This window comes from Patagioenas fasciata, chromosome 2, assembly GCF_037038585.1.
Source record: "Patagioenas fasciata isolate bPatFas1 chromosome 2, bPatFas1.hap1, whole genome shotgun sequence".
Taxonomy (NCBI): Eukaryota; Metazoa; Chordata; class Aves; order Columbiformes; family Columbidae; genus Patagioenas; species Patagioenas fasciata.
The window spans coordinates 62,128,929-62,201,017 of record NC_092521.1 but is presented as its reverse complement, the minus strand read 5'-3'; the positions used below and the strand labels follow the sequence as shown (position 1 = coordinate 62,201,017).

At 39.9% G+C, this 72,089-nt stretch overlaps 2 protein-coding genes across 4 annotated transcripts; one reads left to right on the top strand and one right to left on the bottom strand.

Moving 5' to 3' along the window:
- Positions 1 to 23,617: 23,617 nt before the first annotated feature.
- C2H18orf63 (chromosome 2 C18orf63 homolog) lies at positions 23,618 to 50,878 on the bottom strand. Of its 3 annotated transcripts, none has more exons than XM_065831982.2 (15): positions 49,922 to 50,878; positions 46,721 to 46,886; positions 45,296 to 45,374; positions 43,856 to 43,912; positions 42,441 to 42,552; positions 41,201 to 41,242; positions 40,134 to 40,210; positions 35,655 to 35,764; positions 34,903 to 34,999; positions 34,724 to 34,809; positions 33,987 to 34,164; positions 31,860 to 32,921; positions 30,735 to 30,848; positions 28,585 to 28,669; positions 23,618 to 26,130 (listed from the first exon to the last, which is right to left on the bottom strand). In XM_065831982.2, exons 2-14 carry the CDS (start codon positions 46,852 to 46,854, stop codon positions 28,616 to 28,618), a joined length of 2,202 nt encoding a protein of 733 aa, XP_065688054.1. In that variant the 5' UTR covers positions 46,855 to 46,886; positions 49,922 to 50,878; the 3' UTR covers positions 23,618 to 26,130; positions 28,585 to 28,615. The 3 variants fall into 3 exon arrangements, with proteins under 3 accessions (XP_065688054.1, XP_071660398.1, XP_065688056.1); XM_071804297.1 differs by having other exon boundaries at positions 23,618 to 25,407; XM_065831984.2 differs by lacking the exons at positions 33,987 to 34,164; positions 34,724 to 34,809.
- A 94-nt stretch (positions 50,879 to 50,972) lies between these two features.
- CYB5A (cytochrome b5 type A) lies at positions 50,973 to 65,333 on the top strand. The gene is made up of 5 exons (XM_065831895.2): positions 50,973 to 51,201; positions 58,908 to 59,036; positions 60,726 to 60,755; positions 63,307 to 63,341; positions 64,202 to 65,333. The coding sequence occupies exons 1-5, from the start codon at positions 51,058 to 51,060 to the stop codon at positions 64,278 to 64,280; spliced, it is 417 nt and encodes a 138-aa protein (XP_065687967.1). The 5' UTR covers positions 50,973 to 51,057; the 3' UTR covers positions 64,281 to 65,333.
- Positions 65,334 to 72,089: the final 6,756 nt, after the last annotated feature.

The following is a 72,089-nucleotide window of genomic DNA, read 5'->3' as shown; positions in this document are numbered from 1 at the left end:
TCACTTGCTTCATTAGTGCCTTACTCAGCAACTTTCTGCCCATATTTATGGCTCTCTGTGGAACAAGAATGGCATTAAGTCATTGTTTATTCCTTTGCATCTTGGATAGCAGCATGTACTTCAACTCCACAGTAATCTAAATACACTTTCTGTTCCCACATTTTACAAGAGGTGAGTCCAGTCAGAGGTCCACTTCATAATCTTTAAGAAAGATAAATTCAACCCTTTGCTTACAACTACTTCTTAAATGCAGATTTTTGTCCAATTGGCATTGTATGGTCTGCTAAAACATCTGCAAGCAATAGTCCTGCTTTAGGGTAATGTGAAACAGAACAAAATTCCCTGCCCCAAAGGATTTACATGGCCTCCCTTGTGTTTTGAATCTGACTTAATGGTGGCTAACCCAGAACAGCAGGTCATTGCTATAGCCACTGTTATTTATACAGATCCTACTAGTCCCTAGCGTGAATTCACTGACCCCACTGTCCACAGAGAGCATTCAGATACATTCTTCAAGTCAGCAATAGATAAATAAGAGATATTTGGGACAGGGGGAGAAGAAAGGGAAAGGCTTCTTTTCTTTTGATTAGAACCATTGACTGAAGAAAACACTTCCCACAGGTGAAAAATGGGATAAGGAACTTGAAGGACATAAGGACACCTCATTTGTTGTTTTTTTTGTTTGTTTTTGTTTTCCTTGGTTAAAAAGTGTAGACCTAAGCTGCCCTATTTATTTTTTTAAGTACAATATAAAAAAAAATAAAGAAGTCACATACCATGTTGCCTGTCTTTCAGCAGATCATACTGTTTGTTTGTAATGAGCAGGACGGTATTAAATTGCAGCTTTTAACCAGTATCAGACTGTAGCATCAGAGCCTTGTAGTTGTAATATCAATTTAGACATCTGGGCAACCAACTGATCACCACAGTAGAAAAAAGATATAAAGCTACTGGAGAGTGTCCATAAGAGGGCTATGAAGTTGGTGAAGGGTTTGGAGGGGAAGCCGTATGAGGAGCCGCTAAAGTCACTGGGTTTGTTCAGCCTGCAGAAGAGGAGACTGAGGGGAGACCTCATGGCGGCTACAGCTTCCTCACAAGGGGAGGAGGAGGGGCAGGCGCTGATCTCTTCTCTCTAGTGACCAATGACAGAACCCGAGGGAATGTCAGGAAGATGTGCCAGGGGTGGTTTCGGTTGGACATGAGGAAAAGGTTCTTCCCCCAGAGGGTGGTGGAGCACTGGAACAGGCTCCCCAGGGAGGTGTCACGGCCCCAAGCCTGACAGTGTTCCAGAAGAGACTGGACAACACCCTCAGATACATGGTGTGAACTGTGGGGTTGTCCTGTGCAGGGACAGGAGTTGGATTCCATGATCCTTCTGGGTCCTTTCCAACTCAGGACGTTCTATGATTCTATGATTCTAACTGTAACAAAACCCATAACCAGTGTTGATGGAAGCAATCAGATCAGGCATCTTGGCAGATGCTCTCGGAAGCCTTGTACAGAGGAGCGATTAAACCCCTCTGTTGGGGCTGACCTGCAGTGAGTCCAAGCGATAAGCAGAGTCACTCTGCAGGAGCCTCACTCACTGCCACTTTCCTGGATCCTCAGTGAAATCAGGATAAGGCTACTGGGCTTTCAGCAGCAGAAAAAGGCAGCAACACATGGAGAGGGAAAGAATGAGTTGCTTGGAAGAAGTAACTGAACTCAGAATGGAAGATAATAAGAGACCCCTCACTGAAAAATCAGAGAACCTCAATAAATGGCTTGGGAAAAAGAAAAATCCAGACACTTCTATTATAGTTCTTTAAAATAAAAAAGAACAACAGCACAGGGGACATAGTACAACCATCTTCAAAGCCATTTGTTGTGTCTAAAGATCCGTCAAGTAGAGTTCAGAGCTGTATGATGCTGTCTGCAACCTAAAGGCTAGACAGAGTAAAATAATGTAACAAAAGCTTTTAGAACTACTATTTACATAAATGCAGAAAACTACCCTGATTAGTAACAGCCTGTGTTGGCCAAAAAAGAAGAAAAGAGTGTTTTTCTCAATAGCAGCATTATTATGTGTGTCAATTAAAGTATAGTAAGATCTTGAAATCCCTGAAAGACTGCGGTCCATAATCCTGTGGTTTGTTTCAAGTTTTGATCATGCAGTCTTGGGCCTCTGAGCAGCAGAGTGATTGCTGAGCTCCTCTAAACTCTGTGATTATTGGTGCCTTCTGCAATATACTTCAAGCTCCTTTTTTCAGTAAACTGGGGGAGCTTTTTCCTATGGTAAGAATGTGCCTAAGTGGTGATGGCAGCCAGAAGGGTGTGCATATGACCCAGTGCATAATCGCTTCCACAAGCATCTGCTGCTCATGCTTTCAAGATACATGTAATCCAAGCTGGAGACTATTGTGAATACCTCTCATTTTCTCTTGCTGGTTCCTCAGCAGTTTGCTTATAGCTAGTTAGAAAGAGAGTCCCTCATTCTGCTTAAATTGGTTATGATTTCTCAGAAGTTCATGCTGCAGAGGGAAAAGACCAATCTCTATTAAGTTCAAGGTGGTTTCATTCTCTTAAAGGTACAATGTGCAAAGATGCAAGAAAGAGCAGAGGTTAATTTTTATTTCTAAAGAAGAAAGTCTTTGTCTAAATATAAATAGCTGAAAAAATAGATGTTTCAACCAACATCCTGTGTACATTTATGAATTAACATTTGTTTGTATGTGCATAATGTAAAGCCCTCTGCTTCTTTCACATTCAAAAGAAAATTTAAAAAACAGAACGTGTTTACTACTCCAAATTCCACAGCTATGCCAATTGCTTCTTTCCCATTTCTATTCAGACATTTCAGGCTGCATCTTTGCCCTTAGGAAATGGATTTTTTCCATTATCCCAAGAAAGTTAATACCTGGAAAAATACAGTTTCCAAAGATTATTTTTTTCTCTCATTCAAGGGTTATTAAGCACCATTCTAATCTTGCAAAGAGTTATCAGTAGCTAAATATTTATGACATTAAACTAGTGCCTGATTAATGGACTCAGTGTCCAACAATAACTGAATAAATACCTATGTAATTACCTCAGTACCCAGAATTTTGCTTTTAGTGGAATGATACCAGTATTATCCTATCCAATTCTAGATTACATATGTACAAATAAATGCTTCCCCAATGTTATACTGAGAAATGCTTTCACATGGATTAAGACTACAACTGACTCTTGGAAAAACTGTGTATCCAGGCTGGAGCACAGAGGAACAAAAAAATAACCTTTTCAAACTTATATCTGTGGTCTTTCTTTTAGTCACCATATTCAATTGTTTGTGGAGTAAAGGCAGCGTGTGTGCACAGATACTCATGAATCTGCTTGTTGAACTTGTAACTTCATAGAATAAATGCTCAGTGAATAGTCAGCAAATGCTTGGTATTTTTATTTTTCCTATTGCATTCCATATGAATTGGGAAAATGCCAGAGTAATTAGCAACATGAAAACACAATGTAGAGAAATAATGAAAAATAATGGAATGCTTAATCAAATTCTGCATTTTTACCCATCGACTTCACTGAGCTTTCTTAAATGATTAAAGAGTTAAATTTATTGGACCACATTCTAGTCTCCAGCCCTTAGAAAATATCAGATGAACAGCATTACACTAGCCATAGTCATATCGCCGAAGAAGCATTAGATAATGCAAGTGTATGTGACACGAATTTCCATTGCCATTTCATTAGGTATCTCTCAAAAGTGAAGAAATGAAGCCAAGAGCTGGACAGGACAGTGATAAGCACTGCTGAAATGCCTGCAAATGGACTGTGTGTTAAATAGCAGGGACAGATCTTCAGTCCCACCTCATTCATTTTGCTTTTGTTTTCCCTTGCATATGCACTTCCATGAATTCACATGTGATACTAGCATGCTTTAAGGCTCAAGTTGGATTTACACCAGCATAACTCACTGGCATTTCAGTGCATGCTCTTGATTCATGTCAGCAGGAGAGCAGGAGCTCTTTGCATTTTAAATGGGCAGAGGCAGGGTAATATGAGCAATAAGCTCATTCAATAAATGTGAGAATATAGACGTTTTGCTATAGTCCAGAGCTTTTTCCTTCCCCCAGCTGAAACCTCTGTGGGAAGGGCAATACATGGCTGCACTATCTCAGAAGTCATCTGTGGATGCTCCTTAAGGATCATGGCACTTTCCATCACTATGACTCCACAGATGATGGCTCAGCAATGGCATGTGGCACCCTGGTGATAGGGTTGCGGCTCTGCTCCCATCTCAGCCACCTGCTCTTGGCTTCAGGGCAAGGCTCAGGGCCATGGGTTCTTCTTCTTTTCTGTACTTGGATGATGAGGAGGTAGATCAGACCAACCTGCTGGTTGAAGGCAGTAGCTCAGCCCCTCTCCTCTGACAGTGTTGATCATTAAGTAATGAGTTACAAGTGTCCACCGTCCCAGTCCTTGAGGGCAAGCTTACTGGGAAAGAAAAAACACTTCCCTAATGGATCTTCATAGAGTGCTGGAGGGTGAGTCTCTAGCACCATTCCCAGTACTAAGGTGTCTCATCAAAGAAAGTCTCTCCTAAGTCTCTCCTATGAGAACAGGCTGAGAGAGTTGGGGTTGCTCAGCCTGAAGAAGGCTCCAGGGAGACCTTAATGTGGCCTTTCAGTACTTAAAGGGCCCTCTAAGAAACACGGGCACGGACTTTTTAGCAGGGCCTGTTGCAATAGGACAAAGTGAGATTCAGGCTGGACATGAGGAAGAAATTGTTTACAACGAGGGTGGTGAAGCACTGGCCCAGGCTGCCCAGAGAGGTGGTAGATGCCCCATCCCTGGAGACATTCCAGGCCAGGCTGGATGGGGCTCTGAGCAACCTGATCTGGTTGAAGATGTCACTGTTCATTGCAGGGGGTTGGACTAGATGACCTTTGAGGGTCCCTTCCAATCCAAACTTTTCTATGGTTCTATGATTTTGTGATAACTGGGGCTCTTCTCAGTTCCAGCACAAGGATGAGTGCTGCATGGGGAGCCCCACTACTTGCTGTCCTGCTTGTCCAGCACGGGCTGCAAGAGCCTTTCCCATGCTGAGACTGGTGTCTCAGAGTAACACTGCATTCATGTCAAGAAGGGCAGTGAAAGAAAACAAAACAAACATGGCAGCATTGGAAGTTTCTTGTCTTTTGATTTTATCCCATTTCGACAGCTCCAGGATTTTGACAGCCTCACACAAACTTTGCTGAGACAGACTTACTCTCATAACATAGCCCGCTGCCAAAAAAATGCAGGGCCGAATTTAATACTATCTGCTTTTCCATGTGGGAAACAGATAAGAATTGTCTGAATAATTGCTACAAAATAAGGCGGTTTTTCTGGAACACTTATAAGAAGAGAATGAATTTGTTGTGCTCAATCTTTTCATAATACAGACAGCAAAGCAGAGCAAGGCTGTGTCTAATTTGTAGTCCAGGAGTTCACAAAGCTGTCAGCCAGGTCAGATGCCGTCTCTGGAAGCAACGGGGATTTCAGTGCAGGCACACACACCTGCTAGGGCATTTGGATAAAAGTCTGGTAGCTGGAGCATGCAACTACACAGCTATAAATATTTAAACGAGCACCTCTGAGTACATATTCTCTAGCTGCAATGATGCTGGAGTGCAGAGCAGAGCTGGAGCAATGCCAAATCAATAGGTATGGTCTTTTAAATGGTGCTTGTATGTACCTCTGTAGACACTTCTGGTACTGTGAAGCTCTATTAAAATAAGATGATAATGGTATATTTTCATTAGAAGAAGAAAGCCACACACACAAAAAAAAAAATACAGCCTCTCTGTTGCACAGGAATAGGAAAGACTATCACAAGAGGCTGGTAGAACTGGGTACATATAGCCGTAAGAAGTGACTGCTGTCTATAGTAAACAGGACCATGTAAAGAAAATGGGGCCAAAACTCTCTCAGAAACTTGTGGTTGCAGGACAAGAGGCAACAGCTGCAAGTTGGAACATGGGAAATTCTAACTCTGGAACAGGGTCCCAGAGATGTTGTGAAGTCTCCATCCTTGGACAAATTCAAGCTTGACAGGACAAAGCCCCAAGAAATCTGGTCTAATTGGGCCTCCTTTGAGCAGAGGGTTGAACTAGGTGACCTCCATATGTTAGAGAAGTTTAAAAATCAGAGAAACGTAATGGTCTTTCTTAACTATTATTACTCAAAATGCCCAAATGTTTTGTTTTATTTTGTTTTGTTTTGTTTGGTTGGTTGGTTGGTTGTTTTTTTTAACTGAATGTTCTTTATGTGAAGGAGCAAAAAGCACATATTTGGTCTCTGCCTAACAAGTACCCCATCCAGTTGTTTGCAGCTATATTCTCCTCTAAACTGAAGCACAGATTTCACACTCTGGCCTAGTCAAAGCCAACTGAGGCTTGAGGAAGCTGGGGAATGGTGAGAACAAGAGTTTCATGAATGCCAAGGAGCTGCAGAGTTGCACTGTCAGCAGGATGAATCTTCTGCAAAATCCTTCAATCTGAAGACTTAGTCTCCATCTGAACACCCAGGACAATATGAACATGGTTTAAACATTGTGTTGTCTCTCTCACGCTAAGTGGATCAGGGCCTCATTGTGCCCAGAGCTGGACAGGACCTGAGTTTGCATTCACATGTGGACCACTCTGGCCTGCTCTGTGAAAGACCTTCAGGGGTGAGAGTGGATATCAGTATAATCTATGCCTACCGCAAGACTCCAGCGTGAGAAATAATAGGAATTAAGCCCGATAGTTTGTTGCCCTTCAGTGTGACTTAAATTCTTCCTCCCAAACAGAAGCTCAGTGCTGAGAAAATCCCATTGCTCCTCCTTTACCATGGGCACAATTGCAAGATTAAGGATGAAAAGAGACCAGCCAAGCACTAGAGGTACAAAGATGTTAAAAAGTAGCTGTCATGTAACTAGCAGAGAATTACAAAATGAATTCTGCAGAAATACAAAAATAAATGCCTTTTAGTTGTTCAGATGAATAAGACATAGCAAGATTCTAAATAATGTATCACTATTGTTAGAAGATTGAATACTATTGCTTTTTCTCTCCAAATAAGTAGTATATGTGGCAGATACAAAAGGGTTGTTGTTTTGTGCTTAGGTTTTTTTTTTTTTTAAGCATCATGCCAAGTTACTGTTTTCAAACACATGTCAATGTGGGGAAGAAATGGGCATGTATCCATCTTGCCTTCAGGCCAAACCATTTAACCAGAACTGGGAAGACTGACAAACTTTCTCAACCTCTCTCTCTCCAGTGCAATTGTATAAAGCAACATTTTGTAGATCTCTCTATGAAAATGACCAGTAAAAATATGATGCTGCATGCCTCCGTTTATGAAGTGGAAAATTATTTTTAATGTACTCCTGAAGAAAGGTGACAGGTAAGCAGCAAACGTTCTCATGGTCATTTTAAAGGGGTATCTGTCAGTCCATAAATCAATTGCTGGCTCGATGCCATTAGCTTCTGAATGGAAACTTGACTAGTTTTGCAGAGTTCTGCTCCCAGCGGCTGAGCATCAATGCTAAGTAGTGTGCAGCTATTAGGGAAAAACTGAGCATGACAACACAAATCATGGAACCCCTGATGAACATCTCTGCACATGGCTGCTTTTTCTAATCACCAGCAGAATTTAATGAGACACCTGCAGTTTATAGACAGTCTTGTTCCAACATAAATTGCCCTGACAGCACAAAGTCTTCTTTTAAAAAATATTCTTCAGTAAACCATAAACCACAAAGAGCTCATTGTCTCTAATAACACACTCCTCATTAATTTATAATTGTATGAAACCATATTGTTTCACACATAATCTACAACAGATCTGAAGTCAAAGGCTGTTAAGATCCCCTAATTAGCACGGTTTTCAACCATTTTAGTTTTCATTAATAAAACAATGCTGGAGACCTTGAAAGTGACCCCTTGAAATACTGCAAAAATACTAATTCTGCATATATCCTCTGCATATCAGGCAGAGGAGACGACTGAATGCATCCCATGGGTCTCTGGGTAGGAACAAGCTCAGGCAGGTTGGGATTCCTCCTCTGCTTGAAGCTGCCATGGCATCCAGCTGACTGCAGCCACAGATGCTCCTGCCTCATCTTCCACATCCATCGCAGTGAAGAGGCAGCTTGGACTGCCAAAAAACATAAAACATTAGAATGCCAGCAAGGATAAAGGCAGTGTATACCTTGTCATACCTTATCACATCTGCAGAGGGGAGACAATAAAAACCTTTATTTTCTAATCAGTGATGTGTTCTTTCCTGTATGGCAGAAGAAACTGAGCATGGCATCTTCTAAAAAGAAAACAAAATGAGCTCTTCTGAATCATGAACTTAGAGAGAGAGAAAAGGCTTGTTGCTGAGAATTAGGGGTACTGTCATCCACCAAGTGAGCAGCTGGAATCACTGACACAAATTGCTGCATCTGTGGTGCGTCCCAGAACATGTTGTGGCCACAGAAAAACAGCCGATCAAACTCTCTTTAGTAGGTGCACACACTTCCCAGGAATTTGGCTATGAGCTGTTTTGTTACCATCGACGACAACATTTTGACTTTTTAACATCTGGGATGAATACTTGAGGATCTTTCATGTAATTTTGTTGCAACCTGCAAATATCTGAGAGCTACCTTAAGACATTCCTTCAAAGGGTCCTCAGAAATTGTTAGCACATTATAAATTGTGATCTGTGCTAACACAAGCCTGCTGCTTGTAGGAGCAAAAAGCAGATTTGTGGCATTAGTAGAAGAGCATTTAAAAGTAGCATTGACAAAAATCAATGGAGATTTCATTCTCCTTGTCTTTTGTTGTCGAATATAATCTGTTTGTCAGTGGTTGCTTCTCCCACATTTCATAACCTTCCCTCCACGCACAATAGCTGCATTTCAGACTATGCCAGCTGGTCTAAATAGACTCATCTCCAGTGAAGTTAATGGAATCCGGGCTCTTTATGCAGTCTGAGGATCTGATGCTGAACATTTTAAGCTAGCTGTGCATTCTCATCAGTTATTGAATGGGACATGTCAGAGAGGCACTCCGAGTCAGACAAAACAGTTGTCTAACAGCCCTGCTATCAGGAAAGCCACAAATGCTCTCACAAAAACAGTTCTGGTGAAGCTGATAAGTATCTTTTACAATACAGTCCTTACAGGGAAAATAAAGGGCAGCACATTCTTATTCCTTTCACATTATTCGGAGATTTTCTCATCATCAGAAAAATAAAATGTCAGAGTAAGTTTATATGAGAAATGATTTTCTAATAAAGTAAATGGAACCTTCTCATCTATCAGTGAAAGAGAATAATGTTAACAGAATTTTCATTAAAGAAAAATTCTTTTCAAAATAGTACAGTCCATTGGGAGAGAAAAATTAGCAGTCAGATCCTCACTGGCTGCAATCTTGCATCACTCTAGTGACAGACCAGCATCTCGTCTAGTGTTGCAAGTGAAATTACATAGTCAAGTTGTGCTCTGACATACGCATTCATTACGCACTACCTCATATTTGCTATTGTTACCTCAGGGCAGATAAATAAATCTATTTTTAATAATAAGAAATAAGCAGACAACATTTAACAGCAAAGTTCTTGAGGGTTCTTCCCTAAAAAACAGAACCAAAATAGCCTACAAAAAATTACAGAATTCAGGATTTAATCAAGCCTCAGTGGTTTAAAACCTCAGTCTTATGGCCAAGGGAAGTTTTGACATGCTCAGTTCTTGCTAAGCACAGGGTCATTTCTATATCACCTGTACCCCAGGGGCCAACCCAGAGGATGCCCTTTACCACCACAACTGAACCTACAGCTGTACAAAGGGTTAGTTGTGTTGTCAGCTGGGGTATCCTGGTAAACAAGGTCACGGACTACTTCTAAAAGATGCAACAAATATCCTGCCTCCAGGTTGCATGAAGGTAACCTATTGATTTGGGTTTTTTCATGTTTAATTGTTTCCCCATGCTTGAATTGCCTCTGCCACTGTCATACCCCAGGACATGGAGGCTAAGAACCCCACAAACATTAATGCATTTATCCTTGAGCAATACCTCTGCAAAGCAGAGCTTTGCTACTACTCATTTTTCCATGTATTTTAGAGACAAAAAGGAGTAGGGAGTTACACTATTATTTGGATTATTAACAGTCATGGGGAGCTAGTCACTTTGCAGGTGGATACTCCAACTAAGTACTTATGTGCATCTCCCAGCACAAGTATCTTTTAAGCCTCACCTGATCAGATATGCTGAGGGACATAAGATGCTTGGAGGAAAGGTAAGTATGAAACCCTGACCTTTGGGCTAGCATTTTCAGACTGAAGCCTCCAGCCCCTGTGTATGCCTTGCATTATCACCCTGCTCTGGCATCCTACCTGCCCAGAAAAGCACCCTGAATCACAAGGTAGTGCTGGAGTTGGCGGCTCTAAAGCATTGACATCTGAGGGGAGACCTTATCGCTGTCTACAACTACCTAAAAGGAGGTGGTAGCATGGAGGGTGTTGGTCTCTTCTCCCAAGTAGCAAGTGATAGGATGACAGGAAGGGGCCTCAAGTTGTGCCAGAGGAGGTTTAGATTGGAGATTAGAAAAAAATTCTTCATGGAAAGGGTTGTCAGGCACTGGAACAGGCTGCCCAGGGAAGTGGTATAGTCACTAAAAGGCATTTAGATGAGGTTCTTAGGGACAAGGTTTAGTGCTAGAGTTAGTTTATGGTTGGACTTGATCTTAAGGGTCTCTTCCAACCAAAATGATTCTATGGTTCTGTGATCTCTGTGATCTGCAGAACTGGAAAAAAAATCAGGTGGTGGGATCTCCGTGGAGATCTCTGTGTTTCGCTCCTTCAGTCCTCCCAGAATGGAGGAGAGGAGATGCAGCAGGGCATCCTCTATGGCTGCAGGGACTGGAGGTGAGGTAGATGGGTTGGCTTAGACCCTGAAGTCACCGTCCCTCAGGTCAAGAGCAAGTTTGGTGCAGGCTCATTGACTTCATTTTACAGGCTATAAGGGTGAGGTGGCATTTGGCAATATTTCAGAAGGAAGCAGGTGATGAAATGTGCAGAAACACATATGCAGCGGGCATGAATGGAGAATCAGGTGAATAAACACCAAATACAGAACTCAGGGAACAGAAACCTTTTTTTCCTGTCAGTCAAATCACAGCCATGGGGCCCAAACTAATTCCATTAGGAAACTCAGAATACCTGAGGGGCACAGGAAAAATTTGACACTTAGCAGGAAATCTGCTCACAGTGAAGCCACAGAGGGAGCGGGCAAGATAAATTATTCGAATGCATGGAACAGAGCCAGGGAAAACAGACAACAATCGACCAGACATTGCAGAAGATTCTGGGGATAAATCACTCTAGAGAAGCGCAGTGCTCCTTAGGATTGGATTCAAAGGTATTCGAGTACTATTTCTTGTGTAAAACCTTCACAGCCAGCTGCTTTTGATTTTTTTGTAGCGACTTTTTAAAGACTGAGAAATATTGAGTAATCAGAGCAAATATTTTGTAAAAAAACAGTATCTGTTTTGAGAAATATCCACAGGAACATGAAAATGACACTGAACTGGTGTGGTTTTTTGCCAAGTTACCTACTGGGTTTAATGTCTGGGGTCTTTTGTTCTGTTGTTGCCCAGCAAAAGGGATGGTCCCACAGATGCCAAAATTTTCACACCTAGGTATAGCCCTGATCTGTGAGCTGCCTCAAAGCGTATGACCCCACAGTTTCCAGACCATTTTGCAAAACTGGCGTTGTAGACGCCCCAACTCAAATGATGATTTTCAGAGAACAGATGCACCATTTGGGAATCGGGAACTTTGAGCAAAAGGGGACTGTGAGATGCAGAACATTTGGGAATCCTCTGTTGCTGTGAATGATGCTCACCATGCTTCACAAAATGAACTCCCAATTTTAGTGTCACTTTTTTGCAGTATTTAAAAATATAGACATACCCCCATTAACAGAGGGTTCAATACCTTTGAAGTATTTTTAATAAACAAAATCTTCACATTTTTCAGCACTGAAATCAAAGCATAAGTGATCCTTGTAAACATTTTATTTGAATCAGCATTAGAAATCAATTTGGCACTTGTTGTATCATTTGGCCTCTTCCTATGTAAAAGCTTCCTGTTCTGTTTGGTATATAATTTTATTTTGATTACTGTAATTTTGGTTGCAACTAAACACACACATTAAAAATCAGCTAGCCTTGAATGGGTCTTCGTAAAAAGCTCAACACGGTGCTGCTCATTCTTGATAATTGATGCATTAATGCACACCTGATTTCAAATGCATAGTACAAATACAAAATGCTAATTATAGTGAACCGAACCGCAACCAACATCTTCATGGCTCTTCAGAGTGTGGTGTGGTATTCTCCAGCTGTAGCCCAGGGCCTAGTAGGCTTCATTTAAGCCCTTGTTCTTTAATCTCTTCCCAACGACCACCTTCCCTGGGAGTCGGGCAGAGGGTTTAATATGTCAACTTGGAGCAAATAGCACTACAAGAGCATATGAGCTCAAAAAAACCTGAATCTTGGGGTCTAGTTCCTCACTAACCTGATTTCTAAACAGCTCTTCGTGATGAGTATGTCCTCCCATCCAAAACCCATCAGGCCATTATATTGTTAAATGATATTAGACGAGGTTATCTTTTTCTAAAATTGATGCACTAACCTTTTTTTTTTTTTTTTTTTACAGTTATAATTAGATGTGGTCCACATTTGCAGATTTAGGGCCTTTTTATTTCTCTGGGATGCCTGATCCCTAGTGTATGAGGGAAGCACTCTGCAGGCTTTGAATCAAGCTTATGATTCTCCAGTGCAGCCAGCACGGCTCTGTGAGACCACGCTCAGAAGCAATTGCTAGATCAGATCCTTCATTTGTACTTGACAATATTCAACTCACATGCACAGTAGGTGGGTGAGGGATTTTGATGGCTTTCAGATTGTGTGGGGGGAAAGGAAAAAAATAGACTTTGTTCTGTATCTGGTGCGAAAAATAATTAATCTCTTTTATATTCCTTTATGGTACAACATGGATGTGGAGTGAGAGAGACTTAGATTTTAATCTTTTCACTGGAGCAAAATAATTAAAAGGTTTCACAGACTCATTTATTTCCACATGAAATATTCTACATCAGACATGTTTGAAAAAGTGTTTCAGAAGTTGGTGATTTAAAGCAAGCAGCTGCATACTGATAACAGGGGCAATATCTCACTGCAGCTTTAGATCACAGGAATCCACTCAGCAAAGGAATCAATTTTTCTTTCTAATTTTGAAAAAAACCCCACTGGTTAGAGTGCTAGCCTGAAATTAAAACGTCTGCCTATTTTGCAAGAGAAACATTATAAAAATGGGTTGGAAGAACTACAGCTCTTTTAGTATCTCACAAACAATAATTCACTGCAAAGAGAAAAGCTACTGAATTCTTCTTCCTGTAATTACTATTAATTTGTTATGTATGGACAGAATATATGCCGCTGTTCATATGGATATTTTAAATACTGACTGATTATGAAGTCTATGCTTGCTAGAGAAGTTATTGTCACAGAGAGGTGACAGCAGTGGGTTAGATGTGCTCCCAGCGCCTGCTGCAGCGCATCCCGGGTGGTCCCAAGCAGTGTCTGTCTGCTGGTCTCAGAGTGGAGACTCTATCACCAAAAACATCTAATGCAATAAATGCTTGCAATGTATTCTTTTTTTCCACCATGTAAAATCCTGTTCTTGTACCTTAGTCCCTGACAGCTCAGTTTTATCAAATGATAAATGTTTTATCACTGCTTAGATGGAACACTTGGATGGAAATGTGTTTTGAGAGAACTGGTGAGGACTTACAAGTTGGTTTGCTCCATTCATTTTTCTGTCCTTGGAGTTGCCCAGCATGAAGACAGTCAGATCTGGGCAGCGTTTACATTTGATGTCCATCTAGAATAAATGAGTCAAGGAATTATCTCAGACTGACACTTGAAGTCACCAAAGGGTTTCCTGGGCCAAAGAGTGCCAGTGGCGGGCAGACCATCTCTAGTGGGGCTCCTTGGTGGTCCATTAGGTTAAAACCATCCTCTCTCTGCTGTGACAAGTTTTCACCTACAGATGTCTCCTGTGATATATGGACCCATTATCTTCTTGGCAACTTTTTTAAACTGGGCTTTTTCAAAATAATTTCCCCATTAACTCAATAGTTGGATGTTCAGAGTTTGGCAGGCTTGGAGAAAAAGATTTGCAAGAGAATTCAGGGTTCAGAAAGTCACACTCATATTATCAGTATTTTAATTTGCCCTGAACTTAGACTTAAACCCAGAAGGCATCATTAAATATTGTAATCTTCTGTAGATCACAGGCCATTGACTTTCATACAGTTACCCTTTGTTGAGGCCCCAAAAATATTTGTTTGATTACTAATTTCTTCCATGTGAGATTTGATTGTTGATTTGAAGACATCCAGACACGGAAAGCCCTCTACTTCTCTTCGTAGTTTGTTCCAATAGCTAATCACTCTCACTTGTTTCTCAATTAAATCTGTCTGATGCTGGCTTCCAGCCATCTGCTCTTACAAGGTCTTTCTTACAGCTTTGGGTAAGTCAGGGTCAGGCACTGGCAAGCTATGTTCACTCAAACAAAATACTGTGCAAGAACAGTTGAGAGCATTTTAATTATAAACTCCTTATATATTTGTTTAAATTAATTGAAATTTATAAAAACACAGTGAATTAATGTAGTTTTTTATACAGCATTTCAAAAGGCATTGAACACTATATGAGTATATGGAATTATTTTAATATCTGTTTAGGCAGGAATTATTGCAAATTGGCAAAATAAGACAAAAAACGCTACCTATTTGTTCTTTTGCTTTGTATAACAAGTATCTGCATTCTTGTGTACCTCAAGTGGCTGTTTATGAAGTTAGAGAAATCGACTGCCTAAGGAGCAGGCCAGAACAGTACGGGAAACTCAAAAGAAATACCAGCCAACAGTCTCGCTAACTAAAAACAGCGAAACAGAACTCAAAGCTTCACCTGTTTCTAAGGAAGCTCATAGGGAAAAAACCACAAAGTCCCAACTATGGCATTCAACAGCTGCATTTTCATTAGGAAACTGTCTCCTCTCTGCAAACTCTACCCTAAGATCAAGATGGACAGAAAAACTGAGGCCTCGGATGCCCAGAAGAAACAGGAATTATTCAAAACCACAGAAAACAGCAGAGAGAAGTAGAAAAAAACCTGTGTGTGCATCCATTGAAACCAGTGGAAGCTTTTCTCTCAATGTTAACATATGCTTTACTGCTTGGGCTGAAAAGTTCCTTCTACACAGTCCCCTCAGACTCAAGAACAGTTGAGGTCACTCCTCACATGTCACTCCCCATGTGAATGTCACTGTGCTGGGGTGGGTCGATCTGCTGTCTGTTTCCAGGCTGGGTGCTGAAGGATGGCACCATGAGGACATAATGAAAACCTGTAAAAAGCGCAAAAATGCTTTGCAAATCCATGAACCTTGAAGCCCAGTGATGTAAAATCAGGCAGAGAGCCCAGGGGTAAGGGCAGGAAAAGTAAAAATATATATTAAAAAACAACAAAAACAACAACAACAAAACAACAACCACCTTCAAAGTACTGCTCTAGAAAGCTAATGCCATCTTTCTAATACAAGTTTCAAAGTAGACCCCTACAAAACAAACCAGCTAAGATTTATTTTAATAATTGAGAGAATGGTCTAATTTCCTATTCTCCACCATGGAAGAATGACACTGCACTTAACTAATGGTTGTGAATGAATCAATTACACAATTACCATTAGTGTGCTTATCAGATTATGCTCTTTCACATAGCTAAAGGAAATCAAAGACAATCCACACACATTAATGTGATGCACCTTTTCTACAGGATATTCTGGCATCGCATTAAGTGCTATTTGTAGAGAATGCCTGCAGCGGATTTAAATTCTGCTTGGGTTGAATAAAGGAAAGATAATGTTACTTCAATCCCTCAGAGTCATCTGGGTTTTGTTTTGATCATATTTCAGGAATGCTTCCCATACATACTGTAAGAGTATTTTTGTAACATAAAGTTCTCCTTTCTAAGGTCATATATTTTAGTTTCAGTGCAGCCATGCTGATAAATGGGAGACGAAGGGGCATGAGAACTTACTTCTCCATTTAATCACAAACTCTAAGCAATAAAATGTGCTCCCCAAGCACTAAGAGTAGTTTGGAGCCAAATCTTACATATGGCGACTCCCATGACTTTTAATTAGCAGAGTCAAGAACTACAGGTTTCATCTCTGAGGCCACATCTATAGTCCTTTACGAGGTTAATCTGGAGGGTGACCGAGGCTGAAGCACTCCCGTATCCACATCACAGCTCTTTAGGGCACACTGGCAGACCCTGAGCATGGGGCCTACACCCAAGCCCCTGCAGCCCTCACACAGCTTCTTTACATTACACACACCCAGGGCCCTAACTATCTGGCCTCACATAAATGGTTCTGCTTGGCTTACATTAACATTTACCACTGACACTTAACACAAAAAGGGAAGAGGTGGGGAAACCCACTCCTGAGCAACCTGGCACTGGCCACTGGCATCCAGAAACTGGGGCTGAATTGAGCAAACAGCATTTGCACTCTCAGGTTTCCCCGGTCACTTGCACAGGTGTAGATTTTATTCCATTGTAAAGGTCAAAGTCCATCAGTATTACCTCAGTTTAAAACACCTTTGCTCTCCACATCCCCATTCTTTGCTCGTATCTATGCAGCAGCAAACTCCCACAGTCTTAAGGCTCTGTGAAATCTCAGTCCAGTGTGGGATATTGCGGAAGCCACCGTGGAGCCAGGCCCACCACGAAGACTGCGATAAGCCTTGCTATGGCAGAAGAATCACAAATAAGGCTATCTGTTTTTCTAAAAAGGCAAAAGAAACCATGCTGAACCCAAGGAAACTCACTGCAGGGCATTTTGTGAAGAAAAAAAGCTTGAAAATAGAGAACTTAGCTGCTTTGTAGGGCTGTGAAAGGCTAGTGATTAGTCCCAGTAATGGATCCACCTTCTTTGTGTTTTCTCAGCCTTCATGTCCACCATATACCTACTCATTGGGTAGTTCCAGTAGTGCCTAATGGGAGCCAAGATGTGCAGAAGGCACAGCCATCACAAACTTTCTTGTTAGATGGCTTCTTTGTCAATGTTAGCTCCGGCAGGGATGGAGTGGTTTGGCCGGTACAGCCATCTCCCCATCTTGGGATGCTACAGGATCACTTGCCAGATATCCATGTACAAAACTGGAGGAATGTACCCATTGATCTTTGGGCACAAGAGGATGCTAGAAGGAAGATGATGGTGTAGCAAGGTGAAGAACATCATGCATCTGAAATTAGCAGCATGTTCCCTCACCCAAGCACCCTGGAAAAGCCGCTGCTCTCAGGCCTCTCTCTCAAAGGTCCCTTCAAAGCAAATACTGCAAGAGTAGACAACTGGGAAACTTCTTATTCCTCCCTGGACACTTGCTCAGGCTGATACAAGTGTGGAAGCCAAGGCAGGGGTAAGAAAACACTGACTAGCGACAGAGATTTCTGGCTGGGAAACATCAGACTGGGGTAAGACTGTGGGAGAGAGCGAGCCCTGTGGGAGAGGCTGGTGCTGTCTGGGGCACAACAGGCTGCTCAGAAATAGGTTTCTGGCATGTGCTCACAGACAGAATTAGCTGCTGCCGGGCCCAGGAGGAAATCAGCTCCCTGTGGCTCGTGTAGCACTATCAACCCATCTGGATAAACATTGCGAGCCTGGGATGGGGAGATGGAGGGGTGGATTCCAGGGTGTCAGGTGAGGCAGCCAGACAGGGCCCAGCCACCAAGCAGGGTCAGCACCTTACAGCAAAGTGTTTGCATCCAAATGAAGACCATTCCTGTTAAAGTCTTTTCTGACGTTGTATAAAGTGGCTGTGGGAAGCTCTGGCTTGCTCAAAAGTTACTTATGGGCTGAGTCTGAGGACACGATGCAGCTGCACACATGAGAACACTGGGCACACACAAGCAGCATCCTGCTGCTGCTGACTGGGGACACCCAGGTTCAGTGGCTGTCTGATCACCAGTATGGGCACAGGAAACCATGCTGAGGGATGGGAGAGATGGTCCTGCTGTCTGATGGGGCTGGAGCTGTGTTGTCCTGCCTGGGTGCCCAGCCACCATGAGGACACCTGTCCACAGGCCAAGCTGGTCCCAGCACCACTCAGCTGGACTGGTGCCCCAGGGTGGAGACACCTGGGGCAAGGATGCCCTGAGGGACTGTGGCCGTGGGTGAAAAGTAGCAAGTGGCAAAGAGCAGCAAAACATCACCACGGATGGGAGTGCATGGCCTTGTGAGACAGCACATTTTAAGCACAATCAAGAAGCCATGAAAGCTGATGTGGCAAGGACAAGGGCAAAAAGTCACAAGCAAATATATGAGCAGAATACCTATGCTCACAGTCTTATTTCAAGTCAAAATATTTTTTTCCCCCAAGAATAAAGGTTAGAAGGAAAAGGTAAAAGAAATCTAATGTGCATGGCTGTGAATTAAATACCTCAATATCAAAAGACCAAAATGGAAAAAATAAAGCTTATTTCAATTCACATTAGAGTCTCTTCTCGAAAGACACCTGGCTCTGACACTCTGAATGCATTTAATCACATCTGTCCTATTAAGCAAGTGTGAACAACTTAAAATTTAAAAAACCCACTTGGTGCATTCTGTATTAAATGTTTTTTTGTAATGAACATGTTAAAAGCTGCTGTATTATTATTATGAATTATTCTGAAAATACCCTCATTATGCAGTAGTAGGCATGTGCAGTTGATTTGAAGGAGCTAAACTTTGCATCAAATTTCCCCTGAGTACTGTGTGAAACTGCACAGTAAATGAGTGTTGCTGTAACTTAAACAGATACTAACTCTTCCGAGACACGAAAATAAAAATGTTGTGGTGTTAAAATGTAGCCCTGACAGGTCTATTACACTCTTCACAAAGTCTGATAGTTTTCTCCTAACAGTAGATGTCTTAAAAATTAATGATGCATACTTTCAATATTATCTCATTACTGATGCACAACTCAGTAGGTTCAGATGAGATTCCAGCTAGACGGGTATGTCCTTAATATATAGGGGAATGGGCTCAGTTCACCAAAAAGCTTTCTTTCTGCATATCTTTACTTTTCTACTGAATCTACAGACTTTCTGTGAGATCTGCCACTCTCTGTTCTCTTTTCTAGTTGCCAAGACTGCTTTAGATCTCCATCTTGGGTTAAAAGTCCATAAGAAAGCATAAAAGTAGGGGTTTTTTTTACTGAAGTTTTGAAAAAAAGCTAAATATTTTAAGCTGCGAAGCAGAGAAAAAGCCTTCTTCTATAGCACCTTTTAAACTTTCCATTAATATTTGAAAAGATCCACGCAGATGAGAACATTCCTTCATAAAGATGTATACAGCATTCAGAGTATGTAAACTCCCAGAGTAATTGTTATGATAAATTCTCACTGGCTTATCATCACCAAAGAACAATGAAGAAAGTAAGTAGCTTTTAGTCTTTTAATTTGGACTTGTTTAAAATTAACTAATCTCTGTAGTCATATGCTGAACATGGAAATCAGCTTTCTAAAGGAGTATCTCTGCGATTTAACACAACTTCTTGCCCACTCCCACCAAGTCAGCTCCCCGCAACCCAGAAAAAGCCTGGGAAAGTAGGTAAAATCAGCACTCTGACCCAAAGGCCGGCTGATTTGGCTTTGCTGGGGGATCACAGGACGTGAGGGAATTCAGTTCAGCATCCCTCGCCCAGCTGGGGCCTCAGATTTTGGCAGGCACACGCACACCAATAGCTGGTGTATATATGCACAACCAGTATTCCCAGTTACGGTGAAATCTCCAAAGTGATGGTATTTTTCTTTTACATCTGAATGGAGGTTTATACTATTCGAGCTTACACTGCTAACACCAGTCGATTCATCTCTAAATGAGAAATAATGAGGACGGATGCTGAATACCAAGCTGGGCTGGCCAGGTGCCCAGGTGTGGGGAGCTATACCTCTCCCATTACTGGAATGCATTTACTTTCATTGATGTGCAGAATTCGGATTTTATTGTTATTCTTTCTGAATTAAAAAACCTACAGAGGCAGAATAACCCATCAGTACTATAAGACTGAAAATTATTAACCCAGGTTTGGCCAGTAGGACAAAGTGCTCACTTTGTCTGGGTGTCACTTCAGTGGGGGCATTCCGAAAGGAGCTGTGAGATTTGAAATGAAATGAAATGCTTTTGTCAGCCTTCAAAGCATCTGTTCTCCCAGGAAATAAAACCTTATGGTTCTGAATCTTACTTAAGTCTTTCTTTCAACAGAAAGAGCACTACAGAAGTGTCCTGATTAACAAATGTTCGAATTTATGCAAATTTCTGTTCTTTACAATGCTGGTCACATATTTTAAAAGATGGACAATAATCTGCAGAATGATATCTGCTTTACATAGAGTCCATTTTTTCCTTTTTCCATATTATTTTCCATTATATGAATGGTAGAAAAAGAAATAAAGTTAATTTTCTGATATTTTTTCTTTAGAAGACTGAAAACTACACATTATCTTTTTGAATTATGACTATCACTCTTTTTCCCCTCTGCAGCAGAGGCTGAATTTTGCTTCATTTACTTCATCTGCTTTGAAATATCTCACAGCCATACAGCTCCAGGTGCAATACAAATATTTCTACTGCATCATATAACAAAAAATATAACATAAAAAGTTATATAGGTATCTGCATCTATTTTGGCTGTGTAGGCAAAGGTATCTCTTTCACTTTGCAGCGGAATAACCCCTTTTATTTTTATTCTAGAAAGCACGTTGGCACTGAGCAGCCTTAGCTGATTTCACAGGTACTGTTCACTGGCTGAACTGAGACAGGTGGCCAGCTGACTCGTGAGACGAATGTTTATTCTGGCTAAAATCTGTGCTGTGATACGATGCATAATTAAGAGAAATGCATTTTACTGGACTATGGAAGCTGAAAGCACATCATTCATGTGCTTTATAGAATCATAGAATCATTTAGGTTGGAAAAGACCTTTAAGATCATCGACTCAAACTGTTACCTAGCACTGCCAAGCCCACCTCTAAACCACATCCCTAAGAACATCATCTACACATCTTTTAAACCCCTCCAGGGATGGTGACTCAACCATTTCCCTGGGCAGCCTGTTCCAATGCCTGACAACCCTTTCCATGAAGAAGTTTTTTCTAATATGTTTGGATCATCTGCCCAGGTGACCACTTGGACTCCCAGGCACACCTGCAGTGTGCAGACTGTGTGTTGGAACAGGCAGGTCCTGGCACGGAGGAAAGAATAAAGGTTTACCTTCACTGCTCTGTTGGCATCACCCAAGATTTCCTACCACAGCCACACTGCAGCTGCAACTATCAGGGCACGTGGTTAAATGTTGATTTATTTAAACAGTAGTTGATGGCTTAGTAGTATTTAAGTAAGCCCATATGCCAATAGAGACAGCACAGTTAAAACCAGCTATGCTTTGGTAGCCTGTTCCCTTTAATGTAAATGGAGTTCCGTGTCATTGGTTCTGACAAGGCAATTGCGATGGCAAAATGAAAATTATCCCTCACACATCACCCCATGGCACCTGGCAACAGGGATCTACCAGACACTGCTGCCCAATCTGAACTGTCTGTACTAGAACAACAATTTTTGTATTACACATACTCTGCATATTTTTTAAACATGTGATGAAGCATAGGTATATGTATGTTTGTGTCTATATGTGCACACATGCTTTAACATGCATACATATGTGTATACTTATATATTTACACACCTGTTGAGATACTCTCACACTGGAACAAAACTGTATCTGTTCCCGAAAGTGATCATTTTATCCCGGACAAGGAGTTTTATCCTGCAAGAAGATCAGATGTATTAGCTTCCAATACTTTTGAGCCTCTCTTGCTGGAGAAAGCTTAAATTCCTTTTACATATTGGGTTTATTTAAGAAATTCGTTGTCACTGTTTTGAACAATTAAAAAAAAAAAAAATAAGAGGCTACATGTGTTCCTGATGGAATGGCAAGTTCTTTGGGAACAATTTTCACATATTTTCCAGCAAAGTTAGACTGCTTTGTCCCAGATTCTAATGCTACCCTGGGGGGATTAGGCTGTTCAGAGGTTGCATCAAGGGATCCCAGGGAAAACATACTTGCTTATCCTGCCCGCAAATTTTTAGGTGAGAGGTCAAGCGGCTGCTCTGTGCTGTTCACGGGCCAGTGGAGCTCCAGAGTTTTGTGAAAAGACAGAACACTCTATTGTCTCAGGGCTGCACCTAATATTTTTTCTGAACTGGCACAAGAGATGTCACAATTCTTCAGTTCCCAGTTCTCTGTGAAGCTGGGACAAGCACAGCGATGCAAACCAGCATGCTGCCCAAAGTTGTTAAATTGTTGTATTTAGTAAATTACGTTGTGATATAGTGACATAGTACTTTTAGAGGTTTTAATCTGACTATTTTTAAACTGAAAATGAACCACAGGCTGGTATGTAACCAGCACCAAAGGAACTCAACAGCAAGCTCCGTTGCTGTTAGAAGCACCTAGAAAATAATTTGTAAGCTTTTAAGTTCAGATTTGACAGCGAGTTTGAGCGTATGCCAATTGAAAGTATGTAAGGAGTCCCTCCGGCTTACATCTGTGAAGAACAGGGAGGAAAAGTACACTGTCAACTTATGAAAATATTTCAGAAAAGATCACTCTCTGGAAGTGCATATTTACTAAATAAAGTGAACTCATTACAAAGACTTTAAGTGCAGCTGTAACACAGTGGCCAAAAAAAGCCTTCTCCAATGTAAATCTGAGTCAACGTAGACATAGAACCAGATTATTTGAAAACTGAAAAAAAAGGCTATGAAACACCATAAAACCCAGCACATGTCAAAGGGCAGGTGATATCTTCTGCCAGCTGACCTCCTTCTGGCTTCTCACACCTGGGGATTGTTTTAACCTTTTACATTTCCACTTGTTCCACATTTATATACAGGGCATTTAAAAAAGACGGACCCTATTTCAAAGCAGTAGCACATCAAATTGGGTCCATCTTTTTGAAACACCCTGTCATTCGGGGTGGGTGGTTGGGTCTGTTCCTTTAACCCTGAGAACTCAAGCCTGAAGATATCGCACGTGGAGGCTCCAGGAGATCCTGGACGTTGAGGGCTCCTGTGCTTTGACAGCTTCATGTACCTGTCAGAAGCAAGGGGATCCTGCCCACTTAGTAAGAACTGATCAAAAGGTGAAAGTGAGATGGGCTCTTACAACCCCTCCAGTGAAGACCAAGGCAGCAGCAAAAGTCCATTCAGCCTCCCCAAATCCTCCGAAGGCAGCCACAGCACTAAGTCTTCCTCCTCCTTAGTGGCATTTCCACCACCCCTCCCGCACCCAGCATGTTTCCACTCACTAGCAATATCTTACTATACATTTACAAGGAGTGGGTGGGTGGGGTAGAATAACAGTGTTGTTCCCCACAGCACACACCAGGAAGTATTTGGCAATTTAGCAAAAATGAGTAATTCAGTAGTTTATTTTAAATGGAATAATTGGATCTGCAATAATTACATTTTCTGTATTTTGACTACTAGAATAGATAACACAAAATGATGTAAACATTTTAAAACGCACAAATAATGCAAAATGACTTCTGTTATGATACAAGGCAAATGCTGGCAACTGGCAGCATTTAAACAGCAACAAGAAACAGATCAGCTGAAGTACTCATTTATATAGCATAGTATATAGGCAAATGCTCTGCAAGCTTTTCCATACTGTAAGACAAGAAAAAGATCAATTATATATACTCGAACCTTTGAAAGAATAACTAATCAACAGCATTTGAAAAGTACCTTTGCATACCAATTTCCAGACAAAATGTAAGTATAATTTTGTTTCTTGCTGAGCATATTGCTCTAATTTTTGTAATATTTGCACTGGTTTGTACTTCTTCTATTACATATGAGAAAATTACATGTTGTTGAAGTGCCCACTTCTTTTCAAGCACTGGCACCATTAAATTTGAGCTATGTTAACAATTGTCATTCAAGAAAAAAAAACCAAAACAACAGTTGTCATTGCAGTAGGGAAAAATCCTGCTTTGAAAACTGAGGTAAATAACAATACAGCCACACCAATATAAACCTAAAAAGGTTTTCAGTAAGTGCATAAAATCCATTGTACCAGCTCCTTTAGGAAAAAAGTTTTGCAAATGTATATCCAAAGCAAGTGTCAAACTACAGTTCTATATTGTTTGAGTTTAGGACCTAGTGTGACATTTGATTCTCATTTTCCAGGTAACATAATAATATTCACTTATAAAGAGCAATTATGGGGCAAGAAACATCTAGAAGTATATATCTGTAACTATACCTTCAAGTAGGTCATTGAAGATAACATTTATGCTAATAAAATTACTCAAAGAGCAGCTATACACATTGTGCATGAACTGCTAAAGAATGGCATTATCTGTTCGTCTTAAAAAAATCTTTTACAGAGCAATTTAATTTCTGAAAATGGAAATTCATTAAAAATCATAACAAGAATTAATGAAGCTTAAATCAAATCCAGCCTTCAGATTATTCCCCTAATAAAAAAATGTACTGTTTATTTTCTAACCACCTGACTTGACATGGAAAAGTTATTCAGGAATGTTTTACTGATGAAACAAAGAGGCCCAGACATTGTTTATAAGAATTAAATATAATTGTATAATAAAAAGACAGACCTGAAACTTCAAAATAACTTGGAAGAATGATTGTGTAAGCAAGTGCTAGGACAGACATAATGTGATTCAAAAACTAAGCAAATAGCCTAATTTTCAAATTCATTAGAGGCTTCTTAACCTAAACTGTCTGGAGAAGTTGTTGATACATGGGTTCACTTGACTGTATGTCTTTAACCCTCAGTTTTTCATCCAGAAACAGGTATCAAAGATGTGAAATAAAAAGAATAATATTCACAAAGCTCAGAGATCCTCAAGTATGTTAAGGCCCTCTTGGGAATCCAAGGGAGGAAAGAAGTTTAGATCACCAAAGAACCCAAAAGACAACTCAAAACTGTATGGTTAATATGCAAACATACATTGCTGTATTTCCACACTTGTATTTGCATTCTGTTTACAAGGTTCGGATTTAGGGCATTCAAGTTAAATGTCTGCCTTTTTACACAGAATGAGAAAGAATTATCTCCTTGATAAACCTATGATACTATGCTCAGCTTTATTCTTCCTCTTCGGTTTTCAATTTTAAAGCCCTCAAAATATAATCAGTTGTGGTGCTGGAGGAACTTCAATTGCAGAAATCTGTTCACATGCTCTTAACCAGCCAAGATCAGGCAGCCAAACCACATTCTTGAGGTTACAAGAAGGTAAGAGACAGGATTTTAAGAAACACATATGATTTCCATACAAATATTTACAAATTTAAGTTAAAACTGTTTCTTCACAAAACCAGTTCAAGCTATTATATTCACACAATATCTTAAAAGGTGTTATTTTAACCTAATATTTCACATCAAGAAAGCATTTGAAAGATGGCTTTGTTGAAACTGTGGTACCATAGACTTCTAATTAGAAGAGAAATTCCTAAATGTTGGCTTAGGGCAATCCACATTTTAGAAGAAACATTTCAGTAAATCTCTAGCCCTTCTGTACAAAACTGCTGCTAATTTTTACCTAACTCCAGCTGTGTGGATCCCCTGCCATCATCTTGTGTTCATACTATATCCTTACAGTAGTGGCAGCAATTCCGTTCATGTAAAATAATATTATTACTATATGTGATGAATTTGTAGCATCTCATTTGCTAAATGAAATTTGGCAACTAAAAGCAAAGGTCAGTATCATATGACAACCCAGGAGCAGAGCAAGAGGAAGAGCTCTGCAGATGAGTGGAAAAGGCTTGGAAACTTCAGTGCTGCTATTTTGTATATGTCTGTTTCAGCACCAATTTTTATAATGATACAAATCCATCTTTTAAATACTTTTTCTGGACTAGTATATACTCTTCTTTGGAAGCTCCGCTCTTCTGATTGGTCTTAGAAGCCAAACTTCCCTTTCACAGCAGTTTTTGACCTTGAAATTATAGGATGACTTCTATTATTGAAAGACACTGAGACTTCTGTTTTAATTTGACAGCAAATATAAAATAGCTGAGAAGAACCTACAAACCTCTTCTGAAAACTCTGTAATGATGCAGGTCTTTATTTAAATTGAACAACTATTCTAGTCTGACTCGTGGGATAGTTTTGAGCACCAGATTTACAGTACTTACATTTAGCTGTCCACATGTGTTGGATGCCAAACTCCTGTTAAATTCAATGGAAATCTAGTAGCCATACCAAACAGGCTCTACAGAGCCCACTCAGCAGCAGATATCCTGCCACCCCTACCCCACAGGCTGGGCACCTCAGCAGCTTTACGTGTTCCACTGGCCCAATCAGCATGGCCTTGAAATAGAATGATGTACCCAGCACAGTCCAGACCTCTAACTATGGGGGCAGGAGGGAGGTATCTCAAACTCATGCTTAATATCTATACACTGTTTTTATGCTGAAGAAAAGCCTGAGTCCTTCCCTAGAGAGTGGAGGACTGTCTACACGTAGGTAAAAACAGAATGAATGAGAATGATTTAGTATTGGAATCACATGTCCAAGTTCTTAAAATGTTAAATACTTCTCTCACATTGCTTTATTAACATATCCACTATTTTCACCAGCAAAATAAAGAAGAAAATTTGGATTATGCTGTGATTTCCTGGACAACTTAAGACGCTGTACAATCTGGCACATTAATCATAAAAACTGACCCTTTTTGCAAGATAATTGTAAAAAAAAAGTTTTTACTGCCATGAATTATAGATCCAAGACCTTCCTGTTGACTACATCATTGAATTCCATTATAAGACCTTCTCACCCATAAATGTTGCTACACAGTAAATTTGAAAACTTAAAAGTAATTCTCAAGTGTTCAAATGAAAACATGCACTCTGAATGCATGTGTAGTAATACATAATAAAGACATTCAGAGCAAAGCTTGTCAAGGTCAAAATTGTAGGCCCAGATCCAATTGCAGAAGTTATTTTAGCTCTAGGTTTTTTTTTTTTTTTATCACTGACCCCAATGAAGAGCCTATACCAATTGGATTCTTAGAAATCATATTTTAAGTGTTTTATGGAAGACACTGTTTCCTCTCTAGGACTTAAGCATCACCTACCACGATCAACGTTCCTGTGGTATCTAACTCATAAAGAAGAAAAAAGTTAGATTTTTTTTTTGTTTGTTTGTTTAAGAAAAAAATCAAGTTCTGACCATGCTCAGAGACACTATTTCTGTTCATCTGTCCTCAGTGAAAGTCACAGACTTTGGACCTACAGATATCTATGCTGAACCACTAGAACAGATCACCTCTGCAGAAGGACTGTGCCTGAATTGCCTGGCTGGAAGCAGGAGAGGTGAAATGCTAAACCCAGGAACTGCTGAATAATGGAGTACGAAGGCTCTATATGGGAAGTTTCCATCCATACAATGGACTTCCTTTAGGGAAAGAAGACAACTGATATATATGGTCACCTGAGGAAATTTATCCACGAAAAGAACGGAAGGACATAAAGTGCATCTCTGAAACAAAATGCATATTTGGCTACTTGTTATCACTTATGTTGAAGCCAAAAGCCAGATTAAAAGGTGCACTGTTTATATTTTCCTTCTTTATTGCTGTTTTTCTATTCGTTAAGCACAATATGCATTTTTTATGGTGTGTCTGTGTGACTCTCTTGCTTACATCAATATTTTCTTCTGAATACTTCTATTTGTCTTTTAAACAGTTAACTGTATAGGCTACTCCTTCCTGCACGTTTAACTACCAATAACTTGTGACAGGCGTTTGGACAATCAAACTGGGGTTTTTCATATGCCATATGTATCCTAAATATTTAAAGGAATATTCAAAGGAAAACCTTGTTCTATCCTGCAACACTATTATCAACAACCACCCACGATGTGGGTTGAAATATCTGGTCACAAAACTAAGTCGATTCATTTTGTTTGACAGACCATTTTGTCCTTGAATTAGATTTTAGCACCACAAAAGCTTTTAGCCACCCCATTTCCTGTAATGATGTTAAACAATACACACAGCTTCACTTTAATGGTTTACGGTTTTAACTTCAGCTCAGATTAAAATGAAACTCAGCAGCACAAAAAACAGGTTTATTTTAGTCTGAAAGAAAATGAGCCAATCAAAATACACATTTATGCCAAATTCTGAGTTTCACTAAGTACAAAATGCCTTTGTATTTAATGTTGTTTGCTTCACAAAAAATCAAAGCTTTATTTGCTAGTGTCCAATAAACCCAAGAAATCTTAGCTTCTGCTACCTTCTTATTTTGCTCTAGGAGCCATTTGTTCAGTAAAGTGATGCCTTTGGAAACAGGCAATACCATTATCATGATGCAAAAGAGTAGAAATTATTATAAATGTGATACCATTTTAATAAAGAAAAAATATTTAAAATTTGTAATGAACATACCCGGAGTTTTCTTTCAGTATTCCAGAACATCCTAAATAGAAGGCTTACTTCTTTTGGCTTTCTTTAATTTTAAATAACCTTCTTTCTGTGAACAAAAAACAAACAAAAGGCAAAAAACAGTGAAGCAAACAAAGCAGTAATACTAAGCTAACAGCTCAACTAAAAAGCTATTTCTGAGTGAAATGATTAGTTGAATGATATGAGAAGTAATTAATAGAAGTTTCTGTTTTCCAGCATAAATATAATTTAAAGTATGCTTGTATGTACGGTGGGTAAATAATTATAGTCAGAGCCGTTTTGAAAATACCCTTTTACATGCTGGCAGTCAGGACTTTCAAAACCAACTGATCACCTTGGGTGTCCAAACATGAGATAATGACAAAGGCTTAGTCCTCAGAGAAGTGTTTGGTGGTTAATGATGACATTTGACATGGCAAGTTTATATGGAATCATAGAATCATTTTGGTTGGAAAAGACCTTTAAAATCGAGCCCAACCATTAACCTGGCACTGTCAAATCTACCTCTAAACCATGTCTGTGAGAGCCTCATCTATATGTTCGTTAAACACCTCCATGGATGGTGATTCAACCACTTCCCTGGGCAGCCTGTTCCAATGCCTGACAATCCTTGCCGGGAAGAATTTTTTCCTGAAATTCAATCTAAACCTCCCCTGGTGCAACTTGAGGCCATTTCCTCTTGTCCTATCGCTCGTTACTTGGGAAAAAGAGGCAAACACCCACCTCGCTACAAGGCCCTTCAAACTGATCATGTGTAATGAGACCTCAAATGGTCACATGGTTGAGGTGAAATACAAAAGGCAAGGGGACCTGGGTGAAAAGCGTATTAAGTGCATGCAATTTTTCCCCCTTCTGGCTTATCTTCCAGAGTTATTGCACAGTATTTCCAGTTGGCTGTTATCACAAATAATACATACATATCTAAGTAAGAAAATACACTTGTACTGAACATTGGAAATTTGGGACCTGTTCTTTCTAATCCACCTAATTTCTAGATAGTAAAAACATGAAGAAAGTGGTTGTAAGGAGAAGGACACAAGATATAGCTGAGTTTTAAAGAAATGAGTTTTAAATAACTCATATTAATATTTAGAAACAGAAGTGTAGCACAGTGGTACATAAAAGAAATATTTTAAAATAATGAAAAAATATTTTAAAGATGATTTTAAAAGTACACACTACTATAACAGAGAGGAATCCAGAGAAAAAAGTATTAAAACCCCACAAATGGTATTAGGAACCCATATAATCCCTGCTGTCCACCCCTCTAGCAAAAGAATAGCAACTGAAATACATTAAATAATTAAGAGAATACACCTTTTAAAAGCCCAGAAGGAATTCCAAATAGCCTTTTGGAACTCATTTCTACGGAATGCTGCTGAATTCAAGCACTTAATCACAGAATGTTAGGGATTGGAAGGGACCTCGAAAGATCATCTAGTCCAATCCCCCTGCTGGAGCAGGAACACCAGATGAGGTTGCACAGGAAGGCATCCAGGCAGGTTTTGAATGTCTCCAGAGTAGGAGACTCCACAACCTCCCTGGGCAGCCTGTTCCAGTGTTCTGTCATCCTTGCTGAGAAGAAGTTTCTTCTCAAATTTAAGTGGAACCTCTTGTGTTCCAGTTTGAACCCATTACCCCTTGTACTATCATTGGTTGTGACTGAGAAGAGCCTGGCTCCACCCTCATGACACTCACCCTTTATATATTTATAAACATTAATGAGGTCACCCCTCAGTCTCCTCTTCTCCAAGCTAAAGAGACCCAGCTCCCTCAGCCTTAAGATGAGACACTTACAGAGCCAATAAGAATGCCCATAGTCATATTAGAGAGCATAAAACCGCTTTCTGTAGAATTCAAAAATCTGCTTCAGAAAGATATTTACATTAGGTAACATCATTCAACATTTTCATTTTAGTAGTATCTTTTGCAGGAGATAAATATTTCAAATGCACATTTGAAGTAATAGTAACATAACCAATGGTTTATTTTATCCAGAGTGGTCTCAATAAGATTTCTTGGTTTCCTCGCTTTAACTGGAACATGCTAAAATGAAAAAAACTTTCCTTTTTATCTCTTCATTCAGGTCCTTGTAGATTGGATTAAGGGGTGTACATGTGTGGGTTTTTTACCTGTCTTTTTCTGGCACCACCTTTCTTTACAGATATTTCCAGGTTGCTCTCCTTGATTGAGGAAGCTGGTTTTGAGGTCAAGGTTTCACATTTCACATCATTCCCTGTAATCATCTTAAAGTACAAAAATGTATATATTCATTAGCAAAAAACCCCCAGTATCGGTCTATTTGTTAATATTATCTACTTTTCAAAAGGTGCCCTCATAACACAAAGTTGAAACAACCTACCAAATTACCTTTTTTAGGTGAAAAAAACAATAAGCACAATAGATTTCATCCATGTGCCAAATCTGTGGGATAGCATCCTCATGAAAATTCCACTGAAACCAGCCCAGCTGTTTATTTTATTGAAATGCAGACAGAATCATAGAAAATTTAGGTGGCAAAGTACCTCTAGCGGTCATCTAATCATAATTTTTCCTCAAAACACAGCTAATTTCAAAGTTGGATCACATTGATTTGGGCCCCATTCAATCAAGTTTTGAGAGTTTGAGAGGATAACAACTCTACAACCTCTTTGTGCAACTTTTTCCAGTACTTAGCAACTCTCACTCTGAAGATTTTTTTTCCTTATGCCCAGCAGCAATTTTTCCTTTTGCAACTTGTGCTTTCAGTGAAATTGTAATTAATCGTAATTATAATTACACTTGTATTTGTCAAAGTTCCGCATTTGTCAAAGTTCCATATTTGTCTAACAGCACAATGCCTTACACACACTGCAGTCAGCACTACACAACTGACGAGGTTTGAGATTCCTTCCAGGAGCTATTCATTAATGTGGTGTCATATGAAGACAGGCCGAACACCAAAAATCTCACCATGTGAATTTCACCTCACACATATATTGATAAACTGTCTTAAAGGAAAGAAAACTAATCATTTCATCTTAAAAGTCCCAAATTAAAAAAAAGTGTGTATCTCAGACAACACAGTAGATCACATTCCCTTTCAGGAAAAAAAAAAAAAAAAGCAGCAGTGGCTGCAAACATTAACTTATCCGGTAGAAATTTTAGAAAACAGTATTTAGAATTATGGCAGAACATGATGAAAGTCATGCTTTTTATTGCTTAACATCACCAAATTTGTGAGAACCAGTGAGAATAAGCCCTGTTATACACCATACCTGTTCAAAGTTAGATTTGGAATGATGACTAGTTGTCTTAGCACTACAGTCCTTAGAATGGCAGGCTGCTTTATTTCCTTCATTTTTGGCAATGCACGTTCTATCATCTAAGACAGAGTCATGAATATTTAACTCTGCTCCTCCATTTGATCTCTTTGTTTGTTGCTGTGATAAACCAAAGCCTGTCATTTTGTTGTCTGATTTACAAATTTGCAAAGGTACTTTCTTTGACTGAAGAACTTGCATAGTATTTTGACTTGTGGACTTTTTTCCTCTTCCTGCACTGGAAGCAGGAGATGCACATGTATTCAAACTCAGATTGATGTTCGATTTCTGAAGCACTGACCCAACATTCTTAAGAAAGGAAGGAGAATTTGCCCTTTTATGATTGACTTCACTTGAATTCCCACCTGAAGCTGAGTTATCAGAAAGATGAGAATTAGTCGTTTGTCCACCAGACTCTGTTTTCCATTGAAATACAGGTATACCATGTTTTGCATATGTTTTCGCATTTATTACCTGAAATATGCTGCTATGAGCAGGATTTTTGACTGACATATTTTGAACTGGCTTGTAAACCTGTAATATGCTGGATTTGCACACACTCAGCATAGAAGGGGAAACACCCATATTTTTAATTGGTGAATGCCTTTCAGCTTTTTCTCTTTTCTTCCCATCCACTTGATTTGAGGTCTTCCCATTCATTTGCAACAACTTTCCTTTGAAAATTGGTATAATTTTGCTGACTTTTTTGGGTGGGAGTTCAAAGGCTGAATTTACAGGCATTCCTAAAGACTTCACAACTGGTAACTCTGGTACTCCTGGTATTTGCCTATCATTCATTGATTTCCTTGTTGCTTCGATGCTAACCTCTTCCGTACCCTTACGGCTACTCAAAAAAGCGTGTGTTTCTGGCTCTTTGATCAAATGCTCCATCCAGTGGCTGCTTTCCATACTGCATGATGAAGAATTAGGCAAAGTCTGTTTTCTTGGAGGAGCCTCTGTTAGAGATACTACACAAACCATCTCACTCGCCAGTTTCATATGCTTAGATTTTATTTCCTGCAATACAACAAGAGTTGATAAATTGAATGAACTGGATTAAAATATCTGATAGTGTCACCTAATGCATCAGTATATTATATCTACGTAATACACATCACAATATACAACCATACATTTTCCTGTTCTGAATTAGAATGAACTATATTTTTAAACAATATTTTGTTGTCACTATAAATGAAGATTTGTTTCCTCCTCCCCCTAGTTCTTTGCTTATAAACTGTGCTGGAATATCATATTTCTCAGAAGGAAAGACTTAAATGACTGTCATTATCTTGGTTTAGTGTTTTCCAACTGGGTAATGTCTACCCCTTTTGAAGGAGTCTGCAGAGAGTTTGACTAACAGGGCTCCTTGTCTCTTAAGACTTCTAAGGGCATCTGTATTATGAGCGAAAGGCAGTTTGAAGGTCTATAAAACCCAGAGATGACAAACAGGAGCCATTCTAGCTTTGATCACTGATGAGACAAACAGGAACTGCTTTCTGAAAGGGGATTATAGTATTTTACAATCTCTGCAATTTCTGTCACTATTCTTTGCTCAGAATTAATTACTTCATTTTTTCTTTCACACACTACTACCAAAGAAATTTGATTCTCAGCCTTTGTCATAACCTCAGATTAAAGTAGTTTTGATTGCTTGCCTCCTTTCCATGACCAGCTATGGAGTAAATCTTACAGCTTGAGTGCTCTTAAATGTGTAATTCCACTGACCTTTTTACTTTTTAAAATTAAATTGTAACAATAATCATAATAATAGTTGTAGTTATTATTATTATTATGGAAGAAAGTGTAAATGTAAAATAAGGTCTACAGAACTGCAAATATTGACAGCAACTAATTAACACTAAGTCAAATTTTTTAATGTATTTGTGATGTGAACAGTATAACAATGGCAAATAGCAATATAATATTTAATTACACATTTAAAGTTAAATGATTGATAGTTGTTTGTCATGAAAAGTATAGTTTCATACTCTTACTGCGTTCTGAATGTAATAAAGACCACTTCATATCATGAAAAAAGTACATGCCATGAATATGTTTATAAAAAAACCTTACACGCACCAGAGCCCTGGAGAGTTCCTGTGTAGCATAAAGTGCTTTACTTGTCATTTTTACTGGAAATCCACATAGATGTGAAAGATTCTGCTTCATGTCAGAAAGAAAAGAGTTCAACACACTTTCTGAATCTGTTCTAGGCAAATACTGCACCGGCTGACTTCGAATGCAACTTAAAGGGTATCTGAGTAAGTGTTCAGGGATATATAGAAAGTTTCTTTACTTTTCCAGAATTACGAATCATCTTCATTAAGAAGAAAGTAGGAACATGTCTAAAGCTTTTTCAAAAAGGTGAACAAAAGCACTTGCTTCAGGGACTGAAGCTTATAAAGTTACAGGACTTTGACATGATTATACCACACTAATCTACCAGAGTAAAGTTCACTCAATATAAGCAATCCTTAGTCCAGTCTTTCCTAGCAGGAAAATTATCTTTAAAACAGATATTTGTTGGCCATATTTTTACAGGAATTTAATTATTCCTTTTACATCACCAGTTAGAGTAGCATTACCATATTTACAGAAGCTGTGAAGCAAACTGATCTATCTGACTTATTATTATTCAATACAAGGACAAAGAGACTTGACTAAATATTTTGTTCCAATTTGCCTAGTGAAACAATTCTTCACTAACTTCTATGAAATTATAGAAGAAGAAAATGGGGCACTTTAAAAAATGAAGATTTAGAGCTTCGCTAGAAGTGTAGTAGAGGAAACATAACAAAAATGTTCTGAAAGGATACGTAAAGAACCTTTCCCCTATTGGTTTGAAGTAAACACTGAAGTATATTTTTTTCTCTCCAAAATCTTCTGGAAGAATATATCCATACTTTAAAAAAACACAAACTTCTATTACAAGTACAAACTCAATAGGTACACAAAAGGAAAGGGAAATAAGAAAGCAATGAATACTGTTTCTTACCAGATTCTTCCAGTGCATCTGAAATTCTGTATATGATCGGAAAGGAGATTCTGGAGGAATTATGTGGCTGATGCTTATGATCTGACCCATTTTCATGCTGTGCATAGGTAAAGAAGGGATGCTTAGACAGAGTGTCATAAAACTCAGCTGAAAATATACCAGACTTTTAAGAAAAAAAAAAAAAGTCTTATTTTTGGCATTCAAACTATTTACAGACTATTTTTGTGTTTTCTGGATTAATAACCTTAGCTCATAAGTTTATAACAGAACAATAGAAATATTTCCTGAAGTATAGAAAATAACTTGGCATCTGCAAGTCTAACCTCTCTTGTCTGTAATACTCACTACCAGTGAATGTAGAACAAGAATAAATGTATCATTACTTCTCATATTTTATGATGAAAATCATAGATGAAAATAGAGATAGTTTGTGGCAAAGGTGGAAATATGTTTTTTTTTAATTGACACTTTCTGCTTAAACTATACCTGAGAAAAAGTAATACTCTTGCATATAACAAAAGTAGCAGAGTGAATAGTAAAATTGAAATATTTAAATGTGCAAGTTACGATTCACTAATTTTTTTTTCTCATTTTCCATAACATTGAGATCATAAAAGTAAATAAGCAAGATTCCTGAATGTAAACCAGATTGTAAAACAGAAGTGTTCTTATCACTAACGTAAAATTTACTGTTTGTATGGCAAACGTTCCAGGAAATGTTTGGTTCTGCTGAAATGTAAACAGACTCCTACCTTGGCAAAACATAGCACCAGTTACTTAATATGGAATGTTGGTGAATAACAGTATTTTCATTGCTGTCAAACAGTTTTAAGGTGTTTGCTGAAATATCAAAATCTTCCAGCTTAAAACAGAAAAAAAAACACATTTGCAAATACTTCTACAGCAGTACAACATCAAAATATTCAAAAATAATTGTGTATCACAGTATATTGAACCTTATACATTATTATTCTTTTATCAGCTTTCACAGATTGATTATTTCAGAAGATATTCCCACTTCCAAAACTTAAGTACAAGTTTCAAAGTTTATTAGTAAAGTGAGAGTACAAAAGGAACTTCTCAAACTAAGAACTGTCTCACTTTCATGTGTATTTTTCGAAGTTCAAATTAGAAACCCACGTTTGACAGTCCAGTAGCTGTGTATGCCACCTTGCCTAATCAAATGCAAACATCCAAGCAACAGAATTAACAGGACATACAGTTTCACCCTGTGAAAAGTCAAATAACCCCCCATATTATAAAACATTTGACTGTAGGGCCAATCAAACACTGAGATTTGAGAAACATTTTCTCTCTCTGTGGTCTATCAGGGCTTGCACTTATTTACTGACAAGAAAATCTAGCCATTTGTGGTTTAGGAAAGTATTAAAATAATCAAACAGATAATGAAGCCACATCATGACAGCTTCCATCACTGCTTTATGTCATTTTGGAACTGGATTCCTATATTTTTTTCTCATTTAATGTTTAAGCTTTAATGCTTTCACTGTCCAACTAGGTCACAGAAGAAATCCTATTCTTCTATTCTGACAAAGAAGAGTTCAGATCAGAAATAATTATTTCGGAAAAAATCATCAAGACTAACATATATGTCCCTGTACATATTCAAAAAAGGTGACACAGCTGTCAAAAAGTATGGTACTTTTTCAACTTCAACCATAAATTTATTAATTATGCTTAAAAGCAATATAGTCCAGGTTGCTGCAGTATTTTGGAAGCTGCACAGAAAATGAAGCAGATTCCAGAATAATTACATACAGGGACTTTAAACACAGTATGTATCACAGTAAGTTTGTTCGGGATTGGAAGGGACCTCAAAAGATCATCTAGTCCAATCCCCCTGCTGGAGCAGGAACGCCTAGGTGAGGTCGCACAGGAACATGTCCAGGTGGGTTTTGAATGCCTCCAGGGAAGGAGACTCCACAATCTCCCTGGGCAGCCTGTTCCAGTGCTCTGGCACCCTCACTGAGAAGAAGTTCCTTCTCAAATTTAAGTGGAACCTCTTGTGTTCCAGCTTGATCCCATTACCCCTTGTCCTATCATTGTTTGCCACTGAGAAGAGCCTGGCTCCATCCTCGTGGCACTCACCCTTTATATATTTATAAACATTAATAAGGTCACCCCTCAGTCTCCTCCAAACTAAAGAGCCCCAGCTCCCTCAGCCTTTCTTCATAAGGGAGATGCTCCACTCCCTTAATCATCTTTGTGGTCCTATGCTGGACTCTCTCCAGCAGTTCCTTGTCCTTCTTGAACTGAGGGGCCCAGAATTGGACAAAATATTGCAGATGTGGTCTAACCAGGGCAGAGTAGAGGGAAAGGAGGACCTCTCTCGGTCTACTAACCATCCCCCTTGTAATACACCCGAGGATGCCATTGGCCTTCCTGGCCACAAGGGCACAGTGCTGGCTCATCATAGTCATCCTGTTGTCCACCATGACCCCCAGGTCCCTTTCCCCTACACTGCTCTCTAATATGTAATTTCCCAACCTATACTGGAACCTGGGGTTGTTCCTGCCCAGATGCAGGACTCTACACTTTCTCTTGTTAAATTTCATCAGGTTATTTCCCGCCCAACTCTCCAGCCTGTCCAGGTCCTGCTGGATGGCAGCACAGCCTTCTGGCATGTCAGCCACTCCTCCCAGCTTAGTGTCATCAGCAAACTTGCTGATAGTACACTCAATTCCCTCGTCTAAATCGTTAATGAATATATTGAATAATATTGGCCCCAGTACTGACCCCTGAGGCACTCCTCTAGATACTGGCCTCCAACTAGACTCCACACCATTGACTACCACTCTCTGGCTTCTCTCCTTAAGCCAGTTTGCAACCCACCTCACTATCCTGTTGTCTAGACCACGCCTCCTCAACCTAGCTGTGAAAATGCTGTGGGAGACCATGTCAAAGGCTTTACTGAAGTCAAGGTAGACCACATCCACCGCTCTGCCATCATTCATCCATCTTGTTACATTCTCATAAAAGGCTATGAGGTTGGTCAAGCATGACTTACCCTTGGTAAAGCCATGCTGACTGCTCCTAATAACCCTCTTATCCTTGATATGCCTTGAGATGGCACCAAGGACAAGCTATTCCATTACTTTCCCAGGGACAGACATGAAGCTGACCAGTCTATAATTACCTGGGTCCTTCTTCTTGGCCTTTTTGAAGACTGGAGTGACATTTGCTTTCCTCCAATCCTCCCATTTCCCAAGACTTGGCAAAGATGATGGAGAGTGGTCTAGCAATGACTTCAGCCAGCTCCCTCAGCACTCGCGGATGCATCCCACCTGGACACACGTATTTATGGATGTCCAGACTATTTAATTGCTCCCTAACCCAGTTCTCATCGACTAAAGCAAACTCCTCCATTGACCTGGCTTCATCCGGGGTCTCAGGGGTACAGGGCTCCCCAGGACAGCCTCCAGTAGAGTAGACAGAGACAAAGAAGGCATTCAGTAATTCTGCCTTCTCTGTGTCTTCTGCCACCAGGGCACCCACCCCATTCATCAGTGGGCCTACATTGCCTCTGGTATTAGTTTTATCTGCTATGTATTTGAAAAAGTTCTTTTTGCTGTCCTTGACTCCTCTTTGCCAGCTGTAATTCTAAGGAAGCCTTGGCTACCCTAGCTGCCTTCCTACATCCTCTAACAGCAGCCTTATATTCCTCCCAAGTGGCCAGCCCCTGCTTTCATGCCCTGTAAACTCTCCTCTTCTGTTTGAGCATACCCAACAGATCCCTATTCAACCACACAGGCCTCCTGGCTCCCTTCCTTGACTTCCTACGTGTGGGGATGCTCTGATCCCGAGCGTGGAAGAAGCAATCTCTGAATGCAATCCAGCTCTCTTGGGCCCCTTTTCCTTCAAGTAGTCTTGCCCATTGGATTTCCCCTAGCAATTGCTTGAAAAGGCCGAAGTTAGCCCTGCTAAAGTCCAGGGTTGCAATTCTACTTGCTATTCTGTTCCTGCCACACAAAACGCTGAACTCCACCATCTCATGGTCACTGCAACCCAGGCAGCCCTCAGCCTCGACCAGACCCTCCTTGTTAGTGAGGATGAGATCCAGCAGTGCACCTCTCCTAGTCGGCTCCTCCACCATCTGCATGAGGAAGTTATCATCAATGCACTGGAGGAACCTCCTGGACTGTGGCTGGCTGGCTGAATGGTCCTTCCAGCAAACATCAGGGAAGCTAAAATCACCCACAACAACCAGGGCCTGTGATTGTGAGGCCACTCTCAGCTGCCCATAGAAGGCCTCACCAACTTCCTCAGCCTGATCCGGTGGCCTGTAATAGACACCTACAACAGTATCACCCCTGCCAGCCTGCCCCTTAATTCTGACCCATGCACTCTCAACTCACTCCTCATCTGCTCCTGGGCAGAATTCAGTACATTGCAGTTGCTCTCTCACATAGAGAGCAACTCCACCACCACGCCTGGCTGGCCTGTCTTTCCTGAAAAGCGCGTAGCCATTCATGACTACATTCCAGTCATGTGAACTGTCCCACCATGTTTCTGTAATTGTCAGCAGATCATCATCTCCCGACCAAACACAGGATTCTAACTCCTCCTGCTTATTCCCCATCCTGCGCGCATTGGTGTACAGGCATTTCAGGGAGAGAGCAGAGCACACCAATTTCTCCCTAGGGGCATAAGAGGCCACCCAGTCCTCATCAGTTTTAGAATGCTGCCCCATTGGGACAAGTCCAGCTACAACTCCATCCCCCTTCAAGCCTAGTTTAAAGCTCTCCAAATGAGCCCAGCTAATTCCTGCCTCAGCATCCTTTTGTCCCTGAGAGATAAACCTTTCCTGCCTAATACAGCACTGACAACTTACTTGTAGCTTCACTTTTAAGATGCTGCTCAAAACTATCTATGTATTTCAGTGAGCCAGTGAGTGGCTTCTAGAAAACACTGCTAGAAGAAAATCTAGAATCATAAAGACAGTTCACTACTATATTCTGTTAGCATTTTTGAAAGGTCTCTTAATTAGTCTAGAATCTCAGTTTTACAATGCTTGCTAGAATGGATCAATATAGATATAATATGGATGTTATGCACTTATAAAAGATGCAGATTGTCAATGAGTAAGATTACTATCTTAATACAATCAGAAATAAGTGCTTCTATCCCCATCATGCTAATTGCAAGTCACCTAACAGAAAATAACATAAAAATCAGTAAGACAAATACAGGCATACAAAATCGTTTTATACCTCAGCGGGTGGCAACCGAATCGAGCAAGGCTCCACACTGATGCAAAGCTGTCTCTCTGATACATTGAGATCTACAACTAAAACAGAAACAAAGCACAAAGCCCTGTTTTTAACCACAGTTCATCTGTTAGAAAGCTAACCCAAATGTTTATTTAAAGTAATTGTTAGTCAAAATGCCGCATTTGAAAATCAAAAGGCTAGACTATCTCAGCATGAAAATTGAAGTTAATTGAATTTTAACTATGAAAATTTAAAATAATAATGAATTACTATCCAGGCGGTACACTTTCCTAGGAACACATGGCTGTCCATGCAGCTGGATGCTTGATACTTATATCCTAGATACACAAACACCCATTTTCAAATCAAATTGAGTTATTATAACCATTAGCTGTACTGAGCCATCTGATCCAGTATTATGTACCCAGAACTGGTCAATAGGAAAGACTATATGTACAAGATAAGCATATATTGACACATCCCCAGAACATCCACTCAGCTCTGAGCAAGCTGTAGTGCAGGGACTGAATGTATTATGTTCCTCAACATATGTCCCTGTCACAAATTTAGCCTTTGATATCCCCAAATGTAATCTTTAACTTTCATGCTAGATTAAAAAATTACTTTGTAATTTTTGCAATAGCTAAGCAGCATGCTTTGTGACTTAACTTTTATGAACAGCAAACACAGTTCATACAGGAGAGTCACTTTAGCTCTTTTTCCTACCTATTATTATAGAACTTTCACATCAGTTGCAAGACTCATAATTTGAGGCAAGTGCATTTAATTGTAATAATTGTAACTTTAAAATGGCAAATTTCAATCTATGGGTGTAGATTAATAGTAGAAAAATTATCTTTTTTGTAGGTAATTTTTCAAACATGCAGTTGAGCTGACAACTATTATGTACAGAGCATCATCTGCCACCAAGTGTACTTTGACAGAGATTATTTCAGAATGAAATACCGAAAATACATTGTGTTGGTAATATCAACATCAAGCAGTACGAAAGCACATAACTATGCATTGCTCTCACAAGTTTACCATGAACAGAATTTTATACTTACCAACAGCATTTTGCCTTCCTGAATGAGACAAAAATTCTTTTCCTTAAATAAAATAGATAGATATTATTTTCTAAACCATATGCCTAACGTCTCTATGCAAAATAAAGAAAAATCACACAGTTTCATATGTGTGTGTCTTTAATGCTGAAGGTTTGTTCCTTTTACGGAGAGAAAAATTCCTCTATCAATTAACTTTGTGCTGATTCATTAATGTCTTATATTAAAAAGATATATAAAAGTATATTGGTGGACAGTAATTTATACATCATTCGTTCCCCCCAGTAAGGAATTATACACAGAACTATGATTAATTGACTAACAGTTAATAAATTTCTCAGGTTCAAAAGCCAATCTGTATGATATTACTACATATTTTGCCATCTGTCATGAGTTTTGCCCAGCTTTAGCAACATATATGATGAAACAAGCTGCACGTACCAGGGTCACATTGCTGTTAGTCAATATCTTTCACTGAACCCAGTTTTATATCAGCTATCATCTAGCCCTCTACTTCTAGCTCCTATTCCTGAATAAGTTCATTTCATTCAGAGAGCTATATATTCTGAAGATAATTAAAACAAGGTACTGCTAATATTGCGGCTGGAAATATGATAATAATATAAACATTTTTCTCAATGTATATTTGGAATGATCTATACCATTGTTCTGCCTAACAGGAACATTAGCTGAAACACATCTGTTTTTCCATACTTTGGTAATTCACATACATCCTACACAGTTAGCAAAGGGATGTCAGACAAAGGAACTGCCATCTAAAAAGACAAAGCTTGGTAGAAGATGGCCTGAAAGAAAAACACTTCTGCATTAGAAAAGCATGTAAACCATGTGCAAAAGTAATACCAATGAAAACATGAATCTGAAAAATGGGCCAAATTTTTAGAAGACATTTGCAGCCCAGTGGTATTTGGTTTGGAAATTGTTCATCTTATATGTTGCATTTAGTGGACATAATTATTTCACCTATTACAAACATGAGGAGGAAGATGAAAAAGTGAATGATATGTTAATTCAGATTGTTAACTTGAATCACTGCACTTGGACAAAGGAACAATCAAAATGCAATCAAAGAAAAAAATCATAGGATGAAAGAATAATTGAATATAATAAATGAAATAATGATGGAAATGAAATAATCATGGAAATTAAATTATTGAAAATGATGCAACAATAAAGAACAGAAAGCTAAATGCTTGATCCCTGATCCAGGTGAGTCAAATACCTTGCACCAAGAGATGACCAGCCTTGTTCCACCTGGGAGCTAGTCTTGCTGTAAGTGTGTAGGAGAGACAGGTTTGGAGAATGGCTGGACTAACTGATTGTGGTGCTTTCAGCTAATAACATCAGTGAAAAAAGAACAATACATTATTAATAACTTAACACATTTTTTAAAGGCTTCAATCAAAACTTAATCAAATATACTGCTAATGCATCTTGGAGCCAAATCTTAGTATATGTTACACATCTTTACTTTTCATCTACTTAGCTGCAAGAGGAAGCTAGCACAATATTTGATGTACGCATTTAGATTTCATGTGTCATCAAAGCAAGGTGCACTACAATTCATTTAATGTTTTCACAGGGCTGGAAATAGACTTGAAGAAAAGATTAACTGAACTATTTGGAGTACTTTACCAGATGCACATCTCTGTCCAGACAACAGGCACAATATCCAAAATTTATATATATTAACTCTACTGTCAAGCTCCAGATCAGACACATTTTCTTCCAATCACAAGAAAAATAAATAAATGTAGCTTTGTTCACCCAGTAGTACTACTTACCTGACTGCTTGCCTGTCCTGCATAGCTTTTTATTGACAGTTAACATTAGTCAAGAAAAATAAACTAATTACAATGAATTAAAAAGAGTTAACTAATACACCTCCAAGAGACTGTCTCTAACAAGATCCTGCAAGGATCTGCTTGCAGTTCATGGTTATTAAATATACTTCATACTACTAATCTGCTGGTGTTGGAAAATCTAGTGATGGCAGTTCAGTTACACATATCAATATAAAGCAGTTTTGTAAGGTAAGCATATCTGAACAGTGTACATCTTAATAAATCAGGTATGCATTTACATTTCTTAGAACAAAGATAAAATACACCCAACTGCATAATGGTTTAAATATGTGTCAGCTGTTAAGCTCATGGGTTCAACTTCTTCTCTATGATTTCAGTTTTTTTTCCTGTGATTGTCCTATACAGGCTGGATAAATGCAAAATGTGAATGGGAAGACAGTTCAGCTGTCTGAGCACTCCCATTTATGGAACCTATAGGGCACACAGAGAGGGGGTGTCACCAGCAGGGGAGCTGCTGGTCTTTGGCCCACAGGGCAGGTCTGTCCTTGCCTCCAGGTCAAACCCCAATGCCCCTTAAAAGCATCAGGATCTCACTGCAACTGAGACATCTAGGGAAATTGCTTAGGAACTTCTTAAAACTTCTGACTGACAAAGTATTCTTACTATACCCAGATTCACAAGAGGCACTTTGTCTATGGGACAGACTTTTTTACCCTGGAATTGGCTTCTGTAGTGCAAATTGCATGCTCTATTGTAAAATACTCATCTCTGGCAACAGCAATTGCAGACAAGTGTAACAATCTTAAGAATTGTGACATCTTTCAGCACTTACAGTAGCTCCTTGTCTCTCTATGTAGGCTTGACATATTCCTGATTTGTAAAATGGTATCTAAAAATAAATTTAAAAAAAATCAAGTGTCTGAAATTAAGGGGTGTTTTAGCAAATCATAAATTAAATTTTGGTCCATCAGTGACTTTGCCTAAGAAAAACACGCCGAAGAACAGTTAAAGCAGACACCATATTTTAAAGGAGAATAACTAAAATTAGTTCAGGCATTTGTCGCAGTGTAATTTCATTTCCAGCTGAAGATACATTAACAAGCATGCAAAAAACTGCCCAAAACATAATCGCAGAGCTCTGCCCCTGCTGCTCCCATTGTGAATTGGGTGGCATCTTACCAATTGAGTTCATTCTGCTCCACAAAAGCACAAAAGGTTTGCCATCTGAAAAGGTTACTTCATCAAAAGAGTAGAAGATAAGTTGTCATCTACATTACTAATGCACAAAAATAAAAGTTGGCTTTAAATGACATAATTTTACTTATCCTTTATCCTCAAACAAAACACTTCTTAGAGAAACACACACATGTGATGGACACACTTGATACTTAGCCATACCTTGGTTCAAGCTGACCAAGAAGCAACAGGCCTCATGTCCTTGGGGCGAACTTGTGAGCTGGAAGCCCCTGGCTCATGTATAATACAAGAGAGTGAAGGTGTCTTAAATTTTGAATGGTGGTTTCAAAACCCAAAAGTGCAAGATAACCCAAGCACAGAACAACATAACCAAAACACAGAACAACATATGAGAGCTACAATGAAGACATCTATCTTGTCTACACTACTGACTAGCAGCTGACTACTTCACCCGATAAATATTAGCAGCAGGATGGGTCCAGTTTGAGTTCTCCCTGACAGGCACTTGGACCACACGCCAGGTGACGCTCCCCTCGAGCAAGGACGACTCTCAAGGTTCACAATTCCTTACTAAGAGATCGTTCCTTACCCAAGGTGGAGAGCTCCCTTACCCATGACAGATCCTGGATAAGTGACTGACAGATGCTGAATATTACAAAATATTACTAATTGATGTGGCTACCCAGATATTATAATCATTGTATGGATAATTCCATTAGACATGAATGGCGGACCAAGTCTGAGATGGAGATTGGATCCAGCCACACCTAGGCTCCAAAAAGGAGTTTAGAAAGCAAGGGAGTGCACTCTGAAGCTCATGACTCAGTGGGAGGGTCCTCTTTACTCTTTGTACCTCCGGTCTCTGTGTGAGTCATTATAACTCAATTTTCCTTTTTATGTGTCTTCTGTGCAGTAATTAATATGATGAACCTTGCCATCAAACTTATTGAACTCTGTCAAATTATTATTTTACCTCAAGAAAATATATTGCTGTTTCTCTCTTTTGAGTGAGGTACATTCTGCTCATCCGCAATGGTATGTAACTACATATACTTATTTACACAGTGATACTGACCGTCATTACAACTGAAATTTGATTTAGTGTTCCAATAACAGGTGCAGAAAGGATGTCTTGATACAGGAATAGTAACTGTCTATAAAAAAAAACAAGTTCAAAAAAATATTTTTTCATACCTGGTTTTCTCAGCTTAAATTTATTTTCTTCACCTTCTGCAAACATAATACATTCCATTTTCAGTTTCAAGTGGTTCAGTATAATATATCAGACGAATCCAAGTTATTTGCTCTTAACCCATCCACAGTGGCCTAGGACAAAGACTACAGGCCTTGGGCACATTAACAGAACTCTCCAGAAGTGTTCCTTTTGGCAGTATTTCTCATTTCTTACACTTCCTATTAAAGGGAATGACATAATTCTCAAGAAACACTATGGACCGTACTTATGCTTTCCAAGTGTACTTTTTGCTGACACTCAACCTACATAGAATCATTTTGGTTGGAAAAGACCTTTAAGATGCTTGAGTCCAACTGTTAACCTAATTCCATCAAGTCCACCTCTAAACCATATCCTTAAGAACCTCATCCACGTGCCTTTTAAACACCTCCAGGGATGGTGACTCAACCACTTCCTTGAGCAGCCTGCTCCAGTGCTTGACAACACTTTTCATGAAGAAGCTGGTCCTAATACCAAATCTAAACCTCCCCTGGTGCAACTTTAGGCCATTTCCTCTTGTCCTCTCACTTGTCACCTGGGAGAAGAGACCAACACCCTTCATGCTACAACATCCTTTCAGGTAGTTGTAGACAGTGATCATGTCTCCCCTCAGCCTCCTTTTCTCCAGGCTAAACAGCCCCAGTTCCCTCAGCCGCTCCTCATGAGACTTGTGCCTCAGGCCCCTCACCAGCTTCGTTGCCCTTCTCTGAACTTTCTCCAGCACCTCAGTGTCTTTCTTGTAGTGAGAGGCCCAAAACTGAACACAGGATTCAAGGTGGGGCCTCACCAATGCCAAGTACAGAGGGACAGTCACTTCCCTAGTCCTGCTGGCCACACTAGTTCTGACACAAGCCAGGACATTATTTGCCTTCTTGGCCACCTGGGCACACTGCTATAAAACAATACAAGAGCTCAAAAGATGTACCTAAAGCATTCCAACTTTACAGGTGAACACAGATTAATTTTAACTATTTATTAATTTCAAGCAGGTGGCCTTGTTAATTTCAGCTGATGACATTTAAAACATAATAGAAATGTATTTATTTTTTTTCCCAATAGCCAGCAAGACTCCCTAAAAAAAACCAAAACCAACCAACCAAACAAAACACAAAAAACCTACCATTATTTTGAACAATTTTATACTGTTTGCTGCTGCTGATAACTATTTTGCTGATTTTATTACAGTTAATTCTAGTACTGCTAATAAAATCTTTGAATAACAGCCACCAACAGCTTCTGAAAATAATAGATCTCAGAACTCTTTACCTGCAAATCTTTATTTGTGTACTCCTTGTCTCAGCTTCTGGTATCCAAGAATTCAGTGTTACTGTAGTGGCACAGAGTTTTTGTAACTCTGGCAGACTGACAAAGAAAAGAGACTGGTGCCTGGTGTCATTCATGTTATACTGTTGCCCCAACGTGCCACCTGGATCTTAAAAAGAAAAATTTAAATTCATTTTTGTATGGCAGATATTTGTTTACAGAACTTTAAAAGTATATGCTATCAGGTAAATGAATAATCTTCTGATTAAGATTAGGTAAGCAATATAACATGAACTGGTCAACAGATAGTTCTATACTTTTGCTATAAATACTGCATTATACTTGAAAAAATAATTATTTACAAGAGTCCAAATATTCAGAGTAAAGAAAAGGACAAAAGCATCCTTTCCATCTTCTTTTCAGTCTAGATTGAGGCTGGAACCTATCTGGGATGAGGAATCACTCTGCAATTTTGGTTCCCTCCTGTCTGGCAGGAAGTTTAATTCCCAGGAGCTCAACACCTATGTCCTCACTAAATCATACAAAAACCATGGCTGGCCTGTTGGAGAGAATGAAAGCCACAGAAACATGGAGGCATGCTAGAAATCTTTTCCTTTTTCTCCACACCAGGCTCTCTAGTGCTACAGGGAACTTGCAGGCTCTCTGCTTAAATGTCTCTCTTCTCAAGTGGCAGGTGAACACTGTATTCCAACCTATGCAGAACTGAGTACAGTCTTACACCAGACTGAAATCTGTACTGATCCAGAACTGCATTCAGCTATATAATTAATAATGAACAAAGACAATTTGTTCTCCCATTCTTGTTCTGAAAGGAGAAATAAATTAAGAGCAGCATTTTGTCTTGGAGGGAATTTTTAATGCGTACACTCCTACGTATTTATCAAAAGATGAGAGAAAACATATCTGGCACCAGGAGTGGAATGTGATTAGTGGTTCTACCAAAGCTGTCTCTCAGATCCTAAGCTTTGCCTTATAACAGAAATTATTGGCTATATTTTGTGTTCAAGAGTATGAAGTAGTTCGGGGCTCAGGCCAGAATCATTATCTGGAAGTGCACATGACCTGATACTTCACATGAAGTTAGAATACAGAGTACATGTGTGTTCACTGCCATACTCCTGAGCAGATGTGTTGCAACACCAGCATTTTTGGAACTTCCTAAAAAGCACCAAAAAGACTCCAGAATTTCAGACTGAGAATGTGATCCTTTCATGCAATACTAAAAATTGAACGTGAATAATACTGGAATTATGGCTGTTATCCAGCCTATTGTACAATCCTATGTACTGCAGCACAGGCCAGGCTCAGTGTAAAGGAATCAGAATATTTATTGAAAAAAAAATCTAATATTTCATTATTTAAAGAAAATACACCTTTTCATCACAGTACCTTTTTCATTCAAAGTGTTTCAAAGAAAAACGAGCAGGTAGAAAGTCTGCTTGTCACGAAAAGCCAGGAACAAACAATGCACACCAGAAAAAGCTGGTTTAATATTAATAGATCTCCCTGCTTCAAAACTTAAAAGCCTTTTGGGAAATCATCTTACCAGTGCAGTGAATATAGCAATAAGTAATTTGTTTCTGAATTTTATGAAATCACCAGGTATTCGCCTGAAAAGAAATTCTGCAAATTGTGATCCAAAAATGATGAACTGGAAAGATTTTTTTTAGGAACAAAGTTAAAGACAACTTTGCTGTTCTGAGTTTGCTTTCACTTGCTTACAGTGTAACACATTAAAAAAAAATAACGTCACCCATATCCTAGAAAAATCACAAGATCAGTGTTTTATAACTGTAATTTAAAATAAAATGTTTCCTTGTTTCTTGCCCTTAAGGAAAACATATTTGAAGTTTTTTCTAGCAAGCATGAAAAGCAGATTTTTTAAAATGCCAGTCAAGATTCTCTCTTCATCAGAGAATTCAAAAAGCTGCAGCTTAAGGGAAAGGGCCATTGTAAACAAATGAGAAAAAAACCCAACCTTGTCCGTTTGCACACATAGAAAAGAAAGCCTGAGTCCTCAGCTTTCATAATGTTTAAAAGAATCCTAAATTGCCACCTGGGGATATTTGTGGTGAAGATGTTGTAAAACACATGCTGCAACGCTCCAGTGATCTGCTTGCTGTTTGAGACCAACTTCCCTGTGGGAAGCACTCACTGTGTTCAGCGTGTCATCTTAAAAGCTAAAGGGGCAGAGTGCTTGCAAAGACCTTCTCCCTTCAGGGAGAGGATAAAGTGGGAACTACCAGTTAATATAGATCTTCCAGTTGTAAATCATAGGAAATGAATGCAACTGCCTGCTGTATAAGCAAAACTTAACATGTGTGGGAGAAATTACATCTTTAAATGCTGATAATCACACCACAAGAACTTGAAACCACCACAAAGCTCCTGCTAAGCTGAAGAGGACATCAGAGAATGGCTACTGCTCGATTTGTGTCAGAACAGGCAGGTAAAACACAAGAGCTTTGTAGCAATACTTGTTATTTTCAGTGATGACCTTGTTAAAACTGAGTACATCAAGATATGTGGGGCAGCAGCTACTCTGCCCATCAGGCTGACTGTAACAAACTAGAGATCATGGTGGCATTCCATGAGGGAGTAAGGAGCTGTCTTGCATGGTGATACCCTGTTTCCCCCAAAATAAGACCTACCCTGAAAATAAGCCCTAGCATGATTTCTCAGGATTTTTGAGAATGCTTCAAATATAAGCCCTACTCCAAAAATAAGCCCTAGATACAGTTCATTAAAAAAGTCAATTGAAATAGTGTCCAGGCAGCTATACATGTAAAAAAGTAATAAATTTTGAAGCAAAAATATAAGAGCCTGTCTTATTTTCAGGGAAACAGCATAAAAAACAGCACAGGCATCAGGTACAAAAAAACCTACCTAAGCACCACCTTCAAGGAAAGGGGTCTTGGCAGGTCACATTGGGTAAATGTTATGCCACTTAAGTTACGGTGTAAACAAACTCCACAAAAAATATTCAGCACATAATCAAGCCGAAGCGTGTACAACACAAGGCCATTGAAGCTGAGGCGCCCAAGGAGTGTATGAGCATGATCCAGCACCGGCTGCACAGTACAGGGCGTTGCCCTGAATAGGACAGTGCGGCCCATTCTGGCTCAACAAGCAAACAAAGCCATCAAACCCATCTGAGACCAGAGCAGAGAAACTAGGTTTTACCTTGAACAAAACTGCAGGAAAAAGGGGTGGGCAGTGGGTGAAAGGGCGTCACCAAGCGCAGGGGAAGATACTGCTCCCTGCGCCCTCAGCCCGCCCGGCAGCAAGGTGGGTGTGAGGGTGAGGCTGTCAGAGCGCAGCCCCGGCTCGAGGCCCACAGCAGAGCGCTCCCAGAGAAGGGCGGGGGGCTCCTGCGCCAGCCGGGAGGTTGAGAGGAGCCGTACGCAGCAGCCCCGGCAGGCAGGGACGCGCCTCAGCCCGCCCAGCCGCGCTCCCTCACAGGACTGGCACGCCGCGGCACTGCCGCGCGCCTCCCGCCTCTGGCGCGAGCAACAGCCTCGCGCGGGGAGAGGGCGGGGCCGCGCACAGCGCGGCCGCTGCTGGGACCCCGCAGGGCCCCACCAGCGGCTGTTCGGGGACACCGGGGTGTGCGAGACTTGCCCGGCCGGTCGGAAAAGCGGGCAGGGAAGGGCACGGTGGTCCCCGCCAGCACGGGAGGTGCCCGCCCGCACTTTCCGCCGCTCCTGCGGAGATAAACCGGCAGCAGCCGCCGGGATAAAAAGGAGGCGAGAACAAATCGTCAGCTCGTCGCTACGCGGCCCGGCACACACCGCAGCCAACCACTGGCAAAGGTGACGAGCGCTGGGGTAACCTCCCCTGGCAGCACGTTTCACAAAGCTGTGTGGGAGAAAGCCGCGGGTTCAGAGCCCGGCGACATCCCACAGGGCGCCCGCGGCCACCCCCCCGCCCGTAAGACGCCCACCCGCGGCACGTGACCAGTGGCGGGTCACGTGAAGGGCGGCGCTTACACCCGCAGCGCGGAGAGAGGGCAGAGCAACAAGGCCGCCGATTCGCCTCACAAGTCCCGCCCCCGTGGAGCCATCTCGGTCACCAGCCTGACGCCTTCTTTGAAAGGCGTTCCGCTTCGCCAATGAAAAACCGGCAAGGAGGTGGAGGGCGGGCGGAGCGGAGGGGGCGGTGGCGGGCGGCGATAGGCTTGCGGGCGGCGATAGGCTTGCGGGCGGCGATAGGCTTGCGGGCGGGCTGCAATCGGGCGGCAGTCGGAGTGCGCGAGGGGCTAGAGTCTGCTGTGAAGCCGGTGGGGCTGGGAGAGTTGGTACTGTCGTGCCGTGGGGGACATGGTGGGCTCTAGCGAGGCTGGGGGTGAGTCGTGGCGGGGTCGGTACTACCGGCTGGAGGAGGTGCAGAAGCACAACAACAGCCAGAGCACCTGGATCATCATCCACCACCGCATCTACGATGTCACTAAGTTTCTGGACGAGGTGAGTGCTCGGGGAGGGGACGGTGAAGGATGAGCGGGGAGCCTGGTGCCGCGCTGCCGGGGCGCTACGGGTACTAGACCCCCCGAGCCCCGTGGGGCGGTGCGGGCTCGTCGGCTGGCTTTCCCCTCTCTCCGCGTTGTGCGACGGGGCGGGGGATGCCCCTTACGGGCTCTCGTCGGCCTCCCCCTGATCGAGGACGGGAGCGGCACAGCGGGGTGGCGTCCTCGGCCTGCCGCCGTATTTGCTCTGGAGAAACGGCTGTAGGGCGGCCGCGGGACTTGGCTGTTAGGGGCTGTTGGGGGCGGGGTCGCGGTTCTAACGGCGGGGGTGGGCTCCGGGCTCCCCTGCGGGGCAGCGGGCGCCGGTTGGGCTGGGAAAACCCGGGTGTGCTGGCCACCGCTGGCCTGTGATCCGCTGCTGGGAGCTGCTGTCTGCCCTCCCCGGCCTTTGAACTTTCTGCTCTTGTAGAAACCGAAGTTCTCCGGAGGCTTTGTTCTCTCTCTGCTGTCCTAACGCCCTCTGCGGGGGTGTGCGACGCCGTTCTGCGAAGCTGCAGACATTCAAACTCTAGTAGAATACAGCGGTCAAGTTGAGCACCTTTTGTTTGTTTGTTTTGTTTTGTTGTTTTGTGGTGGGTTTTTTGTTGTGTTTTTTTTTGTTTGTTTGGAGTTTTTGTTGTTGTTTGGTTTTTTTTGTTTGTTTTTTTTTCTCCCACGTAACGGTTGATGTTCTTGGTCACTTCACAGAACCACAGAATGTTAGGGATTGGAAGGGATCTCGAAAGATCACCTAGTCCAATCCCCCTGCCAGAGCAGGAACACTTAGATGAGGTTATACAGGAAGGCGTCCAGGTGGGTTTTGAATATTTCCAGAGCAGGAGACTCCACAACCCCCCTGGGCAGCCTGTTCCAGTGTTCTGATACCCTCACTGAGAAAAAGTTTTTTCTCAAATTTAAATGGAACCTCCTGTGTTCCAGTTTGAACCCAGTACCCCTTGTCCTACCATTGGTTGTCACTGAGAAGAGCCTGGCTCCATCCTCGTGACACTCACTCTTTATATATTTATAAACATTAATGAGGTCACCCCTCAGTCTCCTCTTCTCCAAGCTAAAGAGACCCAGCTCCCTCAGCGTTTCCTCATTAGGGAAATGTTCCACTCCCTTCATCCTCTTTGTTGCCCTGCCCTGGACTGTCTCCAGCAGTTCCCTGTCCTTCTTGAACTGAGGGGCCCAGAACTGGACACAATAGTACAGGTGCAATCTCACCAGGGCAAAGTAGAGTGGAAGGAGAACCTCTCTTGACCTACTAACCACCCCTATTCTAATACACCCCGGGATGCCATTGGCCTTCCTGGCCACAAGGGCACAGAGCTGAATGGTGGTCGTCCTGCTGTCCACCAGGACCCCTAGGTCCCTTTCTGCTGCGCTGCTCTCTAACAGGTCATTCCCCAACTTATACTGGAACCTGGAGTTGTTCCTACCCAGATGAAAGACTCTACACTTTCCCTTGTTATATTTCATTAAATTTTTCCCTGCCCAATTCTCCAGCCTGTCCAGGCCTCGCTGGATGGCAGCACAGCCTTCTAGCGTGTCAGGCACTCCTCTCAGCTTGGTGTCATCAGCAAACTTGCTGATAGTACACTCTATTCTCTCATCCAAATCATTGATGAATATATTGAATAATACCGGCCCCAGTACTGACTCTTGAGGCACTCTGCTAGATACAGGCCTCCAGCTGGACTTTGCTGGACACTTGCTGGTAGTGAACATTTGATGTAATCATTGATAGTCATGATTAACAAAGAAGCATTTTAGTTAGTGGACCAAACCATTCTGCTGTGGAGACCTCATTGCAGTCTACAGCTTCTGCACAAAGGGAGGAGAAAGAGTAGGCACTGGAAATCTTCTCTTTAGTGACCAATGACAGAACCTGAGGGAATGTCAGGAAGATGTGCCAGGGGAAGTTTAGGTTGGACCTCAGGGGAAGGTTCTTCCCCCAGAGGGTGGTGGAGCATTGGAACAGGCTCCCCAGGGAGGTGTCACAGCCCCAAGCCTGACAGTGTTCAAGAAGAAACTGGGCAATGCCCTCAGACACATGGTGTGAACTGTGGGGTTGTCCTGTGCAGGGACAGGAGTTGGACTCCATGATCCTTGTGGGTCCCTTCCAACTCAGGACATTCTACGATAAATGCAACTACTGAGGCATTTTTGTTAGTATTAATGTAGCTAGGTTTTATTAGTGATATTTTGAGTTTTTTCCCTCACTCCTATTATCTGCAGAGATCTAGCATCCAATCAAAAAATGTGATTACAGATTTTTATTAATTGCTTTGAGACTACAGTTCAGATTGGTAGTGACATGACATAATTCAAGCCTCTCTAGTTCTGTAATCTCGTCTTGATTTTTGTGGTTGTAAATGCTTTGAAAGTTAATGGTTTTTTTTGTTATTCAGGCAAGGCTAATTTAATTATAGAAGCCCTAGAGGACAATGCAGTTTATTGTGCAGCCTAAGAAATTGAAGTAACTGTTCTTGGAAACTTGATCAGTTTTGGTTGATACATAACTATGTGAGTGCTTTCAGACTGGGAAGGGACCTCCCCCCACCACCAAAAAAACCTACAAAAACAAAACAAGAAAACCCAAAGAAACAAAACAAAACAAAGCAACAAAACCAACCAACCAACCAAAAAACACCCCTAAACCTAACACAACGCAACAAAAAAAGCACACTTGGCAAAAGTCTGTGATCTAATGAGCTCTTGGGTTTAAGTAGTTGCACAAACAAGTTGACAGCCTCTTTAGTATGTGGTGAAATTGGTAAATATTAGGAGGCACCACCATGCATGAATTTCTCCATGGAAGTCTTCATTTCAGCTTTCAGAACAACGTTGCTGATTCAGCAGTATATCAAAAGAATTCAGTTTTTAAGCAGTTAAATATTTGTTTCTTGGACTATTGTGGGATGTCTGATGCACTCTGGTAGATATGGGTCAAAATTTACCCTCACAGCTTTCAGTGGCTGGTTGTGGAGCTTAAATTCTGGTTCATATTCTGAGATAATAAATAAATGAGATTAGGTAACCATTTTCAACAATGGTTCTGGAAGACACTACAGTCTTAAGCAAGGCTCTTGGATATTGTCATGTTCATTTCGTAGGACACTTTTTTTTAAAACATCTTTTAATGCCTTTGATACCTGGTGAATTTATCAAATGATGCAATAATTCTTTTGATACTGCCAGACACTGAGGCATTTACATGTAACAGAAGAGGAGAAATTGGAGCTAGCTTCTTGCTGGTTCGTTCTTAATTGAAGTTAGATAGTCAATGGACTGGGGATGGTGATGTATATGTGTTGGAAATCATGAGGCTGGCAGGGAGTGGAGGCATTGCACAGTGGGACCATATTAGCTTGGTTTCCTAAGGACAAGGCTTGAGAAAGATAATTTGAAATAGAGATCAAGTGCTGGAGGAGGAAAGGATTGTGTAGTTTGACACCTTTTCCTAGGGGTTACTGAAGATTCCGACAATTGCTTATATATATATTTGTGTGTGTATGTATGTGTATATATATATATGGCAGTTGCTAGGAAAATTTTATAACTTGAATATATATCTCTGAATTTTCTTTGATTGTTAAGGTATATCCTCTAGAAGAGAAAATCCAGAGACCTCACCTTTTGGAGTGCAGTATCTGAAAGCTCTTGGCATGAAAGACTCTTCTTGAGACCAGAAATGTGTATATAATCTTTTTCATTCAAAGGCTGTGAGACTTGTATGACAGAAAAATTGTGAAGCTTTTTCATAATTTCAAGTCCTACGTGATTTAACAGAAAATAGCTACTAGAAATACATGGGTACTCACAGCCGCATCTTATGTAATTATCTGTAATTACGTATGTGAATGGTGTTAAATGTCAATTAATGGATTACATATGTTGGTAATGCTTGATAGTATTTCTCCATAGTTTAATAAAACAATCGTACTAGTCAGACTCTTATATCAATCTAATGAGCTAAACAAGAGTACCTGGGCCTATACAAATAAGAATGAAATGATCAGTGTCTTGATCCACTTGCCATTGTAGTGAGAGTTTGCCCTATGGCTTTTGTGGGAACTTGGTTAGATTCGTTAAGCTAGGCAGAGAAGCTAATAAGAATAGGAACATCTCTACCTGAGAGAAATTCCTTATTCTGGAAGCTAACTGTGGTCTGTATTTAATATTCATCTAATACAGACTTTTTTTGTTACTTCAGTTGTTGTTGGTTTCATAATTTAGTGAAAAAATTAATGGCCAGTGAAAATGGATTTTTCATAAGGTGTGAACTTGTGCTTTCATAGTGCTCTTTCTAAACAGAACAGACAGCTACCACAGAGTTGTTCTGCAATCAAATAAATGCATAATCAAATAAAGTGCAGAAAAACAAATACTGTTTTACTCCGTTGAAATGAAAAAGGTTCTGTCCTCTATATGGCGATAAGTTAATATTCATCACATATGATGATGTTGTGGAGGAGTAGCGTAACACCTTCCATGACTTACATCGAAAGGTGCTGGTACTGGCACGTTTTGTCTGTCAATGTATTGTGCGGATTTTTATTGCAGAACCTTGCAGTCTAAGGATCAAAACCAGTGTTATCGCTTCCCTAAACTCTGGTGAACCTTGCAGGAAGATTTGAAAATGCTTTAAAAAATAGCAATTCTTAGCAGTCTTTTGTGCAAGATACTGGAAGCTGTAATTGTTTTTTAAGCGGGGAACTGGGTGCCCAGCTACTGGGTATTTCTTTTGCTCTTCATCTAAAACCCTAATAGTGGTTTTCAAAAATATACTCTCATAAAGAGATCTACTCTCCTAGGCTCTGAGAACTTAAAGAGATGATGGAGATAATTGGGAGGATTCTTTTCAGACTACCTGAAGGTGTCCTTAAAACAAACAGGCATTATTCTGTCTGTCTTGCACAATAAAGCAGAGGTTTTGTGCGTCTTTTTGTCTCTGCTCATCCTTTCTGCTTCTCATTCTCTGTAGTGCAGAAAACAAAACTTGAATTTATGAGACTAGCAAAGGTCTTCACCACAAGCAATCTCCTGGAAAGTTAAATTGGACCTTAGATTTGATTCTGCCAATATGGGAAGGGGGAGGGTGCAGGCATTGTGAATTATGATAGTTATATTTTAATAGAGTCTTGAACTATGACACTGAGGAAGTTGCATGGCTAGTGAGAGGGAAGTGATAGGAGTTCAGGATGAAGTAATCACAGTCTTCTGACACCAGTGAGAGTAGTGAATTTAACTGATTATTTGCTTTTAGATAAAGCTTTCTGATGTGCTTCTGTTAGGAATTAGTCCATGCTACGTACCATTTCTGGCTTTGTGCAGATTTGTGTTGCGTGTGTAACTTAAATATCTATGTTATTGTATTGGGAATGTCCTCAGATTGAGCTAGACTAGCTTAATTAATCAGCAAAAGCTTTTTCATTTCCCTTGAACCACAATTTTACCTGCAAAAACACTTTAGTTATTTCTACTGGCAGGATTTCAGTTTAGGAGTCATTATCTGTATATTGTCTTGTGGTCTTCCAGTCCCAGGGTCTGTTCAGAGGCTCTTCATTAAAGTAGAAATTCTGATCGCAATCTTGGTTTACCATGCCAAAGTGTGAACAAAGGCCCTGTATAAACAAACTTTGAGAAACTCATCCCACCATGGAAAATGCTCAGCTTTTGATAGAAAAGTCACTTCTTGTCCTTTGTGAGACATTACAGTTGCTCCCTCTCATTAGGGGAGTGATGTCTTTTCATTAATTGCTTGTATTACATGCTGGTTGTTTGCAGAGAGTTTGCAAATGTGCATCTTTAAGCAGAGGTGCTGTCTAAAAGAAAAATTTATGCATTTCAAGGCACTGAACTTGAGTAACCCGTCAACTTTTGTCCAGTCGTTTCCCTAAGTACTTATCAGAATGGATTCAAGGGCAGGATTTTGGTGAGCGTTTTATATTTGCACGTCTGCTTGCATAATCTTTACTCGTTATGCACTCTTCTAACCTTTTTTGGCTCAGCTGCTGTGCCTAATCTCGCTATCAGTTGCTTAATCTTGTTTTTGCTTAGTCATGGTAGGGATCTCTTCTAGCTGTGGTATCTTGGCTCTTTAAAACGAAGTGTTGGGTTGGTTTGAGTTTGTGTATGTTTTGTGGTTTTTTGTTTGTGTTTTTTTTTTTTTCTTAAAGCAACTTTCTTGATCTATTAAAATAAATACATTTAATACAGAGGTCCAAGTTTTGGAGTTCTGGTACTGTTGGAAACTGGCAGTAGTAGTATTTTCCTGATCTGTATGAACAAGTATGAAAGAGAGGGATTGATAGGAGGCTAACACAGTAGATTTGAGTAAATGCTAACCTGGATTGCCTAGACAGTAGAAATGTTTATGCCATTTATTTCATCTAGTATCTAAGCATAGCCTTGCTGTTCAGCTGTACCCCAGGCAACATGACCCTAAATAATAGAATTTTAATCTATTTTCATCATTTTAGATCCAGAAGTCAGAAGCATTAAAAGTGGAATTGAGGCCTCAAAGCCTTATTTCCTGTGTTAGAACTATTTTGTGATTGCCTTAATCCAAGGCGGGTAGTAATATAGTGATTTCAGTTTGCGTATCTGATAACTCCCAGTGTCTATGTGGTAGTTTCCTATATCAAAGTTCAGTGGTGAATTTTTATGGCATGTTACTTATATGTTATAAAAATGTGTAACTTGAAGCTGAGAAAGTTCACTGAACAAGAAGATGTGCTGTATCTTGCAGTACTTACAGACTGACTTATTTGATGGATGGAATTGTGGAACTTAATGCAATCCCAAGAGTGCATCTGGGGAAGAATAAAAATCAATGAAGAACAGGGATTTAGGTTAAGGCAATGGTGATGGGTTGAAGTATTAGGAGATACTGGAAGATGACTTCTCTAACATTTCAAGGGTTTTATCAGCAATGTGGTTTTGGGATTCCATAGTCTGCTAAAACCAAATTGCTGTTTTGGTGTCGTATATGAACTTTCAGTTGTGCTTAAGCAGTTTCAAAGTAACTGGCGTACTAGGTAATCATACAATAATTTATTTTGAAAAGGACCCTTGGAGGTTATCTGCTCTAACCCCCAGCTAGGATTAACTTGAAGGTCAGGTTTCTTAGAGCCTTGTCTAGGCAACCGTAAAGGATGGAGATTCTGCGTGCTCCCTTGTGAACTTATTTCAGTGCCTGATTACTCTTGTGAAAAGCTTTCTGTTTTATCTACTTGGAACGTTCTTGCTGCAACTTACAGCTTTTGGCTTTTATGCTTTTGCTGCGTAAAATGTTGTTTGGATAAAAGTATACATTTCCTGCACAAGTGAGAACATGGGCTGTAACTTCATATAATAGTTGGGCTATTAAAAGACTGACTGATTCCTACAGTGTTCTAAATGCTTTAGTTGCTAGGGATAATGCCTCTTACTGCTCCATTGCTGATAGAGACTTAGTTTCCTTGGTTTTTGCTTCAGAGAGCACATAAAAATCTGTAGTTATTCAGAGAGGCTTATGTTTGCTCTAGGAAGTCTAGCAGCTGATTTTGCAAGTACATTTTAAAAATCATTACTATTTTTAGAAATGTAGAAATTAACAATTCCACTTTTAGCACATGTAATGGTTTTCAGTAACAAATCTGAATCTGTTACAAATTGCAGCACCCAGGTGGTGAAGAGGTCCTAAGGGAGCAAGCTGGGGGAGACGCTACTGAGAACTTTGAAGATGTTGGCCATTCCACAGATGCAAGGGCACTGTCAGAAACCTTTATTGTTGGGGAACTTCATCCGGTGAGTATGTGAGAATACAAATACTTGCTGTTTACCATAGTGGTTTTGTGTATAGTTATTTCTCTGGTAATTTACTTCAAAATAAAGGAGAGCTGCTAGTTTGGTTGGATGCCAGCCCTGCAGTTATGAGTGGACCTGGCCTGGAGATAGGTTCCCCCACAGTGAAAGGATATGATTAGTGTAGCATAAAAATGGTCACATTGAAAAGTTTGCTGTTTTGAAATATTTTACAGCTTAGTTCTTGAATAAATTGAACATGGAATCGTGCCATTTCTGCTGTACGCTGTGAGCTTTATAATGAGACTGTATAACCCCTGAAAGTGAATGTCAGAATGTCTTTTCTTACATCAGTATGTAGAATGATTACTGACAGCTGCTGTCATTCCTTCGTCATTGTAAATGTATATGCCAGGTTTCCATCTGCATCTAAAAAGTACAATCCTGGCTCTTGATATGTGCATTCAGGAAATGGCTAGGTAAGCATCTTGCTTGTAGTTTGATGCTCTGTCTTCTTCCTTTCTGGCTCCCCCCATCTTGAGCTCTATCAGTGTTCCCTACTTGTAGTTGTCAGGATTGTTTATGATCATTTCCCACTGGATCATCAGTCCCTTCCTCTTTTTTATACTGTCCTTACCATCTCCCGTACTTCCAACAAGCAACTTTCTGCTGCCTCAAGATTTGAAGGATTTATTTCTAGCTACAGAGCTGCTGCCTTGACTTCTACAGATAGGCCTTATTTAAGCCCTCCTGCATCTTAATAGTTGAAAACCAGTTGCTAGAGGTTTAGGCTCCTAGTTTAGCTGCTGTGCTAAGGCAGTCCCTAATGGTGCCCGTCTGCTGTACTGCCCATCCCTGCTTCTTTTTTCCACTTCTGTCTGTTTTGTGTATATTTTGTCTAGCATTTGGCATAAGTATCACTGTCTTCAGTAGCATGTTTCACAGTAAGATTCCTGATCTTGTATCTGTCTTAGGTCCTCTGTTAATAAACACCACTAGTGTAGCTTCTCCTAGTTTGAAATAATTCAGCTCTGATGCACACTTGTAACCTTGCAGGCTTGTCATCTATTTCAGATGGCAGCCGATGCCAGTGAAGTTGTTCTTAACCTGACTACCAGTCCAGTTCTTCCTTGTTTGATAAACACCTGTTTTCATTTTATATGAAACAAACAGCTTGATACTTTAATGCACAAACACAGCGCTGTCAAGATTATATTCTGTTGGGTGCTTTTTTTGTGATAAATATGACTATGTCAAGTAAAACTTGATGAGTTTATGAAAGATACATAGAGTTTGGGACCTTTGTACTGGACATTGGACCAAAACTAGTTAGATGACTTTGCCCGGTAATACAAGTAGGCTAAGTAAACTCATAAGACTTTAATCAATGTATAAGCTAAGGTTATGTGTACTGTTTAGAGACAAAGGAAATGCAAAAACATGGGCACAAGAAATAATGAAATATGTTGGAGACTAGGGTTTCACTTTATTGTATACTGGGAAGTATTTAAGGAAGTGATCTTGTTTATGATAGCTCAAAATCATACACTCACATCTGCTCTTTTGCACATCTGTTTCCTAGGTAAAAATAGGTGCACATTAACAGAATTGTAAACTGAATTAAGTGATAAATGTTATCCAAATTTTTTTTTGTTTTGTCTAAATGGGGTTTTTTTGCTTGCTTTCTTGCAGGATGATAGAGCGAAACTGCAGAAACCAGCAGTAAGTGTGTTTCTTGAAATGCCACGTTGTTTCTTTTAGGCATTAGGGACAGGGTCTGTAAATGATATACCCCCAGAGGCAAAAATAATTCAGCTTTATTTTAAGTGTAGTTTTTCAGGTCATTAATCTCTTAAATGTGTTGATCTGGCTTCAACTTATTCTTCCTGTTAGCTGTTTTTTGATGTTTGTGTGGTTTGTGTTTTTTTGTTTTTAATTTGATTTGTATCATTGCAAACCAAAAGGTTACTAATTGTGTTGGCATTAAACTATAGCAAGAAGGTGAATCTAGAGTCCGTCAGTGATTTTCTAGTATCTTGTTTAATAAAAAATCAGTTTATAGACAGGATGGATTAAACTAAATGTTTGTGGGGAAAAAAATGTGATGTTTATCTACTAGTGCTACCAATATATTATTAAAGTAGAGGCATTTACTTGCTGTGGTATAGATGAGCTAATTTGCAATTGTGAACCCTATTCAAGATGAAAATACTGTTTGTTTCCTGACTGTTTCAGTAGATTTTACTAAGTGTCCTGTCAGTGCGGTATTGCACTTTTTTCTTAATGTCTTTAATAGAATAAAGTTGTCTTGAAACTCAACTATCAAACTCATAAAATACAGATGTCCCTTAAAGGAGCAAGTGCATCACAGATTAATTTATACGGTTGATACTGCTGTGTGTATAGAGGGTGTTTGCTCAGGGCTGGCTTAACAGTACAGCAGTGCAGTTAGGAAGTAGTTGAAGATTATTTTTAAATGAAGTGTAGCAGGAACAGGATATTACTCTTGCTGTTTGAGAGGTGACTTTTAAGAAACAATCACTTTTGTAAGATCTTCCAATAATATTAATAAGTTAAAGGAAAGTAAACAAAAAATATACATACTGAAATGTTCACCATAGCCATTATCAATTTTATTATTAATTAAGGACTGGAACTGGTGTACTAATAAAAATAAGTAATGGAGTAGCGACTGAAATTCAGAGCTTCTTCCCACCAAGATTAACATCTGCTGGTCAGATTTCTTTTGAAATTCAGGGCAATTTACACTTAAGCTAAGAGCTGCAACTGTAAATGCAGCTGAGAAACAGACTGCCCAGTGCGATTGTATTACTGCAAGTTGCTTAATAAAGCTCACAGGATCTTGCTAAACTGAAGCACTTAGAATGTTAGCTTGGCCAAAGTGTGGTCAGTTGGGCATTAAGATCTATACAAATTGCTTTTTACTGAATTCCTGTTGGGCTTATTCCCTTGTTTTAGCACTGTTCATAGTTATCTACAATGCATATGTGTTCCATCATTCCAGAGGGAAGCTGGAGCATGTTCTTCCAGCAGGACATGTGTGTGTATCTGATAAGACAGTTTCACTTTGCACCACCCACTGGGTGGGTAACACAAGGTTAGGCCCTCTGCCCTGCCTCACTGGGAGCCATCAGAAGGCCCTGTGCTTTCAAATGTCCTCTCCCCTGTATTTAAAGTACCTTCAGTGTACATGTCCAATGTCATACTGTTTAAAGCCATTTTTTAATGAGCTGGGCCATATTCTTACTGTTTGAGTGTAGGGGAAACCACCCCCTGGCTTTGGAATTGACAAGCCTGTTGTAGAAGGTGTTGACCTTGATGGCGTGGGCAGCTCTTCCATGCTGTTTGGTTTTGGGATTAGTTTTTAGGGAGGTGTTCTCAAAACCAATATAGGCATAATCACTGAGTCTTATTCTTTTAAAAATAGTATTTGTCATGTGTAAACCTATGATAATTTCTGTGCTTGAAAATGTAGCCTGTTTAAACCTATGAGAGGATGTCAGGAATCTTTTGCTTTTTTAAAGGAATTGCAAATATTCTGATACTGGAGTGATTCATATTTTGGTGATGGATGTTGTGCCACTAAATTAAAGTATGGTTTTTAAATGCACTTTTAAATGCATTTAGGGCTCTGTGCAATTAGTAATATTCCAATTAACTCTTCTTATAAATTGCACATATGTACCCAACTGGGATTTGATCTTGTAGTGCTTCTTTTTCTGTGGAAACTGAACAAAAAGTCCAAATCAGTATTGGAAACAGCTATAACAATTTGACTGATTCTTATGCAATGTGAAACACCACACTAAAAAAACCCTGAGTTTCATAAGCCTGTGGATGTAAATTAATAGCTTTCTTCATGCAGGTTACATATAATAAACACATGTATTAATTCAAAGTCTTTTCAAATAGGTTTTAGGCAAATAAGGGATCTCTTTCTTTTAGGTGACTAAAAATTTCAAATGTAACGTGAGGTTGAAGACAGCTTTGTGGGAAAACTTGCAGCAAAATTCCTTGTGATTATATATATTTTTTAATAACTTTTGATGCAATGTTGATTACAGAAGCTGCTGCTACCTGCATTCTAATATAACAGTCTGTTATAGGAAATCTGAGAAAATGCTTTCCAAATGCACTGCGTAGCTGTTTTTAAACTAGTCCTACTTAATGAGTTTTGAGAAATTGAGGAGCTAGTTAAGATGGAGAGGGATGTCTGCCTGATGTAAATATCTTTTTATGCTTTGCTTTCCAGGAAACTCTTATTACGACGGTTCAGTCTCAGTCCAGGTATAGTATGGCACCTGATGTCAAACTTGAAGTTCCTTAGGGTTATGTTTCTGAAGCTTGGAAAGCTGAATAGCTTGTATCTGCTGGAAGCTTAGTTGTCAGAGGATGGTACAGGAAAATTTCTGTTCTATATAAAGACCAAGTTGGTAACTCTACTACCTTACAAGCATTTTAGCTTACTGTCCAGATATTATTTTCCCAGATCAATATGTATCGATATCTACCAAATGGTTTATGTTGCACAAGCCTTCCTTTCTGGAGACTATTGGGTGAACAGCAGGCACCTGGTGCTCTTGCTGACTTGTTCACTGACATGTAGTCCTCACTTTAAAGACTTACTACAACTGTTGCATCTAAGGGAAATCAAAGGATTGTGTCTGTAAGAAGGAAAAATCTGTGTCAGAATTGGGAGGAGGGAAAAAACACTTTGGAACACCACTGAATCAAACTTAATGAATTTATATCCTGCTGACTGTTCCATGCCCCTCTGAGTGGGGAGCTTGGGTGCTTGAAAGTATCATGTGATGCTGCTGCTTAAATGGCTTTTGAATGAATGATATCCTGCACCTGGGCAGCATGCCATGATTTTAAACATGTCTGGAGTCCTACTTCTCTAGTAAGCAATCTTCTTGTAAACTCTAGTACAAAACCTTAACAGTACAAGCTTCTTTATTACTTGGCTAGAGTATTACTGGCCAGCCTAGGTATTCTGTGGGTTAATCTTTCAGGTATTTGTTGGGATGAGGAAGGAGGTCATCTTTAAGCAATGACTTGGTGTTGTGGTTTTTTTTTGTTCTGTTTTGTTTTTTAACTTGCTGGTTGTTACTTCCTAAACTGCTGTTTCAAAAACTTCTTTTTAGTTCGTGGTCCAACTGGGTGATCCCAGCAATAGCAGCAATCATCGTGGCCATGATGTATCGTTCCTACATGTCAGACTAAGCGCCTTGCTGAGAACTAATGCAAGAAGAGACTGATCTAGATATAAGCAATCTTAACACAGTATGTTTCCAGACAAAAAGCCTGACGTCTGAAGAAAAATTCTACTTCTTCTGAAAACTGAACAATTCTATTCTGCTGTGCACTTTTCTTAATGTTGCCTTCTTATTTGCTGTTCTGAAGTGATAAAAAGGCACCATTTCTCTTTTTGTATAACAATTTTATTCTCTCATGAATTACTTGATAACTGTATTGGTTTCTGTGTTAGCATATTGTTTTGTATGTGACGCTGATTCTGGTTATTTTTCTTTGATCTGTGATCTTTACATATAAATTTTACAGCTTTAAATGACTACCAAAAGTGTGTACATGAATCTGTCCATGTACACAACTTAAAAAATCATGTTGTCTTCTTAAATGTAGTGTGTTTGAATGAAATGCTAATTAAACGTAATGGAAAAAGCTGAGTGGAGTAGTGGGTATAGGTGCCTCTAAGCAGTTGTGCCCTACTGATCAGGCTATAATGAGCAGATTTTTTTTGTTTGTTTGTTTGTTTCCCCTTTTTCCTTTCTTGTTGACATCTGCTCTTACAGTTTTTGTAGATACTAGCAAACTGCTCTGATTTGCCTGTATTTTTCAATGGGAGCCAAATACAAACCCCAACGTTTGGCCCAGTGATGTCTGTCTCAGCTTTGTGAAAAGTATCTATCTTCTTTTTTTTTTTTTTTTTCCCAAGAAAAAAAGTGCTACGTAAATCCCACTACAGTAATGTAACTGCTACTAAATAATACTGTTCCTGCCAAGCACTCAGGTGACTCTAGCATTTGTTTTGGAACTTTTAGACTTTTATAAAATCTGCAGTTTTGTCATGTACATTATGAGGGAAAAACTGATGCATGGAATCTGTTTCTGACTGTTCTGTGATGTGCTCCTTGGTGCTTTACTATGAAGAGATTACTATTTTCATTGCTAAATACAAGATAACTGAAAGTTTGCATTTTGTGGTGAACATTTTAGTCATATGTAAATGATCATGAATAAAAGTTTAATTGCTTACTCTTGTTGCCTCAAATGCATTCATTTCAAACTTTTTTTGAAGGCCTTGAGAGGAATGTTCTTTCATATTGAGACATCTGTTTGATGGTGCATCCTGAAAGTCAAGATATGTTCTTTATGTGGGGAAGTTGCATGTAAAAAGTGGTTAAGTGTATTCTGGAGCAGTTGGTCTAAGTGAATCACGTTTTCATCAGCATGACCTCAGCACCAACTAGTGAGTTAACAGTGGTTTGGCCCTGCAAGCTCTGCCTCCCTGACGGTCATCAGGACTCGCAGCCCCAGGGAAGATGCATGCAGTTCAGGCCCTGTGACAAGTCAAAATTGAAAGACAGTACACTGAACGGCAGCTGTTAAAAAAATAATATAATAATAATTGGTGGAGGGAAAGTGCTGTGACTTCGGGAGATAGGCTTGTGCATATGTAGAAATATCTTAATAGAGGTATCTTGTAAGGATTCCATATTTTGATATTCCTTTTCCGGGAATTCCTTTACTGTTACAGCAAATAAGGATGGTGAAAGTGTATAGTACCTCTTATATTTGTATTCATGTGTTCTGACTTGTTTTACAAACACACATGCGCACTTAGAGTGGATACAGTCAGCTTCTTGGTGTTAGATATCTTAACCTGCAGTAAAAAGTGCTAGGCACAATCCCTGACACTGCCATATCTCATTTTGTTCTGTTCTTGCAGACTTTTTTTTACAGATAATCTTTCAAAAGTATGTATTAACTATGAGCTGGTATTTAGACTCATGAATCAAGTTTCAAGTACTGAATTTTCTGTTACCTTTTAAAATAACATTTAAGTTCACATGTCTGGGGTGGGGAGTGGGAAAGTGGGAAGCAACTTAAAGCTTAACAACTTTTTTTTTTAAGAATTTCGGGCTGGGATAATTACGTCCACATCAGCGGGCAGGGTAGTGCAGTCAAAGTAGATCTGTAAGGCAAAACATTTGCTTTAAAAGGCCCTTTCTTCATGCTCTGTATGCTTTGGGAGTTTCAGTATGTTGTAACTCTGTTTGGGTCCCCTATACTGGATGTTTATTGATGCAATCCGCTGCAATACCTACAGCAAGCTAAGTCCCATCTGAAAGCAGTTGGACTGGCACATGCAGGGACTTTCTACAATGTGAGCCAAAAGCGCAGTGAGTAGAGGCGAGCAGGCAATGCTTCCAAAGCTGATACAAGTTAAAATGCTAATGCAGATGTACACAGCTCCTTCCATGTACTTGATCTGTTCAGATTCCCTTCCACCAGTGCTGATATAAGTTGTTCCTCAGAGATGGACATGACTGTTTCAGGTTTTTAAATGTAAACCGGTTAAACTAAAAAAAAAAAAAAAAAAATAAACTGGCTTATAATTTTCTTTTTTAATACCCTAAAGATAGAGCTGCTTTTGATAGGGGGCCGTACAGGAATTTCTGTGCGACTAGCTTTTGATTATGAGAGGAAGAAAAAAGATATATGGGTGTGATGAGGGATCAATAACTAGAAAAACTAGGCAAGTGAATTAAGGGTAGTCAATGTTTTTACAGTCTGACAGCAATAAGAATACAGTCTGCTTTGTTCTCAGAACAAAATCCTTTGTCCTCAGGTACAATCTGAAGGTATTTGCTCTAATTGTCTGCCAGTTAGTTTTAATACTAATTTTTGCTTGGAGAAGCTGGTTTTGGTGTTTGATGCTTTACATCAGATACCATCTTACGTTGTTTACTTGTACAACCTCACAATGTTTATACTGCCTTTGTATCCTGAAATAAATTCTTTGAGCTTTGCATTTCTGGCCTTCATCTGCCTCTCCTCTGTTCAGAAGAATGTGTAGCAGCAGAGAGCTCCTTCAAATGGAGATGGCCTTGGCTTCCTTTTGGTGTCTGTGGAGTAGAGCCAGCACAACTTGTTTACTTGCTCCCTCTGCTATGATGAGAAAAAAATAGTATGTTGTCCTATTCTCTCCAGTGCCTTTTTCTAGTGCTGAATGTTGTGCTGCATTCAGGAGTTTGCAGAGTGCCAGAGAGAAAACACCAAGGGGCTAAAAGCTAGGAAAATGGAAGCTGGTCACAAATTTCCTTCAGATGCAAAAAGATGAAAAGGTGCTATTTTTGTTCTCTGAGTGTTTGACTACAGAAGGTAAATGAATGCTTATAAATTCTTGGCCGTTTTGAGCAAAACTTGCTATATTTTCTGCAGGCTGGCAATAAAGATTAGTAGGTGAAACTGGAGCGAGAACAAATAGGCTGTATCAAAGTATCATACAAAACGTGTAGCACGTCAATAGTATTACAGTGTTTTCTCTTGAGTATAGAACAGGATTTCAGAACCAATATAGAAGGAACAAGGAGAGGAAGAAAGCTGATATTCATGCATGCTTAGCTGTAACACCTGGCCAGATCTGAGGTGAAGCTGGTAGCTGATGGATCATATATTTGAATTTTACTTCCCTTATTTCACTTTCATACTATGTTACATTCTTTGTCATGATTAATTCATTATTTGTTGAAATATTTTGAGTTTTGAATGACCTGGCTTATAAGTGGGTGGGCAGACAAGCACATGAATTAATGAGAAATGTTAGAACTTTGGACCTCAGTAGATGATTAATTCTGGATTTTCTGTTCTTTCTGAAAACTAGTTAGACTTGTTCTTAATTTTCTTGCATGTAAGGGTGTGCATGAAACAATCCTTGACATTTTCTTTACCAGCTTTCTAAAACTGGGGACATGCAATGCAACTATTTGTCTCAATAAGTACTGAAAGAGAGCTCAGAATGGACTAGATTGCATTGCAGAGTATCATGTATCAGGAATAGATTTTGACTTTTATCCTTTGTAGTATAATTTCTGTGCCTGTGTCTTACAATTTATTGTGCTTAAGCAGACAGCATCATGCCAGGAGCTCTCAGTTCTGTTCACTGAGAAAAGGGTTGCGCTGTCAGGCAAAAAGAGATGCGCACAAGAAAACCTTAGGGTAATTTGTTTGGTGTCCCCAGACAGAACACCACAGAACTGACGTGGCCCCCCAGAGTCCAGGAACGATACCCAGTAGCACACCTCAGAAATACCTCCTTTTTCCATAGACCGTGGTCTATGGATGAAGCTGTTTGACTGATCCTATTGCAGGTATCTCTGGACTTCCACCTGCTTAGGTCCTGGATAAATGCGGCCTTGTATTGTTTGAAAATACAAGTTTTTACACAGCAGATGTGGGAAATGGTTCCTTTAAACAGAACGTGTTCTGGACACTGCTTCAAGGTGAGGGAGGAGGTGGTTAGAGGAAGGTGGGCCAAGCAAGGGGAGTGCTTTCCTAAGTGATGTCTTGAAAATAAGGAAGGATCACTCTCCGATCACATTTGGTTGTCACAGATTTCTGAAGCCAGTTGGTGCTTTTAGTGTCACTCATCTAGTCTTAACATGGCTTGCAGGGCTGATCATAAGAGCATGATATGTGTGTTGTCTACACAGGTCTTGAGGATGGACATGAAAGAAGAGCTTAACCTGCTCCTTGGGAGCCTGCAGGGTGGTGGGCTGGTAAGTGAGAACAAGAAAGAATATCCTTTCATTTGAATACTGAAGGGATTCCCAACCTGTATTTAGTTGTATCAATTTTCAGAGTGGTGTTGCAATGAGTCACATTCTCTCCATCAGCCTAGGGAGAACAAGCAATTTATGAATAATAAAGGGAAGTTGGTATTTGAGCAGTCACAGCTTCTGGGATTAGAATGAGGCAACCTTGATGTATTTTTAGATGATTCTGTAGAACTACTTTTTGAAAGTATTGAAGTAACAAAGACACTTGAGTAATACAGGTTATTATCTACTTTGTTGTCATGATGAGGTGATCTACAGACCTGAGAATATGAGTGAACAAGTTACTAAAATACAAGCTAGGGTGTGTGGATTTAAAGCTAGCTACTCACTGGTATCTCCTGGTGATGAGTTCCCCTTAGTTGTGTGCAAGATAATTTCATAGAATCGTAGAATAGTTTGGGTTAGAAGGGACCTTCAAAGGTCATTTAGTCCAACCCACGGCAATGAGCAGGGACATCTTCAACTAGATCAGGTTGCTCAGAGCCCCATCCAGCTTGGCCTTGAATGTCTCCAGGGATGGGACATCTACCACCTCTCTGGGCAACCTGGGCCAGTGTTTCATTGTAAAAAATTTCTTCCTCATGTCTAGTGTGAACCTCCCTTTAGTTTAAAACCATTACCCTTTGTCCCATCGTGACAGGCCCTGCTAATAAGTCTGTCCCCGTCTTTTTTATTGGCCCTTTTTAAGTATTGAAAGGCTTCAGTAAGGTCTCCCAGGAGCCTTCTCTTCTCCAGGCTGAACAACCTCAACTGTCAGCATGTCAATTTATTCCATTTTTGCTGAAGGATATATGATCACATGCTTGAGAAGCTCAACATTTAGTAGATGTGTAAGTCTGACCAAACAAAATTTCCCTGCTCAAAGTTCTGTGATTGTCCAGGATGGTGTCTTGGATCATATATATAACACATCAACACAATCAGACTCTTCACAACAACTTGTGCTTCTTCATACAGTAAGTTGGTGTCTGCAAGTAAGTGTCAGCAGATGAGAAAGAGTGGGAACAATCACTGGAGAAAAAAGAAACAGGCTGTGAAGCAAGGACTATCCAGGATTTTTTTTTCCTGAGCTTTGTGCCCTAACTGCGAAACTGCAAAGAATTTCACTCTCTCCTCTCTGCTATGAACCCAGCGTTGTTTTTCTACTGGAACAGATGAACTGCTTGAATATTTACCCTGGTACTTGGACAAAGTTTTGCAGCCTGAGCGAACTCTGGCCTAGTTTAGAGGGAGCTCGGATGTCTGCATCATTCCCTTGGGCAAAACCTTCCTGATTTCTGCAGGGCTTCTCTTCTGGTTTGCATGAAGCACAAGAATAACAGCTCCAGACTTGTTGCACACTTCCATGTCCTTGGCATTTGATATTGAGGTTGGTGTGAGCTCATTATGAATCCTTTAAAACAGATGACCTTCTTACTTGCAACTGCTAATATGTTTTTTTTTAAAAAAGAGCATAGGGTTAACATTAATAGCAAATCACTGAACTACATTATTTTTGTACTTTAAAAATCCATGTATTTTAAATCCATTGGTGCAGAGACTTTACTCTCGTGTCTAAAATACCTAGTACATACAGATTCTGATCTTGTTTGGAGTGCTCAGCAGTTCTAATAACACTGCTGAAAAGGGTACCAGTTACGGGGCTTGCAGGCAAGTGGATGAGTCTAAATTTCATTATAAATACAAAGTTGTGCATGTCAGTGTTAGATTTTTTTGCTGTTGTTTATTATATAAACTACAAGGACAAATAAAAAACTAAACTTAAGTATGGAATGAATTAAGTCTGCAAACTTGGTCTTGAAACTGAGCACAAAGTGAGACACCACATGTGAACGCTGCGATGAACTGTGTAGTGCTGTGGAGTGTTTGTTCTAAGTAAGGAAGGGGAGTCCACATGTTGTTCAGCAGGGTATTTCTTCTGGCATACTGCACTCTAGTTATTCTGTCTTTGGGCAAACCTTCCTCTAATCTTACTTGAAATATGCTCATACAATGTTATTAGAAGAAGTGTAAATTTACGATAATACTTGTTTTATTAACACAAATAAAAAGTACTTACAGGTTTTTAAAGTGTCGTGTAACTGTTAAGAGTTCTAGTATTTATTGATCATAACCTGGCTGTGATGGAGATCAGTGATCAGGAATATAATGAAGAAAATAGGACTTCCACAGAAATTATATTGCTATATCATAATTTTTTTTTTTTTTATTTATGTAAACTTTAAGGTAATTGTTCATTTTAGAGAGTTATACCCAGTCTGTGCAATAAACTGCTGTCAAAATGCTCTGGAATAGGGATAGCCTTCTTCCAGAAACAAGTTGGCTTAGGCATACATATTTCTTAGCATCTTGTTGCATAAATCACCTGTGTGTAGACCAGAAATCCATTAAAGCAGCTGTTCAGCAAGTGATGAATTTTGTCTCTGAGGAGTGTAACAAAACAGACTTCATCTTTATCAATGTGTTGCACTATAAATAATATAAACAGAAAGTAGTATCAAAACAAATTTTAGTGGCTTTTGTTTAAGTGGCTAAGACATTAGTGAAAGATATACTCTATACCCTTTTTAGCATTCTCCTCCCGATTTCTCAGTTTCATGAAATAGTTTGAGTCTTATTATTACAGTTTAATGTGCCCAAGCCAGAGTGCAGGCATTTCATTCCTCTCCCCTAGTAATAAAAATTTCATAGGGTTCAGTCAATGACTTCACAAGATCAGAACTTAATTTGATTTCCACTCTAGAAGAAAAATGAAAGGTTCGCTAACATATTAAATTACCTTTTTTTTTTAATTGTATTTCAAATACTGAAGTTTGCATCTAAAAGTTCCTCCAGTTTCTAATGCTATTGTGAATTACCATGTCACCAAGCAGTTCAGAGATTAGAAGTATCACAGTAAAACAGAAATAGCTCATCAGGACTCTTTAAATTGCTGGCAATAGAAAATAATATAGAAGGTAAGTGCAAGGTTAACAAGTTTTAATTCGTAAGATAAAAGTATAGTTTGCTCCAGGCAGTGGGCATCAAAACCAAAGCACATGGATTTGAAAAACTTTGGAAACTCTTCTCAATTAGAGCTACTTTTCTTATGTCACCTTCTGAGTGTCCTGCAACATTTTGTAGGTGCCAGTTTTCAAAAGCAGAGCATTTCTGGAATGATCTTTGGGTA

Excerpts from the sequence above, each read along its gene's own strand:
- C2H18orf63 (XM_065831982.2), bottom strand. The coding sequence starts at position 46,854 with ATGAATGACACCAGGCACCAGTCTCTTTTCTTTGTCAGTCTGCCAGAG. Across the intron at positions 43,913-45,295 it reads AAATTTCAGTTGTAATGACG|ATACCATTTTACAAATCAGG; the intron begins GTCAGTATCACT and ends ATTTATTTTTAG. Across the intron at positions 42,553-43,855 it reads TAGAGAGACAAGGAGCTACT|CTGAAAGCACCACAATCAGT; the intron begins GTAAGTGCTGAA and ends TGATGTTATTAG.
- CYB5A (XM_065831895.2), top strand. The coding sequence starts at position 51,058 with ATGGTGGGCTCTAGCGAGGCTGGGGGTGAGTCGTGGCGGGGTCGGTAC. Across the intron at positions 51,202-58,907 it reads TCACTAAGTTTCTGGACGAG|CACCCAGGTGGTGAAGAGGT; the intron begins GTGAGTGCTCGG and ends TACAAATTGCAG. Across the intron at positions 59,037-60,725 it reads TTGTTGGGGAACTTCATCCG|GATGATAGAGCGAAACTGCA; the intron begins GTGAGTATGTGA and ends GCTTTCTTGCAG.